Source organism: Vidua macroura, chromosome 10 (assembly GCF_024509145.1).
Source record: "Vidua macroura isolate BioBank_ID:100142 chromosome 10, ASM2450914v1, whole genome shotgun sequence".
Lineage (NCBI taxonomy): Eukaryota > Metazoa > Chordata > Aves > Passeriformes > Viduidae > Vidua > Vidua macroura.
Genome location: NC_071580.1, coordinates 18,867,715 through 18,936,009, shown reverse-complemented (window position 1 = coordinate 18,936,009; position 68,295 = coordinate 18,867,715). Strand labels below are relative to the sequence as shown.

Below are 68,295 nucleotides of genomic sequence, written 5' to 3'. Positions count from 1 at the left end.
CCATCTGATCCTAACTCACCCAGCAACAGAAGGGCTAAGAGCTGTCACTCTGAATAACTTTACTGCCTACATCTTTGGCAAGTTGAGTCTGAATTTAACTAAAATCACAGCTTGCAGCAAGAATATTTATGAACTAGGAAACCCTCCTGTAAGCGTATAAGGGCAATCTTTTATATATATACATATATATATGTGTGTATGTGTGTATATATATATATGTATTTTCACACCCCCTCCCCTTCCTCCTATCTTCATGTTAGCAGCCAGCAATGTGGCCACTCTGGTTGCCTAGGAAGCTGATTGCTGCTCCTAAAGGATCTGTTTAAAATTCTGATCTGGATTCTAGTCAGGTATGTGAGACCCTGGGAATGGAGCTCTTGACGTGGTGGGTACTTTCCCTTTTCCCCCCTCTCCTCGGCTCCTCTGGACTGAGAGAAGGCAGCTGTGCTGCTTTGCGAGACAGAGCAGCTGGACTTGGTTACCCCTAGAACCAATTAAGTGCTGGAAGAATGGCTTGCCTTATTCCAGGGAGACAGAAGGAGCTGTTTGGGATCATAAATGACACTGGAGAGTAGCTGTGTATGCATGCAGTTATTTTAAGTGTTGTTTTTGAGGCTTTTTCTATGCACCTGCCACCTTTTTGGGCATTTGTACTTTCATCTGCATTGTTTGAAATGCAAATAAAAGCAATGATACATATTCAGACAATCTGAGACCTGTGTTTCAGAGGACTATGCTGAACCCTTTGTGGAGTTTCTTTTCAGAAGCTAATTCTAGTGGAAAATTACTAAACGAAGCTTTAAATAGGTGAAATAGTAAGCTGGCCAAATAGTGCACCTATCAGAGAGGCAAAGGAGGGTGCTCTTGTCGAGTCGGTTTCCATCACATGGCTCTGCTATTTGGAGAGACAAAAGCAGGGTTTCTAAGAGGAAAGTTCCTTAACATTTAATTTTGGCCTAAGGCTGTCCCAAAAGCTGTCTGTCACACCTCATTTTATGTGCTGTTCAAACCTAGATAGGCATTCAGAGTAACACCTGGGTAAAAGTCTATGAATACAATCACTGATTACCAATGCAAGAGATATTCATTAAAAGAGATCTTAGATTGTAGCAAAAGCTAGAGTTTGAGTCACTTGTTTATGCTCTTAAATGAGTGTAGGTTCTCATTTAAAACTGCTTTGAAGTGTGAGTTATGAACAGGAGCCCTTTGATCAGAACTGAAGTATGATGTGTCATAAGGTGTTATGCCAAAATAAAGAAGCCACTTAAGCTTTTTCTTCAGAGGTACTGAGCAAAAGGAGAGTTATGGTTCCCCTACTGTGTCTCATGCTAGCAAGTCCATGCTGGAGAAATTGGGCAATGAAGATTACTGCTGAACGTCTGCAAAGTGGGAAATGGCATTTGGTTTTTTGCTGGGGAGAAATAAGAGATGCACAATATAAGGGTTTTATTAGTGTACTTATAAAGCCCATTTCTACTGCATACATTCCTCCCCAAGTGTGGTCCCACATACTTCCTCTTTCAAAAGCTTTGACTTAAATTTGTGGTTATCTTCAAATTAAATTTGTGGTTACTGCTGCTTGCAGCAGTTTCTCCATAAAGAAGTGACAACATGCTCTTTTCTTCAAAGTGTGTCACTCTGAACAGTTAGAAGAAGTACAGCTGGAATGTGATGGGCAGCATTGCATGTGGTGATTGCTGTCCCATGAGTGCTAAACTAACTTTGTAGGTAGCTGACTGCACTGCTGTTGGGTGACTTCACTGGTCTTTGCCATTCTGCCATGCACTGGCAATACTCTTGTGGCTCCTGCTGGGATCAAACATGGACCTGCTGGGATCAGAGGCCTTTTATTTTAATCCAGTGGTTGATCTGCATCCAGCTTCATGGCAGTGGGATGTGGAAAAAAAAGGAGGAGGAAGTAATAGGCCAGACTAACTGTCCAAGTTACATTTGCTCAGAGGTCCTAATTTATTTTTTAAGTCCTGCAAATAAATCAGTAATTTTCCAAATGAAGGGGTATTATATCCTCCAGGACACAGAGTCATGAACAAACAGCATTCTTCTGTTCACTCTGAAAAATAAAGTGAATTTTCTATAATGCTATCCAAAAGAAAGGGTAATATTGGCATGTACAACCAGATAAGGCATATTCTTCTGTATCTTCCTTCACCTGGAAACAATGTAGAATTTGTAGTTATTATTTGGGATTTAATCAACCCGTGAAAGAATAGAGGAAAATAATGAGATATGTGGTAATATTCCTCATATGTACTTTAATTACTGATTGCTTGATTACTGCTGAAACTGATGAGGTTGAGTGTGATGATATTATCAGGAACCAAAGCCTGATAGCAAGAGATGAAAACATAACATTTAACATGATCATGATATTCTGCAAAATAGCATCTTTGAGGGTTGGATTGAGTGACTCCCTGCAGAGATAATTTAAATTCTGTTAAACCATATATGTAGAAATGCTGATGAATAAGATAATAGCCTGTAAGGAAAACAGAAGCTCCTTTAATGCTACAGAAGGGTTACAGAAATCTCTGTGAGTGGCTGTGGCACCATATCCAAATCAACAGTTAGAACATTATTAAAAGATTCCAGTGAGACTTAAAGTCTGATAATTTAATGGGTAATAATATTTTCATCCTAGTAAGTTACAGGAATATACTTCTGAAATATACATGAGTCACCAAGGCAGTCAATGCTATAAAATCAGGGTAACTGTCAGGCATTGGACAGATACACCACATGACACCTAGAATGACACAGGAATATGCACAAAGCAGCTGAAAGAGGTGACATCAGACTTCAGGTATGTGGTGGAGAAAAGAGGCATAAATAACTGTTTTCAAAGGGGTTTCCTTCCAGACCTGACAGTTTTTGTAATATACTTAAAAGCAGTAGAACTGAAACAGAAAGCATTTCAGCCAGTAATTAGCAAAATGAAAATAGTGCTTGCTAAGAATGTCACCTTTTACTAGATGGAGAGTGAGGACTCTGAAGCATCCAGGCGTGTAGCTGAGAAATCCAGCCCAAGTCAAACAATGGAACTGAAAGAATGCTTCAGATCACTGAAACTCCTCTGTTCCTAAAAGAAGAAAAAACCCCACCCACAGACTTAGAGGGTCTGAAACTGTTAGTGTAGAAATAACCCTAGAAGTGAAACAAGTGCATGCAAATATTGCTTCACATTAAATACTCTCACACAGTTCAAGGATACAATAGCTTAGAAGTGCCTCAAGTGCCTTTCTTTATGCACAAAACTGGCTGTAAACTTATCTATCAAGCAGTAGATGGGATCTAGCTGGTATTTTGGGTATAATCTTTGAGCTTACTCCCTGATTCTCATTTCTTGCAGAAGTATTAGCTGTTGTATTAAATAGAAGAAAGGAATTATTTTATACTGTGAAATCGAATTGTGTACTATTTGTGTTAGAATTTGTCTGCAGGACAGTTATGAACTAACCCCTAACTAATCCTTCTCCCAAGGATCTCCAATTCAAAGCTGGTAAACAGAAAGATGTGGAGCTGCTATGACTCACTGACTAGAAATAAATAAAGGAGAGGGAGAAAAAACCCGTCTAATTGTTGGAATATAAATAATTCCCAAAACAACAACAACATGACAATGAGCTTGAAAATCTAAGCAAACAATTATTTTAGAACTGCTCTCCTGTCTTAGTTTGAAAGACACGTGTCTTCTAAGGAAGACAGGAGCCTCCCTTGGAATGGAAAATATGACCCCCTTCCCTCTGAATTGTTCTAATTTTGAACTTAAGGGGCTTTCAGGCAAAGATATGGGAAAAGGAATAACAGTTCTGGACTAGTATGTGTATGTATAGCAAGGCAAACAAACAACAGCAATGGCAGCAAGGACAGCAAACCCCGCACAGTCTCTCGGAGCCATTTCCCCTGCGGTGCAGTTCCAGTCACAGCCAGCGGGGGCGCTGCTGGCTCCCGGCCGGGCAGGGCGGGTGCGATGGCTCCCCCGCGGCTGCAGGGGGCGCTGTGGCGCGGCTCCAGCCATGGACAATGGCGGCGGGAAGGGCTGGAGAAGGAGCTGCCCTTGGAGAGCCTCAGGGAAGGCGATCCCAGTGCTCCTCTGCATAGCAAAAGGGCTGTAGCAGGGACCTTGGAGCAGCAAGCTGGGAAGGCAGGGGTGAGCAGAGTCCAGGAGTGGTAGATGAGATGTATCATAAACTCCTCAGCTGTAGCTGGAACTGCAGAGTGCCTGACCAGGCAGGGGGTGCAGAGCTATAATGTAGCGAATACTGGATCAGTGGCAAAAACCAGCTGAGCTGGGTAGTGGCAGCAGGTGTGAGAAACGATGCTCACTTTAAAATTGCAAAGGTTTATTAAACCTTAACAAAACACAGCAAAGGACTGAATAAGGAAAAATTACAGCGCTGGGACCATGGAACCAAACCGCCATGTGCTCGTCCACAAAAATGGATGCTCCGCTTCTTATACCCTTGGACCCTCCCAAAATCTTGTCAGTCAACTGTTGGATTAAATAGAAAAATGACTCCTTCTCTGCCGTCCATTGGTGGAGATCACTTTCTTATGTGACTGGAGGTCAGGTGTTGCCATGCCATGCCTGCTAGTAACAAGCTTGCCCTCCCTCATATGCTCCAACTAGAGACTACAGTACAAGGGGCAAGGGAAAGAGGATGATGGCGAGAATGTACCAAAATAACATAACTATACATCTATAAAACTTCTCTTAACACACACATGATATTAATCTCTTCATTGTGAGAGCCAAGCATCGCATTACCCGTTTATAACCCTGGGCTCCTCCACAGCAGCTGCTGCACACAGCCGGGGAAGCGTGCCCTCTGGGAGGGGGTTGGAGTCCCACTGTTTTCCCTGAGGCACCCAAACAGATGGCAAGGGTCCTTTTCTGGTGAAGTATGGTGTTAATAAGGTCCCAGAGCAATGGCCACTCTAACCCTAACCCTAACCCTAACCCTAACCCTAACCCTAACCCCACCAGGGCTCCAGTCACGGTAGAAGAAAGCAGCAGACAGAACCCCACAGCGGTGCTGAATGCTTCCCACAGGGACTGCAGCCTCCTTCCCCTTGGAATGCCGAGAGAGCAAGAGAATTAGGAGCTGCACACACTCTCATTTTCCCAGTCCTATTCTCCTGGTATCTCTGCTCCTCAGAGAATAAAATCTCAGGTAAGAGAGTAGCCAGTCATACTCTTCCTAGGGCAACTTCTGTTCTCTCTCTCTTAAGTATTGATAGTTATTGTTTCCTAGCAACCTATAGGACAAAATTCCATGAGGGAGAAGAAACAAAAGGAAAGATCCTAACCCCCAACACTTCCCAGTATGGTGAGGCTGCATTTCACTATGACCTATCACCTCTAACACAGGTTGTCAGTGCTCTGTCCATATATAACAGTGGCTTGTCTGGGCCATGGTTCGTTGATGGTAGTGAATGACCATGCACTTCTAACGTCCAGACATGCTCAGGGCTACTGTCTGGTTAATGCAACAAAACTTTTGATAGTTTGTAGCTAATTCACTCTATTGAAAGGACAGAAGAGCAATTCTTGACACTTTTAAATGTAATTTGCACTATCGTTTGATGCATCATGATATATATAGCAGAAAGTAGATCCATTTGACTGGAATATCAAATGAAGTGATATGGTGGGGCTGTGAGTAACTCAGAGTCTGTCCCATGGACAGGAGCTGCAGTTGCTCTGCCCTGTGAATATTCAGTTAATCTCCTCTAATTTTGTCTTTAAAATCCACATGTATGTGGTTTCTGCAGAGAAATTTTCAGGATATTAACAATTTTGGAGTACACAGTAATTTCTTTTATAAATATCATAATGAATATCTCTTAGGAAGTTGATTTCTTTTGTGTGTATCAGCTAGCTATTTTAATTTCCAGAGCAAAAACATCCTCTGAAGAAAATTAAATCCTTTTATTCCATGGAGAACAGATTGACAGTTTCTGAATCCTAAATCCTTTTTGAACTGCACTGTGTTCTGGAGGGATGTGGAAATGCCACTGACCTGGCAAACATTTGCCATCATGGCAAATCACTGTTTCCATACAGAGATAATTGTTCTGTAAGGTATGTCTTCTGCTTTCTGTGTGGGTCAGATTTCTTCATGCTATGGCTGGGCATTTTGCTATCCTAACATGCCCTAAAGTGAGCTGGTGAATTGCAGTCAGAACTCACTGTCCACATCTAGGGGCCCATAGTTTGTCTTCTTCCACTCCTCTAGATCCATTCTTTTTCAGATGGTTGACACTGGTTTTATACAAAATAAGAAAATTATTGTGATCAATTAACTCTAATCTGATGTGATGCTGGCAGCAGGGAAGAACAGCTGTGCCTGCATTTGATGTACAGCAGTGGTTTGCAGGCTGCCGAGCAGCTCTGGGGATGGCTTTTGGAGAGCAGCAGTGGGTAAAGGCTCCATTCTTCTGATCTGCAGCTGAACAACCCCTTCCCACACTGCTCTGCAGTCTCTTGGTTAAAACTAGATTAATTCCTACTTCGTATCAGAAAATAGCAAGTTGGAGAACCTCAGCACATTTTTCAGGTGAAATCATACCAGTCATACAAAAGTACAAGTTTAGCCAGGAAACCATGCCCAGTCTTTTTCCTGGACATGTTGGCTCTGTGGATGTGCAACATCAAAGAAAGAAAACGTGACTCCATGCTGCTCTTGGCAGGGCTGTGATCACCAGTCACTGTGACCCAAGAGTAGAGGCCGCAGAGATAAGTGTGCCTGCTGATCTGGCAGAGCAGTGTGACAGCACAGTTGGAAGCTGGCAGAAGTATCCAGGGTTGCAAGTGGAACCATGGAGTAGGAGAACCACAGACATTCTTCGAGGTGCCTCCTTACTGGAACTAAAGATGCTGGTGCCACATTTTTAGTGACAGTGCATAGCTTTTGTACAGAAAATCACTCTATGAAAAGGCAGTGTCTATAAAGGAGACAGAGAAGTCTTCGAATAAAGGGGAGTCCACTGGGGCACACCTCCGTGCAGTTTCTCTCTTGGGGTTTTCGAGGGTGCAGCCTCTCTTTTATCCTGAACTCCTGGCCACATGTGTTCCTCTTCCTTTCCCCATCGTCTGAGCTGCTAGCAAGGTACAGCCTTCCCAAACCACTTACCTCATATTCCCCCCTTGAACCTGGCATTTCACCCCAAACTTCAGCCTTGTGCAGACCCTTGCCTGTTCCAGGAGTCAAGCTGTCTGCTGTTCCGGCAAGGAACCTGCTTTTTGAAGTTGGCAGAGACATTAAGACCCATTCCAAAGACCTTAACAACCATACCTTCCCCCATCGAATTGTTTGCAAAGACATTAGCACACATCTTTCCTACCACTTTTGATCACCCCATAGGCTCTGCATCCACATTCCACAGTAGGTGTGTAAAGGGAATTAGGGCATTCTCCAAATCTGCAGAATTGATTTTAGGGTCTGGTTTAGGAATACATGAAAATTTGGTGTATTTGAAAGGTGATCAGCTTGCAGGATTGAACAAGCACTCCTGCTAGTGGAGCAGAATTGGCTCCTGTGAGGGGACAGGCTGGTTAGCTGGGAACTGCTTTGTTTGGAGCAAATCCTGGTGAGTACTGTGCAAGTTATGGAATGAATTTACTTTTATCAGCTGCACAGGAGAAGTGTTAGTTATATCTTTGTGCTGAAATTTGTGGCATTTCTTCCAAAGAGCCGTGACAGCTTCCAGCCGTACTCCCGGTGAGTCAGATATCAGAAGAACGTGCCAGCGGAGTGAGCGGCAGTAGCCACCTCGCCCAGCTGCGGGACGTGGTCATGCCGCACCTCCGGGGAACTGACAGCCATCCTCTCCAACGCTGCAAGCTAAAAGCAGCGGGAAGTTGAAAACCAGCGCTGGGGCATGGGGAACGGAACTCGGGCTGGGTGCCCGCTGTTGGCCCCGGAGCCTCTCGCTGCTCTCCGCAGCTGTGGCTGTGAAAGAAGGCGACTTCAGAGGGCTGACATTTCCCGGCTCCTTGGCGGGCGAGCCGCGTATGCGGAGGGCGGCAGCGGGCGGCCCGTCCCTCGTCGGCTGCGGGACCCGTCCCGTCCCGACCCGACCCGACCCGTCCCGTCCCGTCCCGTCCCGTCCCGGCCGTGCCGCGCGGAGCTGCCCGGGCGCTGGCGGGGCGGCGGCGGCGGCCGGCAGGGGGCGCGGGCGGGCGGCGTGGCCGGGGGGGCGGCGCTAGGGTGGGCCGGGCGCTCGGCGGGCGCGGAGCCGCGGCCGTGGCGTGGCGGCTCCGGCGGCTCCGGCGGCTCCAGCTCCGGGCCCGGGAGGAGGTGTCGAGCGCGGAGAGGCAGGTAAGGAGCGGCTGGGACAGCGCCTGGGGCGCGCCGCCGGGGTGCGCTGTGCCTGGTGCCCCGGTACGCCGCTGCTGTGTCCGCGGTGCTCCGCTCCCCCGGTAGGGGCTCGGCGGAGCAGGCGGGCGGTCGCTGCCGACGCCCGGGGACGGCGGGGGTGCGGCCCGCGCTCGGCTCCGAGAGGGGTGGCGGGAGCGCTGCGGGCGCGGAGCCTCGGCCGGCCTGGCCTGGCGGGCGGGGGCTCGGCCGGCGGCCCCTCCGCGGGGCCTCGGGGCGGGTCAGCCCTGCAGCCCTGCCGCCGGTCGGGACCCGGGCTGTGCGAGACCCGCTGGGATCGAGCCGCTGTGTGCCCGCCGCTGTGTGCCCGCGGCGCAGGGCAGGGGCTGGCAGGGCTCGTCCCCCTGCGAGTCCCCGCGTGCAGAGCCTGGCTCGCCTGTGCCCGCCTCGGCTGGCAGCGAGCGGGGCTGCTCCGGGTGCCGGGGCTGCTCCGGGTGCCGGGACTGCTCGGGGTGCCGGGGCTGCTCCGGGTGCCGGGACTGCTCCGGGTGCCGGGGCTGCTCCGGGTGCCGGGACTGCTCGGGGTGCCGGGGCTGCTCGGGGTGCCGGGGCTGCTCCGGGTGCCGGGACTTGCCATCCATTGTTGGCGGATTCACTGTGGCCGGAGTAACTTCGTGTATCCACCTGTTTCCTGATGCCTCTTGTCTTTAGCGTATCCCACAGCATCCTTTTCATCGCAAGTACTTAAGCTAGATATTTCTAGGGCCTTGAACAGACTTCTTGTATTTCTGTGCTGCAAGTTCCCGAAAAATAACCCTGAACGTTTTGACAAGCATGGGTTTCTCATTGGAAGTGTGTTCTGAGGTGGACATTGTCTTGGCCTTCGTGCAGAGTGTGGCCCTTAAAAAAAACAAGACAAAACTCTGTGAAAGTGTGTTTTAAAATGCCAGGAAGTAAGGAGTAAACAATGCCTTTGTAAACACTGTAACCTGAATTTCTGGACTGATCACTTTACATAAAGTCTTCGAAATTACCGGGTAGGGAAAGCATGTGTAATGACTTTATAAGCCTTTTATTTTGTCTGGCATCATAGTCTCAGATGAGCATCTGAGTACAGAACTTAAATTTTCTCTTCTACAAATTTTACAAAGATATTTTTATGTGATGAAAAAGCCAGTACTGAATAAGTGGCTCTATCTTTGACTAACTGCAAAAGCTGTCACATATAATAAGTTATTGTGCCAGTATTACAATAGTAATGGGATATTAAACCAGCACATTTTGGCAGTAAGTAGCTGTAATGCTTATGCCCTGTTTTGACATCTCTAGAAGGAGGATTAGCTCAGACAGAATTTGTAGTGGGAGGGTGTGAGTGAGATGAAAAGCAAAAGCTGCTTAATTTTAATCTTCTCAAAAAGGTAACTACAAGTAGTGCACATGGTTAAAACACATATGGTGCTCTCTGTAATGGCTTTTAATTGTAGTATCTTGATTATGTTATGTAAACTCAGTAGTGCTGAAATACTATTTTTATAAGATTTAGTCCATACTGAACAAGCTCCCTGTTCTGGGGCAAAGGAAGCATTGAGGGACAGAGGTGTCATAGGGACAGTCTGACAATAACAGATCTGTAAAATGGCTTTGGTGTAACTGAGGCTCTGTCTGTACCTGTGTGGAAGTGTGCCTCGGGTTAGGCTGCAGCCTTTAACTTAAATGGTTTAATTTTCCTGATTGGGAACTTCATTTTCTCTAACAGCTTTCTTTTGTCTTCCGAGCCTTTTTTTTTTTTTTTTTTTTTTTTTTTTTTTTTTTTTTTTGGTCTAGTTTTAGAGGTGGGCATCTTGGAGTGAAGAAACACAAAAAGCAATGCTTCACATTGTGAAAAATCACTGTCCCCCATGAAGTGTGCTTCCTCCAGTGGTTTTACAGGGGAGTGTGTATTTTTTACACACTTCCCATAACCTCCTTAGACAAAAGAAACCTAAAGTGTCCTGTGAGGTTTCTTATGTATGTATTTTTTTATTTTCACAGTCTCTTTGAAACTAGACTTTAGTTGAATTTTTTTGGATGCTTTTTTTCTGAGGAAGTTGCAAATATTAAAAAGAAAAAAAATTCTTCTACATAAAAAGGCTTTGTATCTTAAGTGTGTCTGCATGTTATTGCCCAAGAAATGACTGGTGGAATCATGTGGTTCTAAGTGTGGCTTTTATCTGGATTTATGGTCAGTTCTAGTTGCATATTCTTGTCATCTCCCCACAATTTTATCTTTTGGCCAACAATAGCATGTTGGCAATTAATTAAGTGGAAAACCACTGTGAGATGTATGTTGCTCACAAGCATACATCATGTGAGCATAGGAATGAAATGTTAAGCCACCTACTAACATATGCTTTATGATTTAGATTTTTGGTTTATGATGGATGCTGCAGGGGGGGTGGTGGTACTTTAATTGTTCAAGAGGGTGGAGTCTTCAGGCCTGCCTCTACCAAAAGGATGAAGGTGCTCTCTCAAGGAGCTTGGGAGTGTGCACAAAATACACAGCTATTGCTTTGGCTGTTAGGAGAATCATTTGGTGAAGGAGGTATGAGAAGACTAAAGAAGGAGGAGTTTGCTATAGGGAATGCAGGAAGGATTTGGGAGTTACTGGTAGATTGTTACCAAGAATGTGCAGGGAAAGAAATTGTAGCAGCCTGACAGGCACTGGGGCAGCACATACAAACAGCAGCCTCAAGGGTGAGAAAAAGCTGCTTAAAAAGAACCTCTGTGGTCCAAATGTTGGACAAAGAGTGTGGTTTGAGTCACAACTGTCCCAGCAGTGCATCACATCTGGGAAATGTTTGAACATAGCCTTTAATCTTGATTCTCTGGGAGAGGGAGGCAGTAAGTGAGCTTTGATTCACATTCAGAAGGGTATATTAAAAAAAACTCTGTCTTGGGTGGTAAATTATATATATATATAAAAAACACCCTTAAATTTTGCAGCAAAAAGGGAAGAAATGTCAAATATTTGGGAGGAGACTTAAATGTAGATTTGATGCAAGATTTTTACTTGCATGGGTTTGAGTGTCATGGCAATTTTAATGTACTTGTATTAAAATACTGCAGTACTGATAAAATATGGTGCTTCAAAATGCACATTTTCTTATTTTCTTTGACATGCTTTTGAAAATGCTTTCCATAACAGGGAATGGAAATGCAGGTCAGTGTATGGCATAAGTTACACAGAAACAGAATTGGAAACCGTTGATTATAAAGCTGTGTAAAGGATGATGATGACTGAAGGTTTCTGGAGCAGTTTTCCAGGACAATACTAGAAATGCAGTACAGACTGTGACATGCTTCATATTCTGTTAAAATCAGGCTGCACTTTGGTGAATCCCAAAGTGAATCCCCTGAAGCAAGCATTTAGCTTTGCTCACTATTTGGGGCAGAAGAATTTGGGAAATGTTATTGTCTAAAATACATGAGTCTTAAGTCAATGTAGGAGCACATGGCTTGTTTTGTGCCATTGGGTTTAGGTTAGAATTCAGAATTTATGTTCTTGTTTGTCTTGAAAATATTCGATGTTCTCTGATTACAGCTGGGTGAGGCATTTTCTTGTTCAGTGAAGAAACAGAAGAGTGGGAAGGTGTACTGTGACAAATGGCATTTACAATTCTTTTTGAAAAAACAGATAATGCCTGAATCATCAATGTAATGGTTCATCCTAAACAGCAAGAAAGAGCTTATTCTTTTTTTGCATTGTGCAAGCTGATAATAGAAACATTTGCCAGCAGGGCTACAAAGGTAGATGGTAAGTGTGTGATTAGGCACCAAGTGGTTCTGATGACAGGCAGAGGATTCACTGTATGATTGACAGGCTATTTCATATTGATTAGAGAAGTAAACTGGGTTTTGAAAAGCTAGGCAGCTGGCATATTTCTTAAAAGCAACTGATTTTTGGAAGCTGAAATAATTAGGCTTGTTTGTGCCACATGGTGAACACTTCCAGAACGGCTGTCTGGAAATACTCATCAGTGGCTGTTTTTCAACTGATCCATTCATAGTTTCTACAGCCACCCAGAACTTTAGCATAAACCAAGAATGAAGCCAGTTTCTCCCCAGAATTGTCACATTCATGGTTTCCCTTGTGAAAATAAAAACATAGACACCACAGCTGTGTGCCAGTGTGTGCAATAATAAATGTCCCAGTTACTCGTGTAGTGCAAGGTGCTGTGCTGTGCCTTGCAGATGCTGGCCGTGGCTGATGGGCACCCTGCAGACAGACAGCTGGTACCCTCAGTGGTTAATCATTGTTAAAAGGACAGAGTGATGCTGGCACTGGTTCTTGCACTTTGCCCTGTGTTTCTCGTGCTTTATTCTCCTTCCCTGTGTCTGTGGTTGTGGTGTTGGTTTGTCGATTGCTCCTGAGACTGAACACAGCCTTGTGTTTCTCTCTCTGGTACCTTTGGGTACCTTCATGGGGAGCTTCTGTGGGCTGATAAAATGTAAAACCAGCTAAGCAACAAAACCAAACAACAGAACTGTAGCCAAAGGGCCTTTCCAAGGAAATGCTGGGACATGATGTTTAATGCCAGTGCTGTTTACCTAAATCAATTTTTATTTTTCTTTTTGAAGCAGTAACTCTCCTGCCTGCACCTGTGTGTTCAGCTGTCTCTCTCTGTAAGATGATGTGTTCCTGGTGGTTAGCTTGTGCTGCTGGCATGAGGATCCAGGGAAGAGCCAGGCATGCCCTTTTGCCAGCAGCGTGGCAGTTTTCCCAGTATGTTGCCTGTGTTATTCCCCATTCAGCTCACAAGCAGCCAGGCAAGTTGGCAGCTGTGCAGTGTTGTGGGGAGGGAAGGGCAGCAGAAAATGCTGACTGTGTGCTAATGCATCTTTGTAATCACCATTCTGGGGTTAGATTGCAGGAAGTTGACAAAACTGCTGAATAAAGTATGTTTGATCTTTTTTTTCCCTCTCCAGTATGAGTTGCAATGGGTAATAGTAGAATGTGTGGAGAAGCACAAGTTTCCCACTTGGAATAGAAGTATCTGCCCTGTAATTTTGAATCCTTGAGATTTTGTGGAAGTGATTGGATATGGAAGTTTTGGGTGACCTGACATATAAAAACAGGATGGAACAGATCTCATGCAGGGCTATAGGCAGAAGAAAAATCTTTTGGGATGAGGGTCAAAATACAGCTTGAACACAAGGATAGGATAGAGTAGAAATGTGATGGGTAAAAATCAATGTCATCCCTTCCATCCCTCTTGCAACACTTACCAGGTTGTTGCACTGCCGTTTTTCACATCTATAATTAAGCTAATTTAGTAAAATGGTGTTTTACTACCTGGAAGGCTCTCTGTAGTGGCCAAATCACCAGATGTAAAATGGTGCATTTTAGGGTGAGCTGACAGCTGTGGGGGAATGGCTGGGGCCCTGGGTTCAAATTCTGGCAGTTTTCCAGAGGGTGAGGGATGAAGGATCAGGTGAAGATGGGACACAAGACAGGATGGAGAGTGGGCTGAAGAGATCAAGGCTCCCCAGATCCATTCAGTTTGGATACTGTGAGCAAATCAACCTTTGTGAGCCCCTGAGGACCAGGGGTATGTAACTTCCACCAGGAGAATAGGTATGTGTGAGCTAGGGTATAAACTGACCCAGTAAAGGTCATTTGGAATTAAAAGAAGTACAGATTTGGGAACTCAGATCACATTCTGAAATCCAAATCTAACCTGAGTGGAAGAGCTGACAAACAGTGAAAAATACTGTCCTTAATACTAATATCATCTAGAACATTACATGGGATAAATTTGACTCAGTGTGGGAAAATAAGCATTTTTCTGTGTTTATGAGCTTTCTTCACTGATCTGTTTATTCAGCTTGTCTTCCCTGGTTGATCACAACTAGCTTTGAGTGCATCCCTGCAATGTTTACTTTCAAGGTTGGTGCCAGAAGAAGGTATTTGCCTCAGGACACAACCCCTGACACTGGGGCAGAGGGAGGCAGATTCCTGCTCAGAGGAAACATTCACAGGGGAGTGTTATAGCAGGAGATTGACTTGTTCAAACAATTAAAACTGTAAAAAGTAAAACCTGAACTTAAAAACAAACCCCAGAAATCATCTAATGATTCAGGCACATTAACTGCTTTGCCTTCGTGTGCTTTTTGGAACTGTGATGTTATCAGATCCGCCACTGCCTTTGATCTGGGGGTGATTAGGATCTATGCTTATAGTTATGAGCATATGGTATATGGTTTTAAAATTGTAAGTTTAAAATAATTACATTCTGGTGCTGTTTTTAAAGAATTATTTAATTATCTCTATGTTCTAGAATGGTTTTGCTGCCAGTTAATATTCAGTTCTGGCCTAGAGCCATCAAAATCATAAGGTTTCCTTCAAGTTTCATAATACTGTTAAAATAGAGTTGCTCAGTTTCCTTTAAGGAAGTAAAAGAACTTCCTTTGGTTTTGTTTTTACTTTCTCTGCAGTTCAGAGGCTTGTATGGCTTCTTATTGCATAGGAAAAGGAGTAGGAATATGGGGACATTCCTGAGGTGGATAATAGAGAGTTGGGCTTGTGACAGATTTTCCTGGGTATTAAAATTTGGTTCAAGCAGAGCCTCCAAAGTGATGTGCTGGACTGATGGGTTGGTATTGACTTCAAGTTTTTTAAGATTTCTACACAGTAGTGTAGAACATTGATCTTACTTCCAACTCAAAAGAGGTAATCAAAGCCAGATGAAAACACTTACTGAAAAGTTTGTCTGAACTGAAGAATCTCTTAGGCTAAGGGTTTACGTGGACCAAAAGAAACCAAAGTTAAGGACAGCTACTCATGGAAATATTTCATGATCTCATACATTTGCTGTTCAAATGAGAAAACCATGTGAGACCTATAAAGTCATAGCTGGAAAACCAAAGGCCAAAGCATGGGGACTTTCAACAGTTCATAAAAGGAATATGAAAATAAGAGGTTTTAAGCTAGCAAAGGAACTGCAGTGGTCTCTTCAATACTTAAGATTTGGGTATGCCATGAAGTCTGACTTTTTAAACAGGGGAATGGCTTGTGATCCATCGTTACTTGAACTCTGTTGGAAGCTTTGTAATTTGACAGATTTTATTATAGATTGGATTTTATTGGTAGATTGTAACACAGCAGTGAAGCTTCTCTGTGGTTTGAGGGAAGCAGTCCATGCTGTGTCTTGTTCTGTCTAAAATGCAGCTTCAGATTCAAACCCACATCCATCTTCAGGGTTTGTGCTGCACTCGGAGCCCTTAGAGCAGTGCTGGCTGTGCCAAACAGATATCTCTGCTGAAGGAGTTCACAGGTTCCTGTGGGTGCTGTGTGGAGCTTTCCTGTGTGTTTTCCATGCTGTGGAACAGAGCTCAGGCATGGAGGTTCTTACCTAGAGTTCCCCAGAGTGAAGTGATACGCAGCATCAGCGACTAAAAGTTTGAATCAAAAGGGAGAGGATGTATGAGCTGACAAGCATGAATTTTGCTGCTGACCACTGGTTTGTCCTCTGGTCTAAATAGATGTCTAAATCTGTGAGAAAGGAGAACAGAAAGGGGTCTGCAGACAGCTTGGAATAAACATTCCATAATTGTTTCTATGTGCAGCCCTGCTTTTTCCCTTTGTTTACTGTCAGGGCTGATTTAGACTTTTGTCAAGTTCCTCCAGGCAGGGCATGTCACCCCTGTGTCCTGGCTGATGGGAGCACTGGATATTCTGTGTAAATAGGCCAGTGAAGCTGGTAGGAGCAAAAATGCCTTTGCTGTCAGGGTGCTGCCAGAGCCTGGGCACGAAGGCAGCAAGCTCTGTCCAAGCTGAGCCTCTAAAGGGAAAGTGTTCTGTGAGAAAAGGAGACTGAATTTATAGTGGTTTATTTATTTATTTTTAATGGAAGGTTGTGCAGGATGTGGAAATAGTATTTGAATTGCAACTGTTGAGAACTTCTCTCACATATACTGATAATTCTAGGAATAGCAGAGAGTATGGAGTAGGAAAAGAGTGTTTTAGGGCAATGACTTCATCCCCAAAGAATCAGATTTATAGTACCATATATTTTGAAACGATGGTTTTCATCTCTAAATAAGTTCATGTATTTACTTATATTTTTCTTATTAATAGTTCTAGGAACCATTGATTATGTAGAAACTGCAGTAATGATCCCATTTAGTGACTTTATGTCAGAAATTATTGTCCTTGGTCTTAAAAACCCCTGTGTTGCTATTCAAGTGTTTATGAGGGTATTTACAACTCATAATTATGGTATATCTTCCTAAAGTACTTGCTGGAGTTTTCAGAAGCATTTGGGTTTAGAAGTGTTTCTTTGCAAAATGATTAGTGGTCAGAGTACAGGGAGGTAAGATGCCACAACTAAATGGTTTGCTGTGCAAGGGTGAAAAAAACCGATTAAAATCCAACACTTAATGATCTTTGCATGTTTTTTTAACAGTTCCCTTGCCTTTTTTTTTTTTTTTTTTCTTTCTACTGAGTTATGTTTGTTCAAGATAACATGGGCATAATTTCATCAGAAAATTGATGTCAGTATAAGAAAATTCCAGAAACTGAGAGATTTCTGGCTGCAGAACAAGTCAACTTCCAATGCTGTGAAACTCATAAAGAATAGTTGTAGTGTTCTAATGTTACACTGCATTAATGATAATATTAACGCACAAAACGTTAACATAGGTGTCTCTGTGTGACTGTGTTTATTGGCCAGTTTCAGGAGATTCACAGACTGGTAGGTTCTAAGTTCAATAAAATAAATACATTCTAAAGGACTTAGACTGGCAAAAACAAATGCAAACCCAAACTGCAAACACTTGTTCTGCTCACATCTCTTAGCATTGAGAGAAGGCAGCTCCTAATGGTGACTGAGTAGGACAGAACTGGAAAGAAGGAAACAGCCTTCTGGAGGATGTAAGCTGAAGGTGGCTTTTCCAGCATTTCCAGTGTAAAACTTTACTAGAGTCCTGCTCAAACTTGAAAGCTGCTTGGGAAAAAAAGGTGTTTAAAATGTTCACCAGTTCATCTGCTTGTGCACCTTGGGGTTTAAAAGCTCAGATTTTGGAGTCAAGAGAACCTTGTATTTTGAGAGCAGTGGTTTATCTTTGAGGTGTGTCGAAGTTCAGCCTGGCTGGTGGTCCCTTCATCACTTCTACGTGCTCAGCACTCAGCAGGCTTACTAAATTCAGGGTAAATCTGCTGCACAGGAAAGGTGAGTGCTGTACAGAGGGGCAGAATTGTTCAAGTGAGATCTGTTTGGTCCCTTGGCTTGTGTGAAGTGGGAGCTCATGCTGCTCACTTGAAAGCCTGGGCAGTACTGCTGGGCCACTGCAATAACTTTGCACTTTGCAGGACCAGCTGTGCCAGTATGGGGATTTTAGAACTGCCTAGGTAAGAAAGAAACTTGCTAACAGAAGACAATAAAAACTTGGATGTGGACATTTCAATGTGCTAAAATGAATATTAAACTTCAGCATTTTAGCTGTTTTTCTTTTAAAATCAGATACTTGTTGGCAAAATATTAAGTAATTAAAAATTATCTTATAAGTAACTATTAGTTTTTGCATATTAACATGTAGCCATGATCTATTGGACAGGCACTACTTCTTGCTGTTTCCATGCTTTACTTGTGGAGTGGTATAAATTGCCTTTTTTATCAGGGCTTACTTTATCTTCACTTGGGGTTTTTTTGTATGTGTGGTTTTTTGTTTGTTTTTGTTTCATGAGGCTGCTGACCTGTTTGTGCTTTCAGTTCAGTTTTGCCTGTCCTTTGGTTACTGACTTCCAGTTTAACTCATGGACTGGGTTAGCTAACACGAATAACAGTGCTGAGCAGGTTTTATTGAATATTTTCAATGATGAGCCAGTTTTACTCTTTTTAGAAATGCATTTATTTGCACCAAGTGTTGTGACCTATTTTTCTTAAATGCTATTTAAAAAAAAGTATGTTTCTTGTTTTTTTTCCAATGGGAAAATGGAGAATTGTGCTGAACAGTATCATAGATGCTGTGTTACTTTGTGATGCTGTGCAAAATGCACCCTCAGTGTTGCAGGGATCATATGTCCAATTTAAATTGCTGCTGCTACAGTGACTGCAGGGGTTTTGTGAGGGTTTCCTCACCGTGACAATTACAAGCATCAGTAACCAAGCAGGTCATGCTGACCAGGGAATTGGTTCTGCTGCCTGTTCCCATTTCCACTCTGTTCTGGTTCTTGCCACGGATCATTATAGCACTGGTCTGTTTGGTCATGACCAGAAGATCCCAGCCACTATTTTGCATTCCTGCAGGAAAAAAATGCAAATCACTTGGAGTGCCAAAGAAAAGGTCTGACTTGTGCCATTTGCTGACACAACTATTTTTTGTAGTTGCTAATTCAAGAGTATGAGCTCACTGTCTGAAGTTGTCTGGGGGCTGGACTTGTGAGTAGATGAAAAATGTGCCTGGTAGGCTGCTGCTGCCCAGTGGCTGGGGAGTGATTGGTGGAGCATCATGAGTTAAAGTGAAAGTCAAGGCAGAACTTTTTATTTAACTGTATCAGGAGCTGTCACCTTCAGTTCAGATGCCATCAAAACAGGCTTTGTCAAAAAATAAGCCTACAGATGAAAAGCAAAAGAGATGAAAAGCAAAAGATATATAAAAAAGGAATGATAGTTAAAATCTCTTATGCAGTGTAGAGATACCAGACTAATGGGTTGGGTCTCTGTTATTCTGTGACCTTTTCTAAAACTATCTATGAATGTTACTCAAAATCTACCTTATGTTGTCTGTGGGCTTTTTGTTCTCCCTCCTACACTCTGTAAGCTTGCTCCAAAATACACTTTTCTCTGTCTTTGGCACATAGTTATGTACAGACTGAGCACCACCTTCCTTTTGGGGCAAAGTCTCTATTTGTCTTTGCTGTTTTTTTCATTGTGACCACTTTTGCTCTCTTATGTTTCAGTAGACAATGTCATTTTGATGCAGCACACCAGATAAATACAGTTATTTTATTGAAGCAGACTTTGAGGAGTACTATTGATTATTTATGGAGACATGCTGTTTTAATCAAGTAAATTCATTTAAGCTGTCATGGTGAGTCAGTATAATTCTGTGCTTATGCTTCATGCTGGAGAGTAGGTTTGTATTATAGATGATGCTGGTGATTTAGAGGTTGTAACAGCATCAGTCAATTGGCACAGGAGTTTGGCAGTGCTGGTTTACTGTCTCATATAATCTCACAAGTGCTTTGAAAGCATTGATGTAAAGTTATTTTCAGGGCCTGACTTAAACAAAAGAAGTGTAGCCAGTGAAGAAATGCCTTGTCTCTGGTTTGCTGAGTCGCTGTGCTGTGTGGGGGCGGTCTGTGTGAGCAGAATGTGGCTTAGAGCTGCCAGCTGCTCTGCTCCAGCTGCGTGCCTCGCCTGGGCTCCAGGCTGGCTGCCTCCCTCCCAGCATTTCTAGGTAGTTACTAATTTTCACTGACTCCCTGGCCTGGCCTTCAGTCATAAGGCTGTTTTTACCTTTGTGTGAGCATGCAGTAACACCTGACACCAGAACTTGTGTGAGATTAGGTAGATACCGAGGGTGCTCTAAATGCTGGGGGTCATTCTGGCATGTTTCGATGAGCTGAGATTTTGGATTGTGTTACATTTTTGGATAGGTACACTGCAGAAGGTGTCTGAGAAGTACCTTTTACCTACCTGCATTTCAATGTAGGATGCTTTATTAATGACTATCCTTATGATTTTTCTAAACCGTTTAAGTGTGTTACATTTAAAATTAGTGTCACTGAAATGTTTAGAGTTGTAAAGGCCATCTTTATCAAGTACTGCATTCACAGAAACAGAATTGTGGCATTGTTCAGGGTGGAAAAGGTCAAGTCCAACAGTTTCCCCAGCACTGTCAAAGCCATGACCAAGCCCTGTCCCTGAGCACCACATCCACAGGTTTGTTAAATCCCTCCAGGGATGGTGCCTCCACCGCTGCCCTGGGCAGCCTGTGAAGAAATTTTTCCTGATATCCCATCTAAACGCAGAGATGGGCACCAATCACTGCATTTTGGGCACATGTCAGAAGCTGCTGCTCGCTGTGGTGCTCACTGCCCTCTAAAAGCAGTGAGGGCTTCCTTGGCTCCAAACCACGTTCCTGCAGCCAGCGAGGTGCTGCTGTCACCTGCTGGTGGGATTGCCCTTTGCTGTTCAGGGAGTCATCCCTTCCTGGTGTGGAGATGTCGAGGCTGGGCCAGGAGCTGCACTCTGGGTAAACAGATCGAGATCAGCAGTGCCCGAATGTCAGGTTAGCAGGGGATGCTCTGCAGTGCTCCTGCTCTGTGACAGTTTGTGCTGGACACCCCAGATGTGTTCTGCTCTGTGGTTTGTTGTTTTGTTTCATCTGCATGTGAGAATAGTTCCAGAGGAAGATAAGATTGGTTTGCCTTTATTTCTCCCCCCTCCAGGCTTTGTTTTATCTTTTTTAGCTTACCGGTGCTCACTTCAGTGAGTGCTCACAATGCTTACTGTTCTGCCAAGCGAGCCCTGCCCTGGGAGCTCCTCGTGTGCCAGCCTGGAGGAGCAGAGGCTCCAGGACTCAGTCTCATGTACCTTCACCTGCTTCCCTGCAGCTTCTTGCCAAGGAGGAGCTGATGGCAAATTGTGTTGACAGGCTTTTAATTAACAGCTTCTCAGCAGGAGCTGTTCCTATGCCTCATAAGTCACAACAGAGCAACGTTTAATTTGCTAGCAAGCCAAAGTGTATTCAAAAGAAAAATCTTTCCACTTTGTAATTTCTTGAATGATGCCTTTCACACTCAATGTTTTAAAGCTTCTGATTTGCAATTAAGGCTTAAAGCTCATTAAGCTTACTCACGAAAACATTTTGCTTATATGAAGTGTGTAAGATCTCCTATTTTTCAGTCTTTAATTTTTTTCTTTTTTGTGGCAGCTTTATTTTGTGCAACAACAGTATTAATCTGTGTAGACTGTGCACAAGACCTCTTGTTCCTGAGAGCTTTTTAAAATATTTTACCTTCTCCTTCCTGCCAAGTCTATTTTTTGCTTTTTCCTGTGGTTCCTTCTGTTGTCCCATCTGTTTGGTTGCACTGCTTTATTCTCTCCTGGTGTTTGACATATACTAATCCTTTTACCTTCTATCCTTCACAGCTTTACTGAATTGCAGTGTGTAGTTCAGTTTTGCTTCTGCCTGCCCTTCACTAGGATGTTCCAGGATGAGCTACGATTTTTTGAAATTCAGAACTGTTAAAAATTGTTCCTTCCAACTTTCCCCCTCCCTCTCTTTTTACTTTATTTTTATTACTGCTTGCACATGCCATTTATGGTGCTGTGAGCCTTTGGGAAAAATACTGTAATGACTCTGGTTTCTTGCTTCTCAGAATCTCCAGATCTTTCCATTCTTCCACAGTTTCCAAAAGCTGTAAAGGTAGTTGTCCAAGTAAAATGAGATGGAAAGACCTCAGTCCTGCAAAATGTATGTGTATAATGCATTTCACTTACTGCAATCACACAACTCTTTTCAAGACCAGCCCCAGTGGATAAAATAAGTTCAATGATTCCTGAGACCTTTTCAAATACTAGTAATGAAATTAATTGGGGGGGGGGGAGGGAGCAGTGTAGAAAATATCAGAATTTTGAGGTTGTGGTTTTATCAGCACTCAGAGATTAAAATCTTGCGAAGGTGGTTAGTTTTTGGAGTCCAGAAGAGTTTTGGTAAGCAAATATGTGTTAGTTACATGTGTAAATAAGAATTGTCATTCTCAAAAGCAGGAAAAATAAAGAGAGGCCTCTTTCTGTGAGGAAATAAGTTTGGGGGCAAAAAGAGATGGTGGAGGGGAAGAAAGTTACTTTCTGTCAACAGGTTTGAATGTTCTGTCATAAATAGAACTCAGTTCAAAGGATCTGGGAATCTCAGAAGATTTCTTTCAAGACTAACCAATTTCCTGCAACACACTGTCAGTGCTAGGAGGAGGCATCTCTTGCACATAAGAGCAGCTGGTTGTTTAAAAAAGAAAAAAAGGCATGTAAGGGGGGAGAGCAACCCCCTCTCATCGCTTATATAGAGCAGTTTTCCACAGGAGAGTGTACATCTGTGAAAACAAGGCACTTGGACAAATTCTGTACTCTTCAGAATTTAATTTTGCAAGGAAAAGTGTATTTGGATGTTTTCAGGAGAGGGCTTGGGTTTTTTGTATTTTTATTTTTGCAATGAGTAACAACAGCCGAGGCTTTATTACTTTTTAGTTAACTGTATAGTGGTATTGACAGCTTTTCTTACTCTTTATTATCTTAAGAATTGTGAATGTGAGTATTAACCCCATGTTAGCAGGAGCAAGCTTAATTTTATGGAAAATAGAAATCTTTTTCATTTACCTGAAAGTTTTGTTGTGGAAATACAGTTAATCCTATTGTTAGGGTGAAGGCAACTTCTCCATTTTGTTGTTGCCAATTTGAATTGCCTTGTGTTTTTGCCTTTATAGAATAACTGATGCTTCCACATCTGAAATATATATTTGCCACTATTTTGTTGTTTGCAGGAACCACAGATATCTGAAGATGAAACCATGAAGAGCAAGCAGAGTGAATAATAATGCTTTTCCGCAACCGTTTTCTGTTCTTGCTGGCCTTGGCAGCCTTATTAGCCTTTTTGAGCCTCAGTCTACAATTCTGTAAGTGTCCTCATGCTTTGTTTTCCACATATGGTGGTCTACAGGTGTGTTTAAAAATGGCCACAATTGCAGGTTGTTTAAGCATTCTTTCTTTATTGAAATACTTGGCGTTTATTTTGGGGGATTTTGTTTGTTTGTAAGGATTTTTGTTTGTTTGTTTTCCAAAAAGGTAAGAAACAGTTTTGTGTAGAAATCTATACAATCTAGAGAGTTCAAATCAGGCTATTTTATTAAAAAAAAAAAAACCCCTGCATTTTGTAGTGCAGTTAAGTAATTGAGTGTGATTAAATCCTTCCATGAAAGTAGACAAAGGACATTGGAGTGACAGCTGCTGCAATTCCTATTTTATATTGCATCAGACCAGATGGCATTTAGGTAACTGCTGTGAGAAGTTTGAGTGCTGGAACTTCTCCTGATTTGTACCCTCCCATCAGGAAAGTTCACGCAGTTGGATTGGTTCATCAGAAGTGGTTGGTTTGTTCAAGAGCAGATAAATTGTGTTGTGCTTCAGGTGGGTCAGTGCAGAGGGCCCTGGCATCCTGGTGGCCGAGCAGGAGGTGGAGCTGGAGGCAGGGCAGTGCAGGTGACACATGAGCACTGTGCCCTGTGCCTGATTATCACCTGCTGCAGCAGAGAGAACATTTCCTAGCTAAAGCCACATTTTGTGATAACGTGGTCTGTGCCAATGCACAGCAATGTAGTGAGGTGCTGTTAGAAGGCAAGTAAAAGCACAGTCCATAGGATAGCTTAAGATTCTTTGTTGTTATTGTCCTCTTTCATTGTGTTTTGCTGAGCACAGTCCTTCTGGGCTGTGCTTTTTTCTGCGTAGTGTAAAAACCCTCAAAACCCAAAAGATTGCATTAGAACTAGAATGTGTCTTTTGCACATGACAGACAACTTAAAAAAAGGGAGGGAGAGAAAATGAAAGAAACTTTGTGGTTTTCTACTGTTATTTTAGTGTGCTTAAACTCATCTTTGTGTAGTAAAGGGATCTGTGGCTCTGAATTGCTTTTTCAGCCTCCTCTGGGCACAAGCCAGGGGTGTGATTGCAGCTTGTTTTGCCCTTTAGGCTCGTTATTGCTCTACCCTTGATGTTGGTTATGAATTGTGCATGGGGTGAAGGTCCTAGAGGAGCTGCAGCTGAAACATGAAACTGAATTGTTAACTAAATGAGTTTTACTTAGAGAGGAGGAGGTAGGCATTTAGGAGAGTGAATCACATTTCATCTAAAGATAAAATGATTTTCTGCTTAATTAGAACATAACATTTCTGCTAGAGATAAGGATGTTCGAGAAGTGCTTTAAAAAGCACGGAAGCTGCAGCAGGCAGCCAAGGTGAAGCTCAGTGCCAATAGCAGCACTGATACAGAGACCTTTACATCATGAGAACTGCAGTACAGTCCACTGGGAGCCAAGACATTCAGGTAGCCTGATACTTTAACTTCTACTAGCTTCAGGATGTAGACCAGTTAGTCCAAACTTGGAGCAAAGTCCATCTCCACAGCAAAACCAAAACCCTCTTGGATCACCTTGTGCTTCTAGGTGAGCTGGTTCAGCTGGGCAGCCTGCAGCTCAGCAGCTTCAGGTGAGTTACCAGTGCTATCACTCGTTGCTTTCCTTGTTACAGCCTCATCAGTGCCTGTTTCTGTCAGGAGACACTGCTTTTTCACATCATCAGAATGTTGAACTTTGGGATAGGTGGGTCCGGCTTGTCGCAGCATTCTTCAACACCAAAATTAGCATGAACCCCTCCTTCTCCATCCAGCACTTAAAACTTCTTTGCAAAAAGGGTAAAATTTGAGCTATGTTACCCCCACTTAGGCAGAGCATCCTGCTACAGGCCCCTCATGAAAAGACAGACTCTGAGGTCTGGAGCAGTTCCTCAGTGGAGCTGGTGCAGGGTCTGGAGCACAAGTTTGATGAGGAGTGGCTGAGGGAGCTGGGAGTGTTTAACCTGGAGAAAAGGGGGCTCAAGGGGATTTTATCACTCTCTACCACTACCCAAAAGGAGGTTGTGCAAGGTGGAGATCAGTCTCTTCTCCCAGGTAACAAGTGATAGGACAAGAGGAAATAGTCTCCAATTGTGCCAGGGGAGGTTTATATTGGGTATTCTTCACCAGAAGGGTGGTTTGGCATTGAGCAGGCTGCTCAGGGCAGTGGTGCAGCCACCATCCCTGGTGGCATTTCAAAGACACGTAGATGTGGCACTTGGGGTCATGGTTTAGTGGTGAACACGGTGTGCTGGGTTAATGGTTGGTGTTGATCTTAGAGGTCTTTTCCAACCTAAATGATTGATAATATGGTTTATGCTCATGGTGTGAAAATGAATGTTTATACATTTAAACCCATGAAAATGCCCAAGCCACTGATTTATTTTGTTTTGTTAGAAGGGAGGTACCTTGTGAAACATTTGGAGTGGAAATGAATGTTTTATGCTGTTGTGAGATTGTGAATCTCTGTTAGCAAGCAGTGCACAGCTTTGTGGAGGAGGGCTGGTAATTTTAAAATATGCTTCTGCTTTTCTAAGCATGAAATGTTGAAAATGTCTCTTCCTTTCTGTGATAAATTTGTTTATAAAAGCAAAACAGTAACACTAAATGTATACTTATACAAGTGGTACATATCTTCTATTTTCAAACTAATGCTTTAGAGCAGAGCATAACTCCTGTAAGTGCTTGATATTTTATCCTTCTTATCCACACGTGGAACTGTGGCATTTGAAGCCAGACTTGTGAATTGTAGCTGACTCTGAAGCAAAGGGGGTAATAAAGGCCAAGCTCAGCTATTTTTCTGTAGGTTCTGACTCAATATTACAAACAGCCCACACTGGGATGGCTGACAAGGTCACAGTCTGGCTCATGCTTCAGCTGTGAGGGTTCAGGAATTGCTTGCAGCAGTTTGCCACCCAGTCAAACAGAAAAGGATGCTGGTTTAGTTGAATGTGCTGTGCTGGGAAGGAGCTGGAACTGCTTTATGAGCAGTGATTTCCTCAGCCATGATGAGGTGGAGGTGATGGGTGGTTGTGTGAGCAGTCCTAGTAAGTCTGTCCTTGCTTGTAAGACAGACTCCTGAGGCAATTGTTTCAGAGCTCATAGTTGTCACATCTCGAGTTCAGACACAGGGAGAAAAATGCTGGGGAAAACAACCAGGATAGGACCTCAGAATCTTCAGTGTTGGTAGGGTGGGGATGAACCCAGGATTGACAGAAAACTCTGTCCCCTGTTGTGATGTTTGGTTCTTCTTGGTCCCTTTCTCTTCTCTTGTGCTTTCTGAGTTCTGTAGGCTGCTCTCCTGTGCTGTGTTCGCCGCAAGGCTGGTGCTTTATGTGGACAGTAACAGCTCAACTCCCAGGGTAAATCACGGAGAAAGTTCCCACCAAAGTCTCTCTCAACAGCTCTGAGAGCCAGAAGTGTTCTCTCCCACCAGCAGTTTCAGTGGATGGAGATGGAGCAGCTGGCCAGGATCCAGGTCAGAAGCTGCCCTCAGCTCTGTCCCAGGGGTAGGGCAGGCAGCTCTTGGAGCAGTTGGTTTATGTTTGTCCATGTGTGTGCTGGCTTGGCTGGCTGCATCCAGTGCCAGCTGCATCTTCTTCATCTCCTTATCCTGAGTATGAGACATGTAAGCAGATTGCTGCACAGCTGGAGACTCTTCTTAAACTGTAACAGTCATTCTTCAAGGTGACATGATGCTTGGATCCTGTGAAACACACTCCTTCCTGCCAGGGTCCTCTGTCCTGTACATTTTGGGCAATGGGGCACTTGACTGGTTCTGCTCTCTACATCCTTGAACAGGAGCAAAAGGCCCAGGGTCTGTGTTGGGCTTTGTCTGCCCATGGGGCTCGCTGCTTTCCTGGGAATTTCACAAGGAGCAATAGGGTAGGGGAACTTGCTTCAGGAACTCCTACTGTTTTCAAGCTCTGTGTATTTATTGAGATAAATAATGCCACAGTTTTGGTTTTTTTTTTTGGTTTTGTTTTTTTTTTTAACATTCCTGGTGGATGATGGGTGAAATGCATTTGAGACACATTTGAAAATTTACTAGGGTATTTTAATACCTGTTCATAGTTTTGTCAGGTTTGGTTACCATTTCTAGTAGGCACATAGAAGACTTTTAACAGGGAGTTTATACTTGCTGAAAACATGCAAGCCTTAATAGTTCTAGGCATCTTTAATGTAATTGTGTAGCCTGGACTTTGAAGCAAAAGGCTGGGGCCAGATGTGCCCTCAAGTTCAGTTTTGCTATTAATGCATTGTACAGAGTTAAACCTAGAGCAGTCAGCAATAGAGGGAACCTCTCTTGAATGGCAAATGCCACTGGATTTTGTACATGTTTGAATTTTTAAATAGTGTAGGAAAATGACAATGTTAACTTTTAACACAAAGAAAATGTTCCACTGCTGGCTAGAAGAATACTCTGATGTCTCTAATGGATAATTATATCAATGGAACATTTTTGTTTGGGAAGCCCATTGGACTGGGAAACTGGTTGACTTCCAAACCAAATATGACTAGCAGATTAAAGTTTTATAAGGAATTGTCATTGTTTCTCTCTTGTTTTACATTTGGGGCCAGATCTACAGAAACGAGTGGAGAAGTATTTTTCTTATAGTGTTTATTAGTCCACATGTGTTTTTATTTTTCTCCTCTTTGTTTATGTAAATGGTCATGGTTGTAAAACAATTTAAAACTTCAGCATTAGAGACAAAAGGAGAGCTGGTTTTGATAGACTTGTCAATTGTAATTATGTTGTTTTTATCTAAAGTTTTCAGTGTTTCGCTTTGTCAGAAAAACTGCAGAATGGAAAAATGACCTGTGCTAGACTGTGTATTTTTGTCTCTGTAAATATTACCTGTAATGCTGTTGACTAAAAATGGGCAGGTTCATTCTGTACAAACATAGAGAATATATGTAGGGATGCTTCATTCTTTTTTTGCCAGAAGAAGGGGTTGCAGTGGCTGAGGTCTTCCTGCTCTGACTGCCTAGAGCAGTGCAAAGGGAAGGTAAATGCAGTGGCTGGGGGCAATTCTTGCAGCTCAGGGACAGAGGATGGCAGTGCATGTGCATCCAAAGGATGTGTCACAATCCAGCTGTGGTCCTGCAGCCTCAAACTAAGGAGATAAGACAGAATTTTGGACCCTGTCAATGTTAATTGCATTGGTTAGCTCAGGAACAGGAGTTTACAAGTAGGCCTAAAGAGCAGCTTTCTTTTTCCTCCAAAGACTGGTACCTGAGAACCCAATTACTGGGCAAGCACAGGCCTTTCATTACATTAGAAACATCTGTGACTGGCAGCAGAAGCCTCAAGGTGGGTCTCCTCAGGATGTTTCAAAAATTTATCCATGAGTTTCCTTGAATAAACCAAATGGAAAGGCAATTTAAAAGCTGTCTGTTAGGATGCCACGTGTACACTCTGTAAAATTTGCTTGACAATGATTTTTTTTTTTACTCTGTAATCAAAGGCATGTAAATTAATTTTTCCATGAAGTAAATACTTTTGGTTTTTAGGGTTTTTTTTCCCCTATCTACTGAAAGCCTAAGGAAAAAAGTAACAGTCAAGAGAAGAGGACTAAAATGGTAGTGGGAAAACATCCCTTTTTACAGGGTTGCTTTTATAACCTTGTGGCTGACATCAATTCCAGACTGTCCTTCTGAGGGCTCTGGCTCTCGGGCAGCTCTTGCCTATGGAGCTTCTCTTCTGGTTTAGAGTTTGTTTTCCTACATACTTGGATACTTTGATCAGTGGCTTAGGCTTTTCTTTTGATAAATAAGAATTTTGGTGACTGCCACTGCTTTTTAGGATGTTGGCCACTGCCCCAGCAGGGTGCTGGTTCCCATGTAAAGTGTGGAGAGCTGTTTTATGGGTTTTTTGGTTTTTTTTTTAAAAATACTCTCTCTGGCTCGATGGGTCATGCTTGGGTGTTGGTATATCAGCATGTCTGGAAGTGACATTTTGCTGTTCCAGTAATAATTTCCCTCTACTTTCTGTCATTTGATTTCGCACTGGAGGTTTTGGTTTTAAAGATGAGTCACAGGAAACAGAAATTGGGATTTTCCACACAGAAAAGCAGAAGAGTTTTATTTTGTTGGCTTGAGCTTTGCCAGCAGCTCTCACTTGATGAGGACAGTGTGGGCATCATGTGCAGCACTGAGGTGTTTGGGGTTTAGCCTGAGATCCTCACCAAGGCTTCCTGCAGCCCCTGCTGGGAGCCAGAGCCCTGGGCCAGTGGCTGCTAAGGTGGGTATTGCATTTTGCTGGTGTATACAAGTAACTATATTTAAAAAGCCACTGCTTTAGAATTCTTGATGTAGAAAACTGGTTTTTGTCATGTGTTACCAGCATATGAAATTAAAAGGAGAACAGATATCTCCCTTCATGAATTTTGCCTTCGAGCTCATAAGCATGGCAGATTTTTCACTCATGAGAAGTCTCTCTGGATTTTGTTTTTTAGAAGTGCTAATTTAATCTGAATTTAAGATTAAAGGGAAAAACGACCCACAAATAATAAATCCCAAGGCTCTGTATATTTTAGCAGCCAATGAAGAGAACTAACTGTAAATACAGAAATTTTTGTTAAGGATCCTTTTCATGTTTGTTACTGGAGTTTTAAATAACTGTTTTGTGATTTTTCAAAAGTGATGCTATAATGCATCAGTCCACAAAATGAACCCCTGAAGGGAAAGGAGAATGATACTATGGGGCAGTCTTACTTTCTCATTAAAAAATAGAGCAATCATTTCAAAGTAGCTTTAAATATAGGTCAGGTTAAATTGCTTGAGACAGGACTTGACCAACAGAAGTTACTTGTCAGGCTGCAGAACTTCATAATTCTTATTTAAATCTGTATTCTGACTTCATCTATGGTGGTTAGTTGGACTGTATTTTAGCAGAATTAATATGAAGTGTTAAAGCACATTTGAAGGCTACTGTACAGTTGATTCTGTAGATCAGGTGATTTATTTATTTAGATATTAGCAAATTCTGTTTTGTCATTAAACCAGTTCTCTGCCTTTCCTTTTTCACAGCTCTTGAAAGGTGAGTCAGGCTGCCTTACAGGTCAATGCAGGCATGTTTTAGAATGGCACGTCTGTCTTTTAAATCCTATAAAATTATTCCTAGGATTTTTCAATATGTTACTTGTATACTGGGCTAAATTGTGTTTTAAAAAACTGGAACATTGTTTTTAAATTTGGATGTTCACCTTATTTTGTTTGTTGAAATAGCAAAAAGAGAATATTGTTTCTAATGTGCAGCTGTTCCATTCTGTATAAATGGTGAGTCAGGGTTAACTCACACAGGTGAAATCTGCACGGTGTAAAGCCTCAGTTCTCACAAGAGCATGGCTCCCTGTGTGGGGTTTGCATTCTGGCTCTTATTAGGGATTTTCAGGATAGCTGATGGCAGTGTGGGGTTTACATTCTGGCTCATTTGGGGTTTTCAGGATAGCTGATGGCAGTGTGGGGTTTGCATTCTTTTGTTCAGGGTTTTCAGGATAGCTGATGGCAGTGTGGGGTTTGCATTCTGGCTCGTTTGGGGTTTTCAGGATAGCTGATGGCAGTGTGGGGTTTGCATTCTTTTGTTCAGGGTTTTCAGGATAGCTGATGGCAGTGTGGGGTTTGCATTCTGGCTCGTTTGGGGTTTTCAGGACAGCTGATGGCAGTGGGGTTTGCATTCTGGCTCGTTTGGGGTTTTCAGGATAGCTGATGGCAGTGGGGTTTGCATTCTGGCTCGTTTGGGGTTTTCAGGATAGCTGATGGCAGTGGGGTTTACATTCTGGCTCGTTTGGGGTTTTCAGGATAGCTGATGGCAGTGTAGGGCCCAGTCCCCAGCCCTGACTGCCAGGGCTCTCTGGGAGGTGGGCTCTGGGCTTTGCTCACCTGTGGGTGAGGCAGCCAAGGCAGAGCTCGCCTGTGTTTGGTTCTGCCCTCCCTGCTGGGTGTTGCTCCTCGGGCTGGCTGGGCACTGGGCAGTGATTCTTATCCCTGCAGTCTGCTCTTTCCATGAGCAATTTCTCTGCTGCTCATCCCCTTGCTCCAGGGTTGCCTACCCTTGTACTTCTGTTTTTCTCATGTTACAGAGATGATGGCATCAGAACAAAACCTGGATGTCTTAAGCTGAGAAGGCAAACACAGCCTTGTCACTCTGCTTTGTTTTAGTAGGAGCCTTTTGTTAGTCTTTTGCTGACCACTCTTATTCTTGCAGAGTTTTCTGAGAATTCACAATCATTCACACTTTATTAGCTTTATCTCTCTTTACTTTTACCAGAGCATTTAGGACAATGTTATCTATTAATTGCAAATGAGCTCATCATACTTTAATAATTTGCTGCCCTTTGTTTGAGATTTGGGTTCTGCGTCTTCATCAGAGAATGTTCTGACCCAAATTTCCCTTCTCTCCTTGTTCAGTGAGCAGAGTTTCAACAGGACAGTGCCAGGAAAACTACCTTAATGTCAATGTTGCCTATTTCTAGGCCATGTGCAGTCTTCTGAAAAGCATGGAGGGCTACTTAAACTTCATGTTTGATGATAGCTTTGTTTCTCTGAGCTGTGCTTTGTGCTTGCCTTAATCCCCACTGTGCTGCTGCAAATTGAGTTGAAAACCATTGGAGTTTGTGGATGTGCTGGTTCCACTGTGTCTATCTGAAAGAGAGATGCTTAATATGCTTCATACAGTTGTTCATGTTTCTCCTTAGTCCTTTTAATTTTTCTCTTGTGAGTTGTCTTTCAGGCAGTTTTGTTCTTTCATCTGTGCTTTTGCAGGGATCTCGTTGAAATGATACAGTGACTGACTTAATCCAAAGTATCTTGTCACTTGACTGTAAAGGTTTTTGAAAAAATTATTGTGTGTTCTTGGGCATGTGGAGTTTCTGTGATTAATAAAGTCTCTCAAACTGTACTGATTTTGAAGATTTTAATGCCTATAGGCAGTTTTTTATTGCCTTTTGTTTTTTCTAATAAGAGTAATCTCTGTTCCCAGAATGAGTTCCCTTCTGGCTTTTCAAAGCTCACTCTTTGAGAGAAAAGCAGTGCTTGTACATACTAAATGGCATTGTGGTTTATTTTAAATGAGGTGGGGTCTAAGTAGTTTGTATTTAAAAGACTGGGGCTTTTGTGGACTTGCTGCAGTGAAATATGAAGTCATGTAAAATGGAAGTGATCTCCCTTTGTTACTTTTATGAGATGGTTGGAATTAAAAGAGCTGGAAACATATGTGGTGTAATTTTGGGTTTACCAACTGTGCACATTAATGCTGATTGAAGACAAGAAATAAGATTCACTGTCTTCCCCTAAGCTGTTTTATGGCAAGAGTCCCAAAGATACCAATAATTCTCTGATTCAGAGAGCACTGTTCTGAATTCCTGAGATTAATGACTGTCAAGGAAGGCTTCCCCAGCACAAAAATCTGTCATTTCTACTGTATTAAATATGTTTTGAGGTTTACTGCTGGCAAATCCACGGCAGCTTTCTGTGCCTTGCCCTGGTGTTGACAAGGACAAACAAGTGAGCTGGCTTGGCTTGGGTAAGCAGTGGCATATGGTGTTGAGATCACTTCCCTGAGCAGGTCAGTTTGTGGACAGAAAGCAGTTGGGATTAGATGTGAAACAGAAAAGTGCTAATTCAATGCAGTAATGAAAATATTGATTTGAATTTGTAAGGCTTTTTATCTTGGAAGGACACTGCTGTAGAGAGGTGCCAGATGTCTGTGGGCTCTGTCTGGCTGCTGCCATTAACATATGAGGCACTTGGTGCCCCGTGCCTTGGGCTGGCAGTGCTTTGATCTCTGCCTGCAGCCAGGTGTGAGGCTCAGGTGCTGCAGGGAGGGCAGGGACCAGTGAGCTGATGTAGTTTGTTGCAGCCCAAAAGCTGCTGCCTTGGTGTTTTGACACCAGGGGAGCAGTAACTTTGAAGATGTGCTGGGCAGAGCTAAGGTGTGGCTTTAAGTCTCTTTGTTTCTTTGTTTTCCCTGTGTATTTTGGGATTCCTATTTTAACAGCTGGATATTCTAGTACACATCCTAATGACAGTTGACTTGAATGTCAAAGACATTGTGAGTAGTTTGGGATGAGTTTGAGGAGTCTGAGTCTCCCCATTCTGAGTTTGGGGAGAACCCTAAGGAAAGGAGGCATCCAGGATGATAACAAAGACAAGTGCATGCTTCCCCTGTGTGCAGGGAGCACTCACAGGGCTTCAGCTATAGAGAGCTCATGTCAGCAACAGAGTGCTGGGTAGCAGAACAGGAGCAACTCTTGAACTTATCTTGAACTCTCCTTTATGGGGCATATTTGTGTATCATGCCCAGCTGCTGTAGATGAAAGGATCACTGAAGCCTGAGGATTTGTAGCCCGTGTTCCTGAGAAAATACTTTTTGCTATGTGTTCTTCTGCTGTGCTGAGTCTTCTTGGCTGCTATGTTGGTGTTCAGTTCATGTGTGAAATCTGCCAAGCATCTTTTTGTCAGTCATGTTGCAATCGCTGCTGCACAGCTCCCCACTCCAGTATTTGTGGGAATCATACAGGACAAAAGGAAAGAAAAAACCAAAACCAAACAAACCTCAATCTAAAAGCAAAGGTCCCCACCCCCTGGAAGAGGATGGCAGAGGCACTCAGTGCAGCGTATATCAGTGTAGAGCAGTTGATCTTTATTTTGGGACAATGCTATGGAAATGGGAAGAGTTGCCAGCTGTTTCTGAACACAGCTGATAAAAGCTGTTATGAAAATCTGTTCCAGGACAATTCAGTTGGATTAGTTCATTTAGCTGGTACTGAGTTCTGCAGACAGAAGCAGGACAGTGCTTTAAAACCTTACTGCAGTGCTCATGAATCTTGTTGGATAAGCAGCAGTGGCTGGATCTACTGTATTTATAAAAATCGTGCTCAGGCCATAATTCCCCCCTGTTTAGTCTTTGTGTATTTAAGCCTTGTTTGGTGGCCCTCAGGACACTGATTTGGTACAGCTGAAGTCTTCTCACAGCATGATGAGACGTGGCAGCTCCCAGCAAGAGGAGGGACTTCTCCAGAGCGTGGTGGGTTATGGTGTTTGCTGCCATTCTCATTTGGGAGTCCCAGCGAGGCTGTGGTGGGCCAGGACCAGCATAACTGTGTCAGTGAAAGCACTGCTGGGCTCCTTTTGCATCTTATCACTGAACAACCTGGAGAAGGAGCAAGATGTGACTTGAGCAATGTGTTTATAGAGCAGCAAATCCATCTGCTTGTCTGGGTGTGTTGTAGGAACCTCCCCCACTCCCCCCAGACCGAGTGCAGAGCCAAGCAATGGGGTAATTAGTGACATGCTGGAAAAGAAGTCTTTAGCATGCATGTGTATTTCTTTTAAAGAAATTAGTATATTAAATTGATGAAAATAGAAATCTATTTGGTGGTGAACATTGTAGAGTTTCAGTGTAGAAGGAAAATAGGATAAAATACAGCAAGTAATTTTTCACGTTGGGAGAGGTGGAAAATGATTGTCATCTCCAGAGCTTGAAAAGGCTCACATTTGCAGTCAGCATTGCTGTGTTATTGCTGTCAGGCTGAAAATCCTGGAATCTGTTTAAGCAGTGCCATATGCCCTTCTGAACTGTCCAGTGAAAAACAATGGGGGGCAGGGGGAAATCCCTAAAATTATAAAGCTCTTTTCAGAGCTGCATCTGGACTTAATAAATGCAAGCACACATTGTATAATTTAATGTATCTGCTTAAATTAGATCTCAAACACAAGAGTACAAGGCCTGCCATGTTGTGTTTGGTGCAAAAAGGATTTTCTTAACATATTTCTTTTCCTCATGTAAGTCAGATTGTGACCTTGTAAAAAAATCTGCTCGCCATGCAGCTACTGCAGCTGGAAATAAGAAACCTGTTCTCAGCAATACTGGTGTTTAAAGCTGGTAAGCATGGTGGTTGTGTGTAGTTGTTCTATTTTACCTTTGAATGTGATCACACAAGTACTGAAATCTGTTTTTTTGCTCTGACTCTGATAGAGAATAAGGCCCTAGGTCAGTACCTGTGAGCTATGGCTCCATGGGCAAGGACTGCTTTTGGTACCTGCCCCAAAATGAGGAAAACCTTTAAAGAAAGTTGGCAGCTTGTGAGCCAGAAAATAGGCCGACAAGCAGGCTTTGCCCCACTCCTGGAAAGGGGTAGGAGGGTTGGCTATTTCTGTCCAACTCTGTGAAAAACAGCTGAGGAGAGCAGCCTATTTATAGCAGCTCTCAGTTGTCCATTTGCATCTCCAGTAGAAAACTTTAGGGATCTAAAAACTAAGAAGGCTGAAAACTCAGGTGGCATTAAGCTGAAGAAAAAGCTTTTGGTTGCATTTCATGTAGGAAAATGACACCAGGATTGATTAGAAAAACTAAGATGCACTTACAGGTTGTAGCTGCAATTATATTTTTGTTCTGGGGTGAAAGCAGGCAGTGTGGTGAGAAAACTCATACTGGGGTGTGTGTGTAGACTTCCATTTTGTTTGTGTGTGGCAGAAGAGCAGTGTTAAGTCTTGCTAAGTTTTTTTCCTTATGTCCTAATGTCTGTGATTTTCTTCAAAACACGCACATTAAAAATCTGAATACTCTAGAGCTCACACTTGTTCCTCCTTCATCAGATCTGACTTCCACTGGGTTAGCTGAGCTACATCTGCAGTCTCCTGGATTCCCTGAGCTCCCATTTTCTGTTTCTGAACCTATGATACACAGGATGCATCAGAAAACTTACATTTCCTACACTTTAAACAGAGAAACAGCATTTTAATTTCAAATTTCCCCTGGGTATTTTTCCAGTTGGAGGAGAGTGGTTCCTCGTGTTGGCTGCCCTGCTCCCATCTCCAGCGTGTTTCGGATGCAGAGTGGCTGTAGCTGAGTTCTCTGGGTGGAGAAGGGCAGGAAGGGACCTGATGCTTCAGGCTCTGTGGTGACTGAGTCTGCAAGGCTAAAAGAAAAGGGAAGTCCACCTCTCTTCTTGATTAAATCACAAGAAGTAATTGGGGGAGGAAATGGGACTGTTACTTCTGTATTGTCACTACGAAACTGAAGATGTAGTTTGAGGAACTACATGAGGAAATACAAACATAGCACTTAACAGAATTTTAAAAGCAGCATTTTTCTGATATTGACTCAAGTAATGCAGAAACTTATCCAACAAAGATGAGTGCACCAAAATGGACACACACCCTCCTCATGCACCCAACTCCCCAGCTGTGTGAATTGAATCAATTTCTCATGACAGGTTAAAATTTCTCTGTAAGGATTTGAAATATGATGTTGTGTTTCACTAGTCTGCTGCAGCATTCCTCATGGTCTTCCAAAGTAATTGGGTTTTTTTGCCGTAGGAAGAGAGATGCCCATGTTTATTTGATGGGATCGATAGAACTGTTCTAGTAGATTTTAATTTCTGGTGTCAAAATATGCTGTGCTGAAGGCCACAGCAGAAGTGTGGCTCTGCAGTGTGCAGTGCAGGTGTTCAAGGCTGCTGTAGCCAGCATTTTTCAGCACTTTTGATTAGAAACACTGCCATGAAAGGAATATTTATTTATTATTTATTCATTACTTGTTTGCTACACCTAAATACTCTTTGTGAATATTTTTTAAAGTTTGTCCTAGAACATGACATGTAGGCTGCTGGCAATAAGATTGTGCTGTGAGACTGCTTGAAAAGTCTCTAAATTACTATGATTTCTTTTAGAGAAGGAAAAACAGCAGCAGCAGTAACAAAATTGAGTGGGTTAAATGGGTGTATGTGTCTGAATGTGTCAGCCCATAACTCACCACTGGTGCTGAGTGTTTGCAAACTGTTGGAAACTCAGAGGGGATCTGTAGTCTCTGTTTGCTCCCATTTGGCTGCTTAGTCAATCCCATGAGCTTGGAAGTTCCTGCCCTGTTCTCTGCTAGGGCTGGTGAATCTGTGTTGAATCAGGCATTTTCAGAATTTGGGCAGGTAATATTTCAGGTGTGTGAGGAGGGAAGGGCTTCCCTCTGCTGCCCTGCCACAGCTGCACTCTGAAGGTTGTACCTGTGTCACCTTGGAATGCACACAATCGTTAGGTTGAAATGTTGTGGAGAATTTGCACTCCAAGGAGCCTTTATCTTCTCAGGGGTTTGTTAAGGCAGAGCATTTCGTTGTTGCTATTCCAGGTTAAATTTAAGTGTGTGCCCTCCTCCATTCCCCACTGTTTTTCTCTCTGTTACCCACCTCCCCCATAGCTCCCTTCACTCATTTTTTTTTTTCTCCTTCCTAATTGTGCTCAGGGAATTTAGCAGCACTGTGGGAAGAAAACCTTGAAGCTTGGAGCCTGTTCTGTTGTCCAAGGAGGGCTCTGGCTGCCCATGAGCACATCTGTGCTTGAGGGACCCCTTCTCCCCTTGCTCTTCAACAGGCAGGACACACAGCAAGAGTGGAGGAAACGGAAGGGCAAGTGCTTGGGGAAGCAGAGTTGTGGTGAAAAAAGTAGTTAAGGGATTGAGACTGAAAAGACACTGAGGATTGTCACTTTGTAGGTTCAGTGTGCATAGATCTTACGTTAAAAAATTCCTCTTCAGGTTCTTTAGGGCAAAAGGTTTGATTTAAAGTAAAAATCACTGTGGTTTTTTTTTTTCTTACTTAAGCTACACATTCTAATAAATTAAAAGCCAGTGAAAATTTAAGACTGTAAAAGTTTAGTGGCTCCACTTATATTTTATATAAATACTAAATCTAAAGTTAGAAACTTGTGTTCACAGGCTTAGAAAGCCTTTCAAAAGACTTTTATGGTTATCTTTTTGAATAGTACTTGATAGTTTGACCACTGTGAGGTTAAGAAGCCTTTTTTTGTTTGGGTGATTACTCACCATTCAAATACAGCACATTAGTGATGGTGGCCTCATGCATTATGGATGAAGGCCCCTGCTGTTAATACAGATCTTACCTTTGAGCCAGTCAAAGCCTTTATTTAGCAATGCAAAAGCAGAAAATGAGAAAGGTGGGTTGTGTGTCACACAGGCGCATGTGAACTTCATTAATACCCAAATGTGCATTTGCAGTCCAAGGCTGAGCTCTAGAACTGATTTTGGGGGGTGCTGCTTGGGGATGAGGGTGGGGTTTTCTGGGACCACACCTAGGGGTTTGCAGGGATCATTCCCTGGGTCACAGGATGTCAGAGCTCTGTGCTCAGGTTGCTTCATTTCTCCACTGCAGTGTACCTTCAGTGTTGCACCATGTGCTCTTCAGCCCGTGTGTGCCTTAGCTGTCTTTTCCAGATTGTTTTTCAGATTTTTTTCCAGATTGTTTCTTCACCTTTTTCCCCCCACCTTAGTTGTTTTCAAGAATTCCTGCCTCTTTTGGGTTGTTCTGTACAGTACATCTACTCTAGCTTCCCATTTTTCAGGGAGAGAGCAGCTAGAAGAGCTGGGAGCTGGGGTGTTTAATCTGGACAAAAGGAGGCTCAGAGGGACCTTCTCTCTCTCTACAGCTTAAAGGAGGTTGAAACCAGGTGCCAATCAGCCTCTTCTTCCAGTCCCATCAAGCAACAGGACAAGAGGAAATTGTCTGAATTTGTGCCAGGGGAGCTCTAGTCTGGGTATGAGGGAAAATGTGTGGATGTGGCATTCGGGGCCAGGTTTTAGTGGTGAATACGGTGGTGCTGGGTTAACAATTGGACTCAATGATCTCAGAGGCCTTTTCCAGCCTTAATGATTCTATGAATCTGTGAACTCCACATTCATCACCAGACTTTCAGAAGCCTGAGTGTTCTGCTCTTTGCTAGGCAGCCTTGTTACTGCCCTGGTAGGAGCAAAAGGGGTGGGGGGAAAGGTGGATAAATAACTTTTTGTGCTCTCTAACACGCGCGTTTGCTTTTCTTTACCCTTCAGCATAAGGTTGCTCACAGTGGGCTTGCTGTTCTTCATTTCTGCTGTGTGCCTGCATTTCTGTTTGACTGTTTTAAATAGTATGTTTGCATGGGGCTGAAAGAACCTTCTGTATTATAAAAGATGAAAACTTCAGCTCTCTGTTAAGTCAGAAAATTGAGACCAACATGACTACTTGTGCTGCTGCTTCTCAGGCTGTTTGGAGCTACAAGGGAAAACAGCAATGGAAACTGGTTTTATTGCCTGTCTTTCTGATTTTAGGTAAATATTCTTAATTCTTTTTCATGGATAAATGTTTCTTCTTGGTAAACAGTGTTGCTACCTTTTGTATCTCAAGCTGAAAATAGGACTGCGGAGGAAGAGAAATTGATAATGAAGTGATTTAGTGTTTTATTTGGTGTTCTTTCTACATGAATTGCACTTTGTGTGTTTGGTTTTCTGCTATACTGAATTCTGTCAAATTCATGTCAGTTTTGTAGCCAGAATGCATATCTGGCTCCCTGCTTGGGCTTCTGAGCACAATGGCTGATTTGGTAAACTTGACATTTTTCCAAAGGGGATTAGTCGCTGTGTAGGAATTGTTATGATCATTCCACTGAAAGCACTTCTGAGTCTCTTTTGCTTATCTGATATTTAGGGGTTTATATATTTGGGCATTCAGGAACTTGGTGGGGGGGAGGGAGTATGGAAGTCAGACAATTAACTTTTTGCTCTTTAAATAGGTCCTAATTAACGTACACTGGAAATAAAACCATACTCGCAGTGTTTAAGATGCCACTGGATTTGTTCTTAAACACATTTCTTAGTCAAGCTATTGAGTTCATTTTAGAATGTGGTGTTCAGGTTCTATGGTGTGATTTAAAATAAAGGCTCCTGGGGGTTCTTTTAAAATTAAACTTAGTATCAGAATTTGGATTTTATTTCTTTTGAATTTTGTTGCCTTAAAAAAATAATCTGAGTTTGGAGCTGCAAGAATTCTTGAAGGAGTGATTCTACAGCAGTATTTAGGTGCAGTCCTGTGTGACCAGAGCCTCTCTGTCTCACAAGGCAGCAGCTGCTGTTTGACTTCCATCAGGTCTCACTTCTGCCTGATGCCAGCCCATGTATTCAATTGTGCTTCATGTTTCAAGCAACTTTACCCTGCTGGGACCCTGGGAAGAGTTGCGTTGAGCTCTTTCCTTTTATGATTTTTGTAACTTACTACTTTTTTTTCCTCACTATTCAAAATTATTGTTTCGAAGTAGTTTTTATGTAGCTTCTTTAGTTACAAAAGTAAGTTTATGAATATTGGGAAATAAAATGTGTTCTCTTCCCCTTTCTGTTGTCAAGCTTCCTCTGTAATAATATGTCCATATTCTTTATAGTTTCAGTGCTGGCAAAGCTTCCAGTTAGATGATGAAATATGTTTCAGATCTATTTTATTAACTGCTCTGGCCGTGCTAAATGCACATCAAAATCATCTGTTACATTTCTGGTTTACATTGTTGTATTCCTGTCCTAGTGAAACATGAGCTTTGAAAGGCACAGCAGTGGAAAAATCCTGCTCGAAACCTCTCTTAATCATAGATTTAAGTATGACTGTGTGCATACTGGCAGACTTCTGTTTTGGGCAAGTGCATGTTACTGTGAACTAATAGAGAAATTCACATAAAATACTGCTAAGCTGTAAAAAGCAATGTGAAAACTGTGTAGCAGTATTCTGACCTTGTAATGATTTACAGCTGGAAGAGCAGAGCTGAGTATGGAAAAAAAGAACAAATTTCAGCTTGATGCAAAGGGCTTTTTAAAATTTATTTTTATTTATTTTTCCCTTTGCTCTCTGAGCTGTAGCAGTTCAATACTCTTTGTAGTTTTGCCTCTTACAAATGGACCAGAAATCCCACGTGGGAGACAGAGGTGGCATTGACACTGCAGGGGAGGACTTTCAGCAGGGAAATACTTGGATACAGAGAGACAGTCAGCTCTTCTTCAAAGAGCTTTAGAGAACTGCTCTGTGTGGTACAGGGAGTACAAAAATGAAGGACCAAATTGAGCCTTGTGTGCCAAGGGAGCTGGAGAGGATGAGTGTGTGAAGCAGGACTGGAGAGCTGGGAAGTGGGTAAATGAGCACAGCAAGGGAGCATGAAGGCCAAGTACTTGAAATGAGAAGGGAGGGAGAAAGGAGAGAACATCGTAAATACATGAGGCATTAATAATGTCCAGGGAATGGCAGGAGATGAGGAAATAATTGAGAAGCAACTAAGAGCATGAAATATACCTCTGTTGTTTCAACAGCCAGAAATACAAAGGGAGGATGTGTTACTTGGGATCCTCATCCCAAAGCTCTGAAACTGCAGGAATGTTCCAGCTTCTGAGCCCTTTAACAAGGCTGAGGAGGACCAGTGTGGCTGGGTGGGATCTTCAGGGTGACTGTGCTGAGCTATGGGAAGGCAGCTCCAGCTGGGATTCATCTCTCCTTGGTCTTGTGTTGTCATTCTTTCCTGTTGACCCCCTCATCCCTCCTATCCCCATTCCCCCAACTCTGAAATACTTGTTATTTTCATGTATATGCACCTGGTGGAGATTTTTAGGAGACTGCAGAGACTGGTGCCCAGTTCATGTAATTTATTTTTCTATTTAGCTACATTAAATAGATGACTCATCTGTTCGAGTAGTAATTTGATTGATTGCCATTATTTTCATCCAATATGTGTTATTTCCAGTGTGTTAAAAGCAAATACTGCTTATCATGTGTCTTTTCTTCTTCCTTGTATAAGCCAAGCATATTCACTGTACAATAAGGACAAGTTTTACCAGCTATGACATGAACTATTGATATTTCTAATCTCTGAATTCATTTCTAGTCCACAAAATAGTCTTAAATTGTACCCATAGCTGCTGTACTGACTTAAGAGTCTCCTTTTAAAGTGTTCTTTCAGTTGCTTTTTAAATTGCAAACATGTATTCTGGCAGTCCTGTAGGTGTTATTTTTAATATTTGAGTTTATTCTTAGCGTTCAATGTTATTCTTAGTATTCAATACTATTCTTAATATTCAGTTTTGGTTTTAATATTTTAAAGCGAGTAGATGCTTTTCTGTAAGATTTAGTGCTTTTCCTTATTCTTAAATTTGTCTGGCAGTGTTATGGTATTTATTCAACTAGCTTGAATAAATGAAATGAGACTTGCTTTCTGCAAACAAGGTATTTGGCCTCAGGAGTCATAGGTACTTGATTTTAAAAGCTGCTGTATGCATCTGTTACTTTCTGCCCTTAATAGTCTCAGTACAAAAAAGGGATCTGTTCAGGGTTTTTGTGGTTAAAACTGCTTTAGATGAAAAAATTGAGGACCTTTATTTTGCTTTGAAATCTCCCAACCAAAATTTAGGATCAGAGTTAACTTGGGGTTTTTGCTATGGGGGTATGGTTTCCCCTGTCTGCTGAAACACCCCTTAGACATGCAAAAATGTCTATGCTGACTTGAGCTGTAAGACCTCTTGGGTACTTCAGCCAGCTCTGTGTCTGTGACATTAGGGAGCAGTGGTGTGGTGTTTATGGGTTGCTCTAGAGAGAATAGTTGCAGAAAGCTGGGAGTTGTTGCTGTAACCTTTTCTGGCTTGGAAACTTGTCCAATAGAATGTACCTGTAATTTGCCATTTGTGCTGTGGACAGCTGCTGTCTGTTTGTTTGCAGAGTGCAGTCACTGTTGTATGACATTCTTGGGTTTGAGATTTATATTCCAAGTACAACTGTACTGCAAAGCCCAGAGGTACCAACCTCTGGTAGATACTGCCAAGGCTCTGTGTTACTGCCAGTGTCTTAGGCAGGGGTTGGCAATGTCTCACAACCATGTGAGTCTAAGCAAGGAGATAAAAATTGAATCTGGCAGATAAAGGCTGAAATGGCAGCTGAGCTCCACAATTCAAGTGTCCAAAGTCAAAATTACAGTTTAATATTCTCACCAAACACAGCTGAAAGCAAAATCTGAAACAGCTTAGTGGAAAGTTTCAAGTCACTGCACTTGGCAGGTATTGGCCTTGTCAACAGCATTAGCAAGGCTGTGGAAAATGCTTGGGTTCTGGTTTTGGCAGACAAAGAGGAACCACATAAAAATATTTGAAGTGTAATGTATTGTAGTGTAAGAAGGAAGAGCCTGTGTTTATTACTGCCTATGTGTTTGTAAAATCTGTGTGTGTTTTGCTTTGCTGTCTTCATTGGTTTTCCTGCTCTGTACAACTATTTACTGTGGAACACATTCACCTCTGAAATTGGAACTGGGAGTCAAGATGGAACTGAGGAACTGACACAGAAGAATTAGTAAAGTTTGGTTTGAAATTTGTTGTCTTATCCTTCCTTTCATATTTTTTGTTTTCCTCTTAAGATAGAAGACTAAGGGGCTAAAAATATGAACACTTTTCCTTCTCATTTTCACCTCTAAAGCTTGTGATTAAAATTCCAGAAAACAGAATAGAATACAGGCATTTGTTATTACAAGTGTAGTCTGGTAAGATTCATAAATTAGCTGATGCTCTCACATTAGGGCAGAGTCATTACAACTCTGGCATTACATTTAGATATGCTTCAACTTTCATCTGCATGTCAGAAGACTTAGTGGTGGTGCTTCTGTTAGTTTCTTCTCTGTGTGAGTTTACTGCGTTTCTTTGTGTTTCATATTTTTTGGGTAGTCTCAGTTTCATTCAAAGAAATATATTTGTTGCCTTTTTTTTTTTTATTTTGATAAGCCAGACTGTTTAAGGTTGGCACGGTGGCAATGTAAGGGCAGGGATTAATGAGGAAAATTATGAATAATCCAGTCCTTCAATCTTGACTACTTTGTTTTCCCAATGGTTTGTACCACCCTCATCGTTAACTGTGCTGTGTCTTTTGCTGATATTCTTCAATGTCAGTTTTTAAGTTAAAATTATAAGGGACAGCCAGACCTGTTGTGGCATTTTTTCTGTGATTCATGCTGAAAGACTGATAGAAAAAGCAGCTTCAAGAAGAGTGCAAAACCCAGAGTTGTTCCACATCTGGGTCTGTTCCTGAAGTCTTAGTCAAGCATTGACTTAGCCAAAGAGCTCTTCTGGGCTATGTAAATCAGGAACAAAAAATCACAATGAAGTTGTGGCATACTGTTGAGAGACATCCTTCCATGAAACCATAGTCTTTGTGCATAATTACTTAGAAATAATGATAAAAAAGTCATGATCCTCTATGTTCCTGAAGTCTCCAGAAGGTGCATGGTGTATGTTTTGTATCTTTCAGTGCATTTAATCCCAGTAAACCCTGTCAGGGAGGATGGGTTGAATCCGAAGAGCCGGAAGAGAATAATGCCTGATTTGCTGACGGAGCCTCCTGCCCTCGACCCCGTCTATGAAGCTCACGTGTACTGCAATATTCCCACCATCGCTGAGCGCAGCATGGAAGGTAAGCTTTGGCAGGGCAGACCTCAGGGTAGCTGCTTGTTTCTTTGTGGTGTTATTGGAAATGATAACTCTCTGCACTGTCAGGTCATTGCTGCTTGGAGAAGGTGGAGCAAATGCCAGCTAGTCACTGAATTATGTTAAATCATTCAAAACATGCTGCTGCTCTTCCCTTCCCTTTGTATCCTCTTCGTTGTCTTGATTTTTGGAAATTGTTCTGTGTCCAGCCAATAGTCAGCTACAGGTCTAAAACTGAAAGGGTTGGGAGGGGTATAGATATTTAATATTTGAATTGTAATTCTTGTTACATGTCAGCAGCATTTCAAACAGTTGACTTGGAATTCAGGAAGAAAAACCCCACAGAAGTAATTAATTTTGGAATTACAAGCCATTAGACATGGTCAGCTAGAAGGCATATTTGTATTCTTTACTCCACAGCAGCTGCAGCAAGTTTGAATGAAGTCTTTCATTAGCATATCCTACTAATAGTTATCAAATAAATCACAAACTAGTATATCAGAAAGATCCAGATTAGACATGCTGCAAAATCCATCATTATGATGGGGATCTGAAGAGAGGTATTATGAAAGTGGAATAACCTTATTGTGTTGACAGAGTTCAGTGCTTGAGTAGTGTTTTGTGTGGTTGGTGGCCTTCAGACGTACTGTGGAGATATGCTCAGTCTTGTATAACTTGTCTTGCAATGTGAAGTGAAATCTTTCTTGGGTTGCTAAATTGTAATTTCCTAGGGGTGTTTTCTTTCATTGCAATACCAAAGCTATCAAGCTAATGATACCTACTTTTTTTTTTTTTAATTAAAAAAAGTGGATACAGGTAAATTTTTTTTTTTTCTTGTTTTCCCTTTCTTCACTTTAGGTCATGCTCCTCATTATTTTAAGCTGGTCTCAGTTCAAGTGCTGATTCGACACGGTGATAGGTACCCTTTGTATGCCATTCCCAAGACAAAGAGACCTGACATCGACTGCATGTTGGTGCCCAGCAGGTAAAATCCTTGAAGTTTGTCTGTACTAAGCTCTTTTTTTGCTTGAGAATCATTTTTTTCCTCTTCAGGAAACAATTTGTGCAGCCTGAATACCACTGTGTATTGCCATGGTTTAAAAAGCCAACCCCTGGATCCATGGTGCACAGTATTTTCTTTGAAACAAGAGCTATTACATGTTACCAGTTCAGACCAGAGTAAGATCTTCATATTTCTTTAAAAAGCAAAAGCTATTTAGTTGGATATTTAAGTTGCCATTCCTCTTAGATAAGTTTCTACATTTTGAAAATGTAAGTGCATTGTTTGAGATGATCTCATCCATTTCAGCTCAGCATGCTTCCCTTCATCTGAATACAAAAAGCTCTCAGGCAGTTCAGCACTACCATAAGAAAACTAATATTTGTATTTTATATTATTTTTTTCTTTTACTTTTCAGAAATATAGGCTATCAGAATTTTCCCTTATGGTTTGTGTCAAAATTCAGGAAATAATGGGAGTTGTGCATTTAACTATTAAAATACAAGTTAACAGAAAGTGCTACTGTTTGCTACTTGACAACTACCCCTTTCTTGTAGTTACCTCTCTCTGTTTAGATCGGTCACAAGTCAGTCATTTGTGTCTAACTGCCACTGTAACATCATTTTCCTTTCTGTTTCAGTATAGTGCTTTTGTCTAACATCATGTCATTGTAGGTTGCTGAAAACTTTTCACACCTGAATCACTTTGAGCTACAGATATGATCTGAATTGCTTCTTTGTGGCAGAACCTTCCTTTTTTGTTTAGATTCTACTCACTGATACAGATGCATTATAGTGTAGAGCAGTAGAAAAACCCAGTGATGATGTAATTTCCCAACCTCTGCCATGGCTTGTTTGATTAGATGTAAGTACTTTTAAGTAGGATGATGATGATGATTTTTCATCAGAGGACTTACCAGTGAACCTACTGAATACTTAAAAGAAAAATACCAAGATGTGTTAGCAAAACCTCTGGCAAATCTATCCCTTCATGGTGCTGTCCCCTCAGCAGTGTCAGCTGTGGAGATTTCAGTGGCTGAGGGCTGTCTGTGTTCCTGCATACATTATTCAGGAAAAGAGGCACAGTAGGTGCACAAAGCAGTGTAGATGGACCATAAATACCTTTTTCCAGAATGGCATGGTATCTCCTCTGTCTTTAATTCCACACCAGAAAAGCCAGAACATTATTTCTTGACTCACAAATGGCTTTACTCTGTTGTGCTGGAGGTGTTAATGCCACACTGAAAGTACATTTCACCTTAGTGCCTGGGAGGATCTTGGAGCAGATCTTCATGGAAGAAATTTTTAGGCAAGTGCAAGACAAAGAGATGATCCAGGACAGCCAGCACAGCTCAGGGCAAATATGCCTGGCCAGTCTGGTGGCCTTGTGTGATGGGGTGACTGAGACAGTGGTCAAGGGAAGACTGACCAGTGTCATCTACCTGGAATTCTGTAAGGCTTTCAGGGTGGTCCCTCATGGCATCCTTAACTCCCTTAATCTCCAGCTGGAGAGCTGTGGATTGGAAGGGTGGACTGCTCAGTGGGTGAGGAATTGGCTGAATGGATGCAGAGGTGATCAGAGCTCTGTGTCCATGGAAGCCCGTGGTGAGTGGTGTCCCTCAGGGCTCTGGGACCAGTGCTCTTCAATCCCTTCATTCCTGACATGGACAGTGGAGTTGAGTGCACGCTCAGCAAGTTTGCACTTGAAACTTTCTTGACAAGAAATTTGTGTCCAGCTTGAGAAATGGATCCATGAGAAACTCAACAGGATCAAGAAGTTCAGGAGGTTCACCTGGCTCAGGGTAATCACAGCCATGGGTGCAGACTGGGAGGAATCACTGAGAATAGCCCTGCAGAGGACTTGGGGGTTCTGGTGGATGAAAAACTGGGCACGAGCCAGCAGTGTGCACTGGCAGCCCAAGAGGCCAGACATTGGCTGCTCCTCTTCTGTGTTCACACTTCAGCTTCCAGCAAAACGCCTGTTTGGTCAAGAGGTGTCATCCAGGGGTCTGGTCCAACCTCCTTCAGGAGAAGTTGCATTTCCTTGAGAGCTACCTAACCCCAGAAGCACTCTGTGCCCACTGCAAACTGAGTAGCTTCCTGAAATGAGATGTGCTTTCCCAAGACTGCTGTGAGGAGACCAAATTTCAGTTATCTCTGCCACAGAGTGGAGTGGGAGTTCTTTTAATAAAAAATGAATTTTTCTAAGAAGATGGAAAATGAATTGTTTGCTAATAGCTATGATAACATTTTTAATGACCTGCCTGTAAGGGGTGAGATTATTTTCAGCATGAAATGCTAAGTAGAAAAATATGATCCAGATTCCTATTGGAGTTCCTAAAGGCTCTGATCTGATCTTTCTTAATATCTGTCATGTTAGAATGTATGTGAGAAAGCTTTATTGAAAAGATGCTAACTGCAAGTGACAGTGTTAGATGAGTAGCTGTGTTTCTCAATGTGCCACATGGGACCTCCGTTTTGTATTTGTCAGAAAAGCTTTTATAGCTGTTTCCAATTCAGTTTCAGGCAAGGAGTACAACATGAAGGCCCTGAAGTCAGAAAAACTACCCATAAAAGGCAAGGAAGTAGTGTGGCTTTGACACAGAATGACCAAGTGGAGCAGTTGAGAGGGCACAGTCAGGCTCTGGGGAGGCCAGAGGGGGAACACTTATGGCTCTCACTGATTTGTGAAGCATTAGAGCATCACTGTGTAAATGACACATCCCTTACCACTCACAGCCACTGAAAGACCTCCTCTCCTCAAGTACAAAATCTGCGTAAAAGAGCATCTCCTCTCCTAATTTAGGGCAGCAGAAAGATTAAAGGAGTTGGCTCTGCACCATTCTGTCCAGATGTGTTAAAGCTGACCTTACTGAATAAAGCTAGAATTAAGCCATTGTTTTGAATGGAACATTCATTACTTCAGCATCAGGAAGTTATTTGCTGTGTTTGGCTGTAAGGCTTATATGCCTTTGTGATGTAAATTTGGAGCTTGATTGTAAATGTATTTATATAGGGAGTGTGACAGGGTCTGTAATCACTGCCTTTGAACTGAGGCTTTCTTGCTGCTGTACAGTTGAGCTGAGATGTCTGATGGAAAGTCTGGCTTGTTTAAGCTTTCTGGACTTAGAACATCAGATAAGCAAGCTGCTCATATGCAGGCTGCTCTTTATTTGACTTGGCATTCAGCTGATGGAATTCATTAATTAAGCAGATTATGCCACAGCCCCGTGGACTTCTAATGGATATGCAAAGCAGCCTTGAGGTCACGCTTGGGTTTTGTGAATTATGGATTGTGACATATAAGTGTGGAATGAATATAAGCAAATGGATTAAATGCTTTGGAGATTTCTTCCATCTAAAACTTCAATTAATGTTACTGTTATCATTTATATTGTTCCGGATGCAAACTTCCAAAGGGAACCAAATAACACATACTTATTTCCTCAAGAAAATTACTTGAATGATGTTATGAAAATCTGTTCATTGTAGTATTTGCTTATGGGGGAAAGCAATTAATCCCACACATTTTTTTCCTTATGTAGCTTACATTTATAGTGTCAAAAGTAAAAAATAGGCAGTGTTTCTTCGCTGAGTTTGTATGTGAGAGAGAAGAAATGCTTTTTGGAAGATGCTAAAATGATTTCAGAAGACTGCTATAATTTATAGTTAGCTGGGTTAATTAGCATATACTTGAAGACATTTTGAGAGGTGTTGATGGTAATCATAAGAAGCTTAGTAACAAATACTGAAATTTTAGGTTCAATATGCACATGTTTTGAAACTGCCACAAAAATGAGCTGGGAGCTGGGAGATGAGACAAGTATCATACTGTGAGCTGAAGGGGGTGTGGATCTGACTTGGAGTGAGGTCAAAGTAGGATCCAGACCAGAGTCAGGTGAAGAAAGGTCCTTGAGGCCTCTGCTGACTTTAAATAGAGTCAGACAGTGGTGGAGGAGATGGAATTACAGAGCCATGGAACGGTTTGGCCTGGAAGGGACCTCACAGATCCTCTCATTCCAAGCCCCTGCCAGGGGAGCAGTGTGGAGTTTGTTATAAAAATGTACAAGCTGTGAGACCTTTATGAATAAGTAATCCCCAACTGTACTACTACTGCCTTAGGATCGCTTCTGTAGACTACACTGATCTATTGTTGGGTTTAGTGCCATTTTCCTTTCATTTGTTTTCTAAAAAGCACACAGTGTAGTAGTCCTTTGATCTCACACTTTTTTTTTTTGCCTACTTGAACTTCACAGAAAATACATGTTACTTTTGCTTGAAGTTACTTAAAATGCAAAAAATCATTTTAGAAAGAGAAAGGGACTTGCTCTTGGGATAGTTTGCAGGCAGAGTCTTGTATTGTATGATTACAGAAAAGTCATGTTTGTGTGTCTGAAGCCTGGTGGGGTCACATTTCCTCACTGAGGGCTCTGCAACTCCTTGTGAGAAGCCTGGTCCTCTCAGCTTTTGCCATGCATTTTTGTATTAACTCCTTAAGCAAAAAGGAAATTTTGTTGAAGGATGCCAGCTCTGTTCCTGGCAGAAATACGTAATATAGTTCAAATAGTTGTGCAATATTTCTTTCCACGTACACTGGTTATAGTGTAGCAATAAAAGGTGATACTAAAGCATTTTAAGACCTTTGCAAATATGATATTTAAATGTTGATTAAGGATTTAAATGTTGGTCCATTTTAATGCTAGTGCGTGAAAACCAGAGTATTCAATCTGGGATCTGTTATCCCAGTACGTAGGTTGTAAATAACAAAAAGATCAGCTGAATTAATTATTTGAGGGAAAGGAAGCATCATCAGTTTTGTTACAGATAAAATTTATTCTATTGTACACAAAATCACTAAAAGACAAATTAGCAGGTTTTAAATAAGGGAACCAAATGTTAAAATTGGGAAGTGTGGCTGTTGTTAGTGGATTTAAATGAAAAGCTGTTCCATTTTCTGACAAAAATTGAAATAGTTTTTATACTCTGACCTTTTGCAAATGTGGTAGCTTACCATTGTAAGGCCAGGAAAATTACAGAAGGATATCTCTTTAGTTCATTTTTATTTTCTGATTACTCTTATGGAAATAAAATTTTAAGGATAATTCAGTCTTTACAACTGTACAACTGAGCAATTTCCTTTGCTTCCTGCTCCAGCAGCCCCAGCAGCCTCAGCCGTGTTGCCTGGATACTCCATCTCCTGCAGCATCTGTAAATTGGCCAATTCAACAGGAGGATTCATATTCTAAATAAAAGCCAAGTCTTGGGGTGGGAGGGGGAATGCTTTGTCAGCTGGGAGCCTGAGTGCTGCTGCAAGTCTTGCTGCTGAGAAAAATAGGTGTTTGTTTGCCCAGTTGTACAGGGATATCTATTTAACCAGAAGTAAGCTTTGAATTTCTATTCAGAAAGATGTCCAAGAGTCTATTCCATAAAGAAATTAGAAAACTTCTGCAGGCATGTGCTTATCTTGTGCTCACTTTAAATACAGGGCAATCCAAAGTTAAGTAAATTGCATCTCCATGTCTAATATTATTAATACTCTGTATTAATACGCTGGAATATAAAATAATCAATTATCATCCCTTTTGAAATTTTATCTTAAAAGTTAATTTATTTTGCCTACCATTTTTTTCTGAAAAATCCTTTTGCAAAGTACAGATAAATACTTCTATTTCTTCTTCCCTTTCTTTCTTCCTACAAGTGATTGCTGGCAGTTTTATCAGCACAGATTTGATTCCATTAGAATTCTTTCAGGCTTTTGTAAGCAAAGCAGCAAAAGAAGCAGAATGGATAATGCAGTTATTTTAGTTTTCTTTCACGTGTATTTCCAGAACTTATTAATTAAATGAACAGAGTTTAAGGAAAATTTTGATTGTCAGTTTATTCATGTGTAGAGTTTTATGACGTTCAAAATTTAGAAAATTGGTGGTTCAACCTGCTACCTCTGTAATAAGCTTAAAAAGCCATTTCCTAATGGGTGTAATTTAATTTTCTCAACTTAATTCTTCAATTTTTAGATTTCACTGCTGGGCTGTGAAAATACTGCAATGTATAAAATGTTCTGTTGGAAATTTTCATCTGGAGCTGGAGTAAGCTTCTAATGTATGATTGTACCACAGGAAGCATCCACTGCTTGAGAAACATAAACCAGGCTTTGTTCCTTTCTCTGCTTTGCAAATACTAATCTTCAGTTGCCCTGTTAAAATTACAATATACAGAAGAAGCTGTGGATTTAGAATATCATTAATTGGCTGGTTTTCCTTTAATCTGAAGTAAAATGAAAAAATTAGTCTGATTTTTAATCTCATTCTGCTTTTTATCTCATTTTGCATTTTTTTCTTACTGGCAGTTCCGGCATAATTGTAACATTTTCCTGCCAGGATTGTTTTTTTCCTGAAGAGAAATTAGATATTGGAAAATTCAAGTTTTATAAAATGATATGAGTTACCTTTCTGTTGACAGACACTGATTCTTATGAGCCCTCCTGTATATGCAGGCTGTAAGCAGAGCTTTGCAAGAGGTCCTCTTGTGTGAGTTTCTAAGTGAGCATGGATGTCTTTGTCCTAGCAAACTTCCATTCCAGACTCTCATTCCTGCTTTAGTGGTGTTATTGCTCCCTCTGGTGTGTCCTGCAAGTCAGGTTTCTTTTTAAGACCTGAGATTTTTATATCAAAAATAGTTTATCCTTCTAACAAATGTAAATATGAGCAGTAAACACAAATCCCAGAGTTCTGTAAGAGATCCCTGACAAAATTTATTTTATATATGTATTTTTTAAGCAACATGAAAATAACTGTATTCAAGCTGAACATCCTATTCAGACAAGAACTATCTGGAGCAGAGTTGGGTTGCCAAGCAGTTTCTGACGTAGTTCTGCACAAAATTAGAGAGGTGACTGTGTAACCTTTGATAAGTGCTGACATATAGCAAGGAAATCCCCACTTGTGTAATGCATTTCTGCTGTAGGAACGTGACCACAGATTTATTTTTTAAATGTTCAGATTACCTTTGGGTTACATTGTGGGATTTTTTGAACCTGTAGCTTTCTGTGCAGCAGTACCACAGTGAGCTGAATCCATGGTGTATTTGAAATTTCCAGTGCAGTGTGGGAGATTTAAGCATTCTTTCACTGACTTGAACTCTGTTTGTGAGTTAACTTGGATATTTTAGTGAATATCTCTTCCAGCTGCATTCATTACTTCATGGCAGGGTATCTTACTTGTGTACGTGTCCAGGAGTGTTGGCCTCTTTCTTCCTGGATAAAAGTGCAGTACTCCAAACTGATTCCAGTTTTAATGGGGCCACTGGCTATGCTTTCCAGTCCCACATAACTGAGACTACACATACTATTTGATTTGAGGCTGAAGGAAGTAGAAATAAAAGCTGAGATTGTGGTCAGCATTGCACATTACAATATCTGAGAATTCCTTCAAGACTGTATTTGAACCCCTTTAGATTGTAACTGGCTTTGGCTGTGCTGTTAAAGAGCATTGGTACTTCAGAAAAGAGAGAAGCTTGGAGGTTTTTTAAAGGATTTTTTAATACCTTTTTTCATTTTAGTTCATAACAGTATTACTGACTGAATTCAAAGCAACCCCCAGAAATTGCTTTAAAATACTTAGTGAAAGGTATCACAATTTTAATGTGACAAGACATGTTTCCTTACAGTTCTTTGGTGGATAGTAAGTAGTTAGATTTCTTTTCCATACTTGCAAAAGTCCTGAGTAAGAGCAGATGTTGTCCCAGTGGGAAATAACCTCACATCATGAAATTTCTGAGGTGACATACTTGGAATACTTGACTCTCTCAAGCTGCTTTCCCATATGCTTTTGGAAGTTTTCACATTTTGTTTTTTTATCTCTCTAGGAAACCTTCTCATCCTCAGCTTGAAGCCTTCATTAAGCATATGTCCAAAGGGTCTGCAGCCCAAATGGATGGTTCTCTGAGCAGCCTGCCTCACTTCCCCAGTCATTCACTGTGTGAAATGGGAGAGCTTACGCAGACAGGTGAGTTCCCCTAGCAGCTCTGTCTCATTCTCTGCTCTGTTAAACACAGTCTCCTTGAAAAGGGATCTTCTGATGCTCTTTATATTGACATAAATGCTTTTTTGTGGAAGCTTATTACATTGGTCATATCCTAAGCTATGCTGGGATATGTAACTCAACTGTAAAAGTGGCAACAGTTGTAGAAACCATGTTTTGTCCTATAGCTTGACAATCCTGTTACACACTGGTCAATCTTGGCATTTCTTTTAACTTCCTTTGTAGCAAGTCAGAGCAATTTTCCTTCATGTTGCTTCACACCTCAGAACTCCTCTGTTACCCTTGTGACAAACAGCTCAGTCCCTCCTGAGGAAGATCTGGTGCTCTGTTGCTGACAGGGCTGGGATTCAAAGGGACCCTGTGTCCCCTACAAGAGATGCTGATGTAGCAGACGAACCTGGTGCTTGTGTTATGGAAATGCTTTGTACATCTGGTGCCTGTCAAATCCTTGTGTGTTCTGGGATCCCTTTGGAAGGAATCCTTGGCTACTCTCAAGCCTTGCAAAGTGGTATCAGGAGAAAGCAAGGCAGAACACCACCTAAATTTAACAAACACGTGGACTGTGTCACTGAGCTGGCATCTGGGGACTCCTGTGGCATGCAGCAAGGTGTACAGAGGTGTTCTAGTGCATAAGGAGTTCATGCCTGTTGCTTTGCTGCTGTGCAAGAGATGTGGATTCTGAGACAGAGGTTTTGGCACTCTCCAGCTGGATAAAGGCAGAGGTGTAGCATAAATTAACAAACAATTTAAATGCTCCCTGAAGGAAGATGGAGAAGGAAGCTTGATGGTATTGCTACATCTCACAATTGTTCAGTGAGTTTACACACTAATTTACATTGTGTCCTGACTGCTGGTGGTTTTATTGGCTGCCATAAATTTTCAGGAGCACAGCATTCTCTGCAGGCCTGAAAACCTGACTGAGGTGCAGTCTTCAAAAACTCCTTTTATAGTCATGTTAGACCCCACCACAGTCTGTGTTTTACCCCAAAGAATTAATATTAAACTACTGAGGTTTTAAACAAATCTTATGGAACCAACATATTTTCTGTATTTCAGGCTAGTTCCTAGAATCTGAGAGATACTGAAGAATAGCAAATTTCTCATGTTTCAGACAGTTTTCTTAACAGTCATCATAAGTGAAGTTCAGTTTTGTAAATTTATCAGTAAGGCTACTAGCTGTAATTTTTTTTTTTTTTTGCATAACTGCAAAGATTCTAATCACGTATTGTAATTTCTGTCAAAATTCAGGGGTTGTACAACACTTGCGAAATGGACAACTGCTCCGAGAAATTTACATCAACAAGCACAAACTGCTCCCTAGTGACTGGACAGCCAAGCAGCTCTACTTGGAGACCACGGGGAAAAGCCGAACCCTGCAGAGCGCACTGGCCCTGCTCTACACCTTTTTGCCAGATTTTGACTGGAAGAAAATTAACATGAGGCACCAGTGGAGCACCATTTTCTGCTCAGGAAGCTGTGACTGTCCCATGAGAAACCACTACCTGGAAGAGGAGCAGCGCAGGCAGTACAGCTTACGGGTGAAAAACAACAATTTGGAGAAAATATACGTGGATATGGCAAAGATTGTGGGCATTCCCACCAGGCAGCTGAGAGCTTCTAACCCAATAGATTCTCTCTTGTGCTATTTCTGTCATAATGTCTCATTTCCATGTACCAAAGCTGGCTGCATTGGTATGGAACACTTCAAAGTAATCAAGAGACACCAGTTGGAGGATGAGAGGGAAAGACAGGAGAAGAAACTTTACTTCTTGTATGCACTATTGGCTACTCATCCTCTCCTCAACCAGACTGTCAACAGGCTGCAGCGTATTGCAGAAGGCAAGAAGGAGGAAGTGTTTGTCCTCTACTCTGCACATGATGTCACCTTGTCACCTGTTCTTAGTGCCTTGGGCATTACAGAGGCCAGATTTCCCAGATTTGCTGCCAGATTAGTTTTTGAGCTGTGGCAGGATGGGAAGAGACCCAAAGAACACTTTATCCGCATCCTGTACAACGGTGCTGATGTCACATTCCAGACCTCGTTTTGCAAGGATCATTATAAACGTTCCAGCAAGCCAATGTGCCCACTAGAAAAACTTGTCAACTTTGTCAAGAGGGATATGTTCTTAATTTTTAACAGTACAAGCTACTATGATGCATGTCATAGGAGAGCACTGTAGAGAAGGGAGGAGGAAAGGAGGCAGTGTTAACTTATGTCTGATCTGTTTTCTGGCAGAGGCACAGTTCCGTTTTCTTACTTCTCGTATTTTCATGTGTAAGTACAGAAGGGTAATGCTTGAAACATCCTTCAAATAGTTTTATTTTCATTCAGGCTGCAGATGGCCTTCAGAAGAAGAACAAATGCCAAGGGTTATGTGTACGTGTACGCTCACAAAGGCTGTTAACTGTTGTGATAAACCATGTGGTGAATGTAAGTGGGCCCTTGCTTGATAGAGTGAGAGAGCATAGACTTTGTGTTTCTCTGTTCCAGAGCAATAATTGGATAGCCTAAGTTTAAAGCAAAAACTCCATTTTTTTCTATCACCATCTCACAGTCACTTTAAGCACTTAATGTCAGGGTCATTATGAATTCCAGGTGTCTGCATTAAGGCACTTAAAAGGAATTTTTGAATTTCTTTACTCAGAGGAAGCCTTCTAATATTATGGTCCTTAAAGCAAAGTGCATATGTGTGTGTGAATACTTCCCTGAGCATGTACAAATGAGCACGTACAAAGTGTGCCTTCTGCACCTCACAGACCTAGAAACCCTTGGCTATTGTTGCCAGTGCCAGAGAAGGGTGTACTGGAAAAGGGATACAAAACTCTACTCTCTGATTGCACTTCCAGCACTTTGAATAGTTCAAACACAGTCTAGAAACATGTAAAGGCCTTGTGACGTTAAAATAGATAGCAAACACTAACGATACCACTAAACCTGAGTGGGAAATTAGGCTTAGAAATCAGTTTTATGGTGAAATGTTGGGCTCTTTCCCGTTGTAAACCCATTCAAGCTGTTGTGCTATGGTACAAATCAGTATTTTAGGAATTTGCTGTGGTGACTGCTTGAGACAACTTGACTAAATACTGAGAAAACTTTGTAGTTGAGTTAGTATTTTTCTGGACTAGGAAGCTCTTATTTTGTAAGACCAGACTTGTACATATTGTACTGTGTATATTTATAACACAGTAGATTTTTCTTACTTGTTTAGTTTGTAAAGACTTGTGGAGGTCACTTTTTAGACATTTTTTCCCTTGATCAGGATGTTTAGACTTAAGAATAAACTGTCTGTTATGGGTAATTTGAACAATCAGTAGACATGAAAACTTCAGACTGCTTTCATCTCTGTAGGAGTAGTAAATTGAGAACCAATTTTTAATAGAATTCCTAGAAATTTTATAATGATGGAGGTTTTTTAACCTCTAGAAATAAACTAGTCTGTGAGTTGTGATTCAATGGTGCTAGTTTGTCAAAGAAAACATAACTCAGCATAAATTCTCTGACTTTTGGCATTCCACTCTCTCTGTTTTCAATGCTGCATTTGAACATGTTTCTTTAAATAAAATTCTGGGGTCTCTTTGTGTTTTTGTGTGTTAAGTTTGTTGTGACTTCCTTAGCTGTTTGTAGGAATAAGGTGGATATTGTTAAGCTGCTTCTTGCATTTCTAACTTCTGCACTTAATCTGTCCTGGGCCCCAGTCTGGGCAGTAGCAAGTAAACATTTCATGAATACTGAACTAGAAATCCTGATAGAATATTTGGGGCTTTTGTACCATATTGGAATGGTAACCTTTCTGTCTAAGAGACTGGATCTGCTTGTGTGCTGGAGAGCACACAGGAGGAGGGAATCTGAAAGTTGAGCTGACTGTAGAAATTACATGAAGGGGATCTTTTGGCCAATATTAGTAGCAAAGGCTCATAATTTTTCCTTTATGTTGAGGTAGGACCTCCTGTGATTGTGCTCCCACTGCCTCTTCTCCTGTCACTGGGCAACACTGTGAAGATGTCTCTTACAGTTCCCTTCAGGTATTGATGAGATTTCCTTGAGCCTTCTCTGGGCCAAGCAGACCCAGCTCTACCCTCATGTCAGGTGTTCCAGACCCTTGGCCATCGTGGCTGTCACTGGGGACTCTCCAGCAGCTCCATCTCCCTTGTCCTGGTGTGACAAAGAGCACTGATAGCTGTTTCAGCCAAAAAAGCCTCCACTGTGGTCAGGGCAGTGACAAGAAACCTGGATTGGAGAATTTAATGAAATCTGGAACTAAATTTCAGTTACAGCTTCAGGTTGTCAGTACCTGCTCACCTGTATGTTTGAGGGTCACTGGGTAGAGTGTAATCTTTAATGTAAAAATAATTTTTTAAAAAAGGCAAAAGCTAATTATTCTTCTTTGTATGCACAGTTCATTAAGATATTAATCTCTTCTAAGCCACAAAGAGGATCTGCAGCAATGAAAAACTTGATCCATCTCCAGTGTCACAAGAAGAGCTAAAGGCAGGAGCTGCAGGGCTGAGATCACTCTCACAAACCTTGGACCTGGCTGTGGAGATAAAGTAATAAGCAGACCGCATTATTAGAAGTCTATTAATCATTACCTTTTGAAGTTTGACCTAATTTATGATTCAATTTGCAATTTCAAGTGGATTTATATTTGGATTAAGGTAACAAACGTAACTACCTGAACAATGAAAAGAGGAATTGGTGGGAATTTATTTATCCTGGAATTGATAAATAGCCTTTCTGTAGGGGTGCACTGATGAATTAGCTGTACTAACTGGGAAACAGTGGTTTGAGCAGTTGCACAGTTTAATCAAGTGGTAGAGCAGGACTAAAAGCTGCTGCTTTAAAGAATGCTGCTTGAGATCTTGCTCTTGGCTTGCAACCGATGTAGGAGTGGGCTGTTTTGTCGTGTGCTAAACACGGTATTCAGAAACTGATGTTTAAACATGTTGAGCACTTGTACTGTGAATGAAATCCGTGCAGTGCTTCCTCACCCGATCCAGCTTATTTTCCAGCGCAGTGCTGATGTCCCGTCTTTGCCCGCCCACTCCTCCCCTCTGTTCGTTCCTTTTCTAGGAAGCCGTAACAGCTTTAGTCCAAACGCTCCTTGCACACTGAGTGCCAAATGGCTTGGCGTGAGCTGCCGTGTGTGTTGTTTGTGCATGAAAAGGGAGGGAAGGGCTCTAAAGGCGAATTCCCGGGGCCGCAGGGATGCGGGAGCAGGATCCCCGGGAGCGCGGCGGGGCAGCGGCGCCCTCGCGTGGCAGCTCCCTGCGCTGCAGCTCGGGGCTGCGGGAATTACACCGGGAAGCAGGCTCTGGAAAAGGAAGAGTTAAAACCAGGTGAGCTGTAGATGGATTTCATCCCGCAGTCTGAGAAAGAGGCCTCTATCCCCCTGGTTTAAGTGAATAGGTGTCTATGTGAGATGCTCGAACTCTTGTGAGAGGAAGAAGGAGTAACGACAGCTGTGATGGTAATTCTGAAGTGAGTCATTCATGTTGTCGAACACAGGTGTATTCTACAGGTATTCTACAGCTTTGCTAGCCTGTGTACTAAAATGAGCCCTACACTTTTCAGCAGAGTTATTTTTGAAGTGAGTAAAGCCTATTCTATATGGAATTATAAAACAGAGTATTATTTTTTCCTGTCACTTTTCTGGTTTGGTCTCAGTTTGCTTGCCTTACAGTTTTATTCCTTCCCCCTTTTTCACATGAAAGTGGCTATGCTGCATGTGAGTACTATGACCTTATTCAAGCAGTTGAGATGTGACAGTCTGATCTTCGTAAATTTCCTTCAAACTGAAATCAAACACCATTAAGCTTGTTGTTTCCAAATGTCCTGGAGAGCCATTTTCAAAACTGATTCAGAATTACACTTAAGCTATTCATTTAAGATCCCCTGACCAAAATAATATTTATTTTCTTCTGTTGAAAGTAAAACTGTGGGGTGAAAGAAAAGTGAGGGCATTTGAAATGTAAAGCAGTCCAGTTTTCATTCTAAAACCAGTCTTCATTGCAGGGTAAAAAAAATCTTCTGTTAGCCTGTCTGTCTCAGTTTGAGATAAATTAGGAGGAAATGTCCTGAAATGAATGTGTCCTCCAAAGAAAGGTTGATTTGGGCAGCCCCTCTGCGTGGGTTTGAAAGGAATTTCTTGGAGGAAAGTAAAAAAAAAGCCCTGTTTAACAAGCAGAGTGCATGCAAGCATGGGGGAAAAAAAAAAAAAAAGAAGAACGAATAATGTTAGATAATAAACCTTCTTGTTGTGGAGAAATCTGGTAGATTCTTAGAGTCCTGCTCGGCTTCTCCTGAGGTCCGGAGCTGGGATGTCCCCGCAGCCTCCCCTGCCGGGCCGCGGCGTGGGGCTCCCAGTGATGGTCTGGCTTTTGGACTGCAGCAGAGTTGAACAGTTCCCGAAGAAGAAGCCACATCCCCAGGAAAACTTCATGCCTCAGCTAACAAACAAGAGCTAGCTAAAAGCAAAGCTCTCCTGGCCTCACAGCAGAGAGAGACGGGGAGTCTGTGAGATCTGAACACAAACTGCGTGTCATGTTGAAGAATTTCCCCGGCTTCCCCCTCTGAGCCTTAAGTTACAGGACCCGTGTGTGGGCATGAAGCCCACGGTAGGGGCTACACTGTCAGCATCACCCCAGCACACAGTCTTACAGATTTGTAATGTGTCTTACAGATTTGTAATGTATCTTACAGATGCCATTGTAGAATGGTCATGGGAAGATGTGGGAAGGGAAAGTTTGAGCAGTTGTTGCTGTAGGTCCTTGCAAAACAGGATACATAGGATAAAAGATGAGAAATAGATAGCAAATAGAAAATGTGGCTTCTTGCATCCACCTTTCCTGGAACAGGTACAGAGGCAGTGGTTTGAAGCTGTTCCTAACCAGCAGACTGAGGACCAACGGCCACCTACAGGACAGAAGGAATGCCTAGAGGCAGCTGCAGGGGTGCCTGCAGGGTGCAGGTGTGAGTGCTGGGCTGTATGCAGCAGTGGCTGAAGTAACTGGAAGGTTAAAGGGGCCAGGGCCAGCTCCTGGACACACTGAGTGCTGTCTTACAGTTGGACCTGTGTAGGTACAGCTACAGGTACTGGATGGGCCCAAACAATTTTGTCATCAGAAGCAGAGTGATCTAAGAAGGGATTCTGCAGATTTGGATGACGAGAGGGATGATTGTCATACAGTTTCATCTTTTTAAAAGTCTGTCACCAAAAGTGGTGAGTAGCAGAGATGGAATCAAGTCTGGTTCCAGTGAATCAGTATTGATCCACTGGTTGCTAATTTAATTTTCCTTTTTGAACTGATTGCATACTGAATGTTCTTGTTTAGCAATGCCAGTTATAACAGGCTTTTGACCAATTCAGTGCCTTTAAAAAAAAAAGTTCAACTACCAAACCTTCATATGTAACAGGCTGCAGTGCTTTTCTGCTTTGCTCATACATGCATAACTCAGGCATATCTTTAGGATGATTAATAGCTACTGTCATTTTTAGCTGTCAAGTGGGCAACAGTAATGGCTTGAGTCCTATCTCAAGCACCAGAGAGGTGTATTTTTGCTTAAATCTCTTCCCAGGGGGATTAAATGATGTCCATGATTATGTAATAGGACTGGTGTAAGATGACATTTGTCAGCAATTAGTGTGCTCTCAGCTGTGTTCCTAACCCTTTAGTTGTGAACCCAGAGTTAAGTAGGTTTAGGGAAAGTTTTACCTGTTAATACTTAACTTGAGTCTGCAATCTGGTAATTGGGGTTTTGGTAAGAAAGAGCACTGCATCTTGTTGAAGAGAGATAAAAATACTTTTGCTTTTAAGAGGGGACTGGAAGCAGGCCATGATGCTCTGGTGTTTATGAGGAGCAGGCAGCCAGTTTAAACACAGACAGACAGGGGCTCATTAGCTGTAAGGGCTTTTTGTGAATCTTTGCTGCTTCTGATTGGCATAGAATGGAAGGTAATTGTCCCAACAGGACCCATGTGTACCTGTATCCACGTGAAACCACTGGATTTGACTGAATCTCACCTTTTCACTGACTGACTATTTGCCATCCATAATTTTCCTAAAGCACTTTGGTGGGATGCAGACCTTCACTTTGCCTGCTTTGCCAGGAGGAAAACTTCCTGCAAATCCTGGAAGCCAATGTCAGGAGGGAAAGCAGCCTTTCTGTGTCCTCGATAGCTCTTTGTGTGCTCCTTGGGCCCCTGGCTGGAGCCGTGGGGTGCTGCCCCATCGCCTCCCTGATGCGGGTTAGATCCCGTGGCTTTGCTCCTGCTCTCTAGCTGTGGCCCTTCTCACTGCTGCCATCCCCTGATGTTTGTGGAGCAACGCTGAAAAACGCTGCCTGTGGCCTTGCCAGAAACTCGGTGCACACATAATTTTAATAGCGGCTTGCTGACCTTGGCCGTCATTGATGGTTTCAATTTTAATTAGGGGTCGCAGCGTTCCTTCCTCAACATCAGATGACAACACAAATACTACACGTCATTTTTTAGTCAGAGAAAGAAACCCCTTTACTCTCTTCCAGCTCCTTCATCGGATGCAAAAAGTCTCATTTTCTAAGAGTGGGCCAGATTCTCAATCCTGCAATTCCACCTGCAAGGTTCTCTCATAGCCGGGGCTGTGTGGGGCACACGGGGCTGTGAGGGGTACATGGGGCTGTGAGGGGCACACGGGGCTGTGAGAGCACACGGGGCTGTGAGGGGCTGTGTGGGGCACACGGGGCTGTGAGGGGCACACGGGGCTGTGAGAGCACACGGGGCTGTGTGGGGCACACGGGGCTGTGAGGGCACACGGGGCTGTGTGGGGCTGTGTGGGGCACACGGGGCTGTGTGGGGCTGTGTGGGGCACACGGGGCTGTGTGGGGCACACGGGGCTGTGAGGGGCTGTGGGGGGCACACGGGGCTGTGGGGGGCACACGGGGCTGTGAGAGCACACGGAGCTGTGCGGGGCACACGGGGCTGCAGGTGTCGGAGCTGAGGAGGAGGATGGCGGAGGATACTCCGGTGAGCCGGAGCAGCCCCGGGATGCCGGAGGTGGGAGCATTAGGGGCCCGGGACCATGTCCAGCCCGCTCCTGCGGCTCGGTTCGGTACGGACTGCCGGGATGCGGTACCCAAAGCGGGGACCGTGCTGCGAGATCACGACGGAGTGAAACTGCACCTGAGCGACCTCCGGGCCGGCCCTGCCTCTCGGGGGAGCGTCTGCTGGAGACGGACCGCGCTGCAGGGATCCGCACGGCTTCCCAAAAACGTGACCAGCAGGAAAACTGCGGTCATCCGGGCCTTAAGTAGGAGGTATAGCAATGGCTCTAAAGAGCACATTCCGAAGTGGCTCGTGTGTAAATTGTGGCGCTGAGGAATGACGGGGTGTGGCTGTGTGAGCGAGGCTGAGCACGCCTTGCTCTCCCCGCAGCCCTGTGTCTGTCTGTCTGTCTGTCTGTCTGTCTGTCTGTGTGAGCAGGTCTGAACAGCAGCATAGTCTGATGAAATGTCCAAGCCAGGGCTTTCCCTGGAGATGGGATCTCCTCTCCCTCCAGCAAACCCCCACAAAGTATTTCCTCCAAATAACTGGAATGCCACCCTAAGCAGCTTTCTGCTTCATCCAGAAATTCTGGATGCAGGTTGAGTTCATGCCTTGTGCTGATGTTGTACCCCAGCTTCAAATGCTTTTAAAATTTCCTGTATTTATGCTCCCATGAATCTGCAAAGGGAGTAAATCAGCATTGGCATACTTGACAGTCATCAGCTGTTGCACAAATGTTTATTTCCCTATAAATATGGTATAGATTTCATCCACCTTTGGCTGTTGTGAAGATATTTTGGTAGTTATATGTTGGGCTTGGAACCTGTCTGATCAGAGAACATAAATATTAAAAGTATGTGAATGAAAGGAGAAAGTTACAGAATGTCAAATATTAACCACTGGTAACAGCAGGTGCAGGGAACAGTTTGCTTGCAAGCTCAAAACTGAAATATGTTATGAAATCCCTTTGAATATTTCTGGATGTGACACTGAGAATATGAAGTTGGATTGATGATCCTTCAGCCCAGACTGTTCTATAATCCTTGTGTGGTTAATTTGTGGATGGAAAGATGATAGATTAGTAAATGATTCATTGTGCACATTTCTAACTCTAAACGTACTAGGAGAAATTTACTGATTGCTGTGGAATAGGAAATGTAGTATTTGCTTTAGTTTCTTTTTTAAATGGCATTGTTTCATCAGTAGAGAATCCAGGTCATGTTTTCTCAATCCTATGTGCTTTTAAATAATGCATATGGATTGCATATGAAGCATGTTTCATCCTCATTCTCTTAAGCTTTCAATTTATCACAGAAGCAGTCACAATTCTTTGGCCTCTTGGAGCTCTCGAGAACATTGAAACATATTATTTCACCAGTATGAAATGGTGTTAAAATACCTGGTGCAACCTTTGAAGGTTTCTCTCCTCTATATTTATTAGAAATAACTCTCAGGATAACTCAAAGAATAAGTGCCCTTCAGGCTATACTAATTAAGACAAAATACAACTATTTAGCAACAACATTGACAAGGGAGGAAGGGGGTCTTTCTCAGAGCCTGGATGGGGCTGTGTTCCTGAGGGCTGTGTGAGAGAGAACCAGAGCCAAGCGATGCTGCTGCCTGGGGACTGCAGGAGGGAGATCCCAGGGAGGAAAGGATGGTGCACTAAGGAAGTGCTGTGGCCCAGAGAATGCATGGAGCCATCCTCTCTCTCCCTCAGTGCTGGTGAAGGACCTGCCTCAAGTGCCATATCCTCTTTTGAACATCCAGAACAGTGAGAAAACTCAAAACTATGGTTGAACTGCCTGGAGGGAGACTCCAGAGAGAAATGGGGAAGGGGAGAAGGGTTTAATCAAATGCAAATATGGTTACTATTAAAATAAAAAAAAGAAAGATTTGAATCTCTTCTTCCTTGTGGTTTGGGCTAGAAGTAATTATAGTTAAAAATACTCAAGTTGGGCATTTAAGAAAGAAATTGTGGGAGTAAGCCTAGCAGAATGGTGGGATGAACTGGTGAGAGAGGTTTGGAGTCACAGAATGTCGCTGCAGCCCCCAGCCGGGTAATAATTAGCATTGACTCCATGATTGCAGAAGGCTGATCAATTGCTTTATTATATAATCTTATCCTATATTATACTATACTTATTAAGAAACTCAGTAACCTTTAAAGCCAGTCCGATACAGCTTTGACCTAATTGGTCAATCCATCCAAACACCATCCAGTGTCCAATTAAGAATTCACCCTTTGGTAAACAAATCTCCATAACACATTCCACATGTTCACAACAACAGGTGCAAAAAGTGGAGTTAAGAATTGTTCCTCATTCATTTCTCTGATTTTCTCACAGCCTTCCCCAGGAAAATGCCTGGGAAAGTTGTGCCTGTTTCTCTCTGTGGCCAGAGAGCTGCTGCCACAACAGACCTTCAGTATCTTTAAGAACAGGAGATATAAACACCTCCCTGAGCATTTATTTTGTTTTGTAACTAGGAGATGAAGAGGTGCCATCCAAGTCTCTCTCGTCCTTTATTTTCCTTTGGTTGTATGGAAATACTTCCCCAATGCCCACTACTTCTGGCATGTATAGTGGCAGCTTCCTGGCAAACAACTCATGAATTTGGGTGTTTGGAAGCTGTGCATTTCTCCCAAGTCTTCCTGCCATGTACAGCAAGTTATCTAAAGCCTTTTCATCCATCAAAATGAAGCCACAAAGTTTGGCAGGGCTGAGGTTTCTCTCAGTTCCCACTGGAGTGAGCAAATGTAGATTTCATTACTGGCTTCCTGCCAAGAACCTCCTCAGGGAAAAATCTGTATCATCTTAATCTGTTACCTTTCATTACTTCCTTCATACCCATCCCCTCCCCTCACATTTTTCTCTCTTTCTAAAGAAGCGGACATATTTTTCTCTTAAATCAGTGACCACTCAGGCAACTCCAAAATACTGATATGCATGTGTGGGGTTTTCTTTTCCAGACACAGAACTGAAAAGGGCTTACTGCATGTCTGATCCACTCTGTTTAGAAATCTTATAAATTTATGATTTTTAGCTTCTTATTTAATTTTGTTGCAGTTTGGCTTTTTCAGAATCCAAATGGTGACTATGAGTTCATGTGCATTTGTTTGTGTGCCTGCATATAAATACAATATCTTATTGTATTTTGGGTTTCTCATAAAGCTTTTTTCACAGAAAAAGCTTCTTATTTCTGCTCAGATCTCAAATCTGTCAAGTCAGAATTGGGATTGAATAGAACACTTTACTCTGTGTGCACTGTTTTCTTTCCTAAGACCCTCCTAAATGTGAATTTTCAAAAATTCTTTATGTGATTTTCCAGCAAGGTTCCCTGTATGGAATGGAGTATTTTTAATGAGAACGCTTTCCTGTGAGAGATTACAGTCCTGTTAAATATTGATCTAAAATTTAAAGCTTGTTACAGCGTTTATCAATTTAGTTTCTTTCAAACCTTCTGGGATTTGTATAGTTCATCTGCAAAGACTTGGTTGTTGCCTCCTTCTGAAAATGACTTTGCCAGTTGAAGAGAGTGAAGTGTCCTTATCAAACACTCTCAGCAGATGTCTCCTCTATTGAAGAGTTTTCTCAGGCTGACAGAATGCCAATATCTGCTGTTACCCTGGTGGGCCAGCTCTGTAAATCACTGGTTTGTTGGATGTGTGGGAGAAAAGAGCACAAAGCTTTGGTTCTTTAATCTGGTACTTGACTGAATCTGGTCTGCTGGCAGCACCCTAACACAGGAGAGAAGGGCTTATGTAATCACACCTGGCACTGGTCTGGGGAGAGGTCTCCCCTTGGTAAATTTTGAACCTGGGTGGATTTCAACAACATTTGTCAAGAATGTAGAAGTTACCAAGCTCTACAGATTTTGTGAAAATATATGACCAGCAGAGGAGAGAGATTCTCTAGGGGAAGTTAAAGACTGTTCTGAAGACACTGAAGGTGATCAGAGGTAAGATAAAAATGCAGACACCAGGCTTCTAAAATCCTGAGCCTACTTTTTTCTTTGCTGTTTTCCATCAATAGACACTTGTCCATAAATGTTGTGCAGGTAAAGCACCATTTCCAGGTTCTGCTTATACTCCCACATTACTGGCCTGAAGAGAGAGGTTTCTGAGAGGAGAGCAGGAAGGTAAGTTCCAAATTATTTTTTTGCCTTGGCACTCTGCTTTCTTGACGTCAAGAGAAGAAGCAATGTCAGATGAATCTGCTGGAAATGTTAGAAAGCTATTTGCATTAAGAAATGATACATCCATCTCCCTGGTGGGTGTTATTAGTAATGAGCATGGCCCCTTCACAGATGTGAACCAAACTCTGGAAAGGCTCCCCTGCACCCTCATTGAAAATCCTGATCTCATTCCAACATGCAATACCTGTTGGAAGCTCTACCAGAACACAATTCCTTTGTGATTTTACTGATCACTGAAATTGAGAGTTGAGTGAAGAAATGTCAATCCAAAATAAGAATGGCTGGAGGAAAACTGTTTTAATAATTTAAGTTTTACAGACTTTCACAAGAAGCAGTGAAAGGAATGTCATCTTTAGGATTCTGATGAAATTCCAGACTCTGTAATTATATTGACTCTGAACTCCACCTGCAGTTTCTATATAAAAACTGCTCTGCTTCCAGCTGCAGCCTGCTGTGCAGTGATGCTGCTCAGTGTCAAACAGGTGCTAGAGCTCATCTGAGAGGTAAATGATAATATAATTTATATAATTTATACTGTGCTTTGTTGCATATTTCAAAGTCTGTTCAAGATTCCTCTGGATAAAATGCACAGCAGAAATGAGATACTATTTGAAGAGATTTTTATGAACCTGGCTGATTATTTAACTTTTTTGGGGTGCTAAATTGTTATGCTTACTTGTGACTTTTGCCAAAACTTAAACCATAAATGCACTAGATTAGTGTATACATACACCACCAGGAAATGCTGAGAATTTTCTTTTTCTTTATAAATTCCAAACTATAATTGAATCTAGAACTGTTTGAAGTGACTGGAAGGCTGTGGCTGAATTTAATAAGGGCTTTAATGTATGTTATACAGAATATAAGTCTCACTCCTTCCTAGAAGTAATTAATATTCTGCTAATGCTTGTATGAGAAACCACTGTGTGTGTTGGGGTGGGGAGGGGGAGAGTAAATGATTTGAGGAGAACTCCTGACACTGTGAGATGTGACTCAGTGTGAAATGACAGCCTGAGCCTGCAGGTGATGATTTAGCGTTAAGTAACTTGAGGGAAGGAATATTTTCCAGTTTGCCTTGGGCACTGAGAACCTTTGTGCTTAATGCATCTTAGAAATTTTCTCTGCAGACTTTTTAAGGCTGTGAGGACTTCCTAGGGGCTTCAGGGCCTTATCCTTGCTATTCATTCCTGCCTTGAGGTAAACAGTGCCTGAATGCTCCTGGAGCTGAGAGGAATAATTCCCCTTTGATCAGGCATAGCCTCAGCCATGTGCTGCTGCTGTTCGTCCACTGATTTTTTCTAAATTGGGCTGCAAACTGAAAGAAGTACCTGCAGTTTGATCATTTGTAATTTATTACAAACTTGTCATAGCACAGGAGACCGTGGTTAGAAGCTCTCCAAATGCAAGCAATGTTAGCAATGTCAAATGAAGTTCAAAATTCACATCAGTGACCACACTGACCTGTGATTTTCTCTCTCCTTGCATTCTCTTTTGCATCTAAATAAGATACAGCAGTGTCCAGGTCTAAAGCTGTCCTGCTTTCTGCACACAGCAGAGCTGCCAGCCACCTCAGGGGCGAAATTTAATTCTCCAGGTGTTTGTTCCACCGTGGTGTCTGAGGTATTGCTGCCAGGGTGAATATGCCATGTTGGAATCCAGGCTGCTCATTTGGGAACCCTGTACCTGTAAAGTTCTTTCATTTTTAAAGGCTACAGGCACTCAGGAACTTACCACACTGCTACCTGTAGCCTGGTCACTGACACCACAAATCCCTGCTCTATTCACTGCTTTCTTATTCATCCA

At 42.3% G+C, this 68,295-nt stretch overlaps 1 protein-coding gene across 3 annotated transcripts; it reads left to right on the top strand.

The window, feature by feature from the left end:
- Nucleotides 1-8,275: 8,275 nt before the first annotated feature.
- Nucleotides 8,276-56,858, top strand: PXYLP1 (2-phosphoxylose phosphatase 1). Of its 3 annotated transcripts, none has more exons than XM_053986807.1 (6): nucleotides 8,276-8,342; nucleotides 22,864-22,995; nucleotides 44,062-44,223; nucleotides 45,096-45,222; nucleotides 53,100-53,239; nucleotides 54,524-56,858. In XM_053986807.1, the coding sequence occupies exons 2-6, from the start codon at nucleotides 22,917-22,919 to the stop codon at nucleotides 55,453-55,455; spliced, it is 1,440 nt and encodes a 479-aa protein (XP_053842782.1). In that variant the 5' UTR covers nucleotides 8,276-8,342; nucleotides 22,864-22,916; the 3' UTR covers nucleotides 55,456-56,858. The 3 variants fall into 3 exon arrangements, with proteins under 3 accessions (XP_053842782.1, XP_053842783.1, XP_053842781.1); XM_053986808.1 differs by lacking the exon at nucleotides 8,276-8,342 and adding an exon at nucleotides 16,037-16,078; XM_053986806.1 differs by lacking the exons at nucleotides 8,276-8,342; nucleotides 22,864-22,995 and adding an exon at nucleotides 38,875-39,080.
- Nucleotides 56,859-68,295: the final 11,437 nt, after the last annotated feature.

Excerpts from the sequence above, each read along its gene's own strand:
- PXYLP1 (XM_053986806.1), top strand. The coding sequence starts at position 38,987 with ATGACTACTTGTGCTGCTGCTTCTCAGGCTGTTTGGAGCTACAAGGGA. Across the intron at positions 39,081-44,061 it reads GCCTGTCTTTCTGATTTTAG|TGCATTTAATCCCAGTAAAC; the intron begins GTAAATATTCTT and ends TGTATCTTTCAG. Across the intron at positions 44,224-45,095 it reads CGCTGAGCGCAGCATGGAAG|GTCATGCTCCTCATTATTTT; the intron begins GTAAGCTTTGGC and ends TCTTCACTTTAG.